Source organism: Anopheles marshallii, chromosome 3 (genome assembly GCF_943734725.1).
Source record: "Anopheles marshallii chromosome 3, idAnoMarsDA_429_01, whole genome shotgun sequence".
NCBI classification, from domain to species: Eukaryota; Metazoa; Arthropoda; class Insecta; order Diptera; family Culicidae; genus Anopheles; species Anopheles marshallii.
In genome coordinates, this window is record NC_071327.1 from 37889954 (window position 1) to 37962042 (window position 72089).

The following is a 72089-nucleotide window of genomic DNA, read 5'->3' on the forward strand; positions in this document are numbered from 1 at the left end:
GCAGTCGGAATTGTGCGTAGGATTATACCAGGAATATGCCTGCGTGCGATTAACTAGCAATACTACACTGTCGCACAAATAATTTGGTACACAAACCGTTGTGGTGAATGGTGGCTTTTGAAATCACTTCATAATTACAAAATTTGATGAAACAAAAATGATTTGATTAATTCTTTCCAAATCTCTTAAATTGCGTCGTCTTATTTTAATTTTTTTGCGCTTCTTTAGTTTTTAATTTTCCTCCACGTAAGCGAATGTTGTGGCAAACAGTGTGTGAATGTTATTTTATTTTACACCCCCACGCGATAAAATGCGCTAGGGTTGGAGACCATTTTTTACATTTAATTTAAATGGTTTACATTATTAAACCTTCCTACGCGCAACCGGCCGACGCTTCCGGACGACTCACGGTCAAATTTGAGGATTTGTTTTAGTGGAAAAAAAATGACGGAGGCTTTTTTCAAAGAATTCTTGAGGAAGGTGTGCAGTGGTCTCGGTTGAAAGCATCCGTACTACCAACGATTCATGTGTCTGCGGAGTGCGCGGTACCGGTCCTAAGGTTGATTTGATTCATTCTAATGAAAAGAAAATACACCCCACAACTACAATCCACAATTGGATTCAGTTTATGATGGGTATCAGCCATCTGAATACACGAACCGAATGCCGAATGGTTCCCGCGTATCGCGCTAAGCTGTGTCATTTTCAACGTCCAGAAGAAAGACAATGCTGTGCTCTTTGTCTGTGCTTCGCATCCAACATTATGACGTTGATCAATTTAACAACTTGCATTTAAACCATGCTAAGGCAGCTAATACTAATATTCACTCCTCTTTACTCAGCACAAGTGGTACGGATCGTATTACGCAGTTGGTTTGGACAGACAGTGACAAAACTGTTCAAATGCACTAAAACCTTTCTAACGCAAAGGCAAACAAAATATCCGTTAGTTCTAATGGTATTATTATCCTAGGTTGAGTCCTGGTAGTGATTTATGGAACAGACCCATCCTAGCATGAACTAGACGCGAGGGGGAAACACCTTCTTTCTGGATGGGTCGTTTGGTAAACAAAAATATTAAGTTACATCCGCACCATCAAACGAAAGTAAATCCCGTATGAACGGTTAAGCAAATGCGCGTGCCAAGGATAAAACTTTTACATTGAGGGAACGGATTTAGGCAAATAAAGGATGTGACCATTCACACGGCTTTAACTAGGCGAATGGAAATTTTTAAAAGTTATAAGCTGGAATACATACATTGAAATGATTTTGACTAATTTTCAAATACAGCAGCTTAAAAATTTAATGGGGTTTATTTAATTAGGTTGCAAAAATATATTTTAAAAATTGAAAATCTTTCCTTCTAATAACTTAAGCATAACATAATTTTCTCTCCCTCTTTCTTTCTCTCTCATAATTCTCTCTTCTCTTGTAACTCTTCAGTTACAATTCTATTATGAAAAATAAGTGCTAATGTTGAATAATGAAAACTAAACTAAAATGACTGAAACTAATTAAACAAACATAAAGTAAAACAATTGTTTTAGAATAAAGGGAAACTGAACATTAACAATTTATAAATCAATCAGGGTCACTGACAATCATTAGCGTACATACAAGGAAAAAACGTTATGAAAAGTTAGGAAATAACATTTTCCACCAACAAACACGTGCTCAACCGGATGTTAAGGGTCCTATAACATCTCACGGGCATTTGTACTTCGAACCGTATGCACAAGACTCATACACTCAAGTGCTTTTCTGAGCGTTTCGCTTCAATTAGGACCCAAGTTGAAGATCGTATTGAATCTTAGCCATGATGCATTAGTTAGTAAGTTTTTCGGCTACGCTCTTGTTAAACTCATTAGCTTGAAAGCTATGTACGCTCTGTTCTTTTTCATGGCCGGAAATCAGAAAGGGGTTCTTTCCTGCACCAACATTATGTGCAAGGAATGGATTTCTTCAAATTTGTGTTTTTAGAACCAACACACCATAAAGCGATGTAAAAATGAGGTATTCACAAGACAATTTCTTTATAAAATAACTATATCAAATAAAAAATATTGTATGTTCAAGTAAGTTCCATTTCATTAAGTGTGTCGCATACTTTTAGTGTTTATTGTCAAAAAGTTTATTTCATATTTCATGTTCTTTCAGTGCTAGCTTCAAACGAATTACCTGGAGAGGATACCGTACTTCCACTAGGGTTTGACCACCAACCGCAAACAACAGTGCAAAGATTTAACGTAACGTTTCCTGCAATTCACACGCATTTTGGATAAAAACATGGCGTAAAATCGCTTGAAAACATATACTTCGCAGATAAAAATTCTCAAATACAGTATTCAAAATGTTACTGACATATGCAATGCAACCTATAAATGGGATTCGTGAGATCTTACATACCCACCCTTAAGGTACCGGTGGCGTCAACTTTTGTAAAACGTTATACTAGAACTAAAGTTACTTGCAGACCCGGTATCTGCGAGTATGCAACCAAATTGGTACGGAAAAGAAACATGTAATAAAGTACATAGTTATCAGCATAGACCATATTATGATTTATCAGACAATACGGAACAGGAATGCATATACATTTGACGTGCTTGAGTGCAATTCGAACCCATCTACCAAGTGCACTATCGAAGCATAATGCTGTTTTCGTTCTACTTGAGCAACTTGATGTTGTTTTATGCTATACCGATTTTTTTTTACGTAAGTCTGATTTTAATTAGCGTTCTTAGCTCCTTCAATCATTCGCTTTTCAGTACTGCAACATGAAGAATGTTCTTATGCTTCCTTCATTTCTGCATCGTATAGTTTTCGTATCGACCGCGAGTGCAGTTGCTGTGTATAGAAAAGCATAATTATGTTTATGTGCATGCCAAGTTCATGAACCTTTTGTGGTTTTGTGATACTGTGCGCAATGTGTTTTTCTTCGATGCAATTTATTGCATCAACCACTTCGTCGAGAAACCCGCCTAATCGCTCATTTTATGCGGTCTGGTAGATACACCCGGTTGAAGTTGGTAATATTCTGCCTCGGTTATTTCAACGAGCCGAAGGGCTGTCGCCATTTGTTTGCAACAAAATCTGGAGGAACTACATGAATCAATTACATTGAATCCCCCTAGCCCAAATTATTCTCTTTATATAGCACTCAACCATAGGTTGTTGAGATGGCATCAACACATGGCACGATTGCTTAAATGGGAAAACAGTTTCACGCTGGAATCCATAGGTTACGATTGACCTGAAGCCACGCATTTAAGGTCTCGGATGGGCTCGATTAGCAGTGTCGGTATTGTTAGCCCTCAATGCAGCGTAAAATTAGTGAACGTAATGATAGATGCCTTTGCGTAAAATATTTTTGTCTCGCTAAATTGAAAGGGTCTGTGAAGATCGCTCCATCGCTCTAGGGGGCTGCGACGTCAAACACGAAATTCCATAAAGAACCATGGTAGGGTGGTATAGAATCACGCATTCTAGGAAACATAGACCGGAAACAACACCCTGTTGATTTCAACACACACGTGCGGAAAGTTTTAGTTCCCCCAGTGTTTTTATTTTCCTGAAAGGACATTCGCTTACTTGCATTCGACAACGAGCGACAAATAGTCGTAGGTTTACCATATGGTCGCACGTCCCTGCCCGCGACGAGAAACATTTCAGTTGTAGAGCCCCGTTTTCTGTCAAAGTCAATGTGCCAAGGGGTTGATTGGTAAAATCGAAATTACGGGGGTGACATACTTCCGGCACTCCCGGAAGCACTTGAGGCGTAACTTCGTGGTCTATGGTGATGGGGGTTGTACTCTACCTTAAAGGGGCATAACGTTTCGGCACGCTTTTTCCAGCTCACGTATGGTAGGCATGGTGCTGTGCTGGGTAAGAATCATGCAGGTGGGTTAGGGCGTTAATGCAGAAATGCAATCAACAGAACAGATATGGTTCAATGAGAAAGGACAGCTGCAAAGCAAGTAGGTCCTGCGTATCCTGTACAGCAAATGCTAGAGTGGTTCGATACAGCATAACGATATTCAAATTTTAACGTTTCATCATGAGCTGGGGGAGAGAAAGAAGCCGTTTGCTATATTCTTGGTGTGACGGTATGTGTAAAATTATTCTCTTTTCACAACTAGTTCGCATTCAATAATGTACCTTGATTTATTAGGGTGCAAATAATGTGTATTAGTTATTCAGTAAAACAATGATTAAACATTGATATGCATTATGGTGATGTATTCACCTTTTTCTAACTGCTACTGCTGGAGTAATAGTCCTTTAGGAATAGTAAAAGTTTCAAGCATTTAAAATATGATCAATGCATTAATTGATAGGAATATTTAACCTATAAGACTATTGATTAACTTCAACCACATCGCTCACTAATGAGTTTTACGATCGAGTCCCCCATCGACAACTGTTAATCATCCTTTGAATGTGTTCTAATTTTATGAAATGATGCAGCGAGAATTTTATCGCACACACAGCGCTGATCAAACGTTTCACACTCTACAGATGTGCCCATCTACCAACATTAATTTAACGACGCTGGATGCATCATGTGGCCCCAGGTGCAGTGTCCGTGTTTCAGGACTATGATTCGAGACCAAATTTGAAGTTCGTACCATAAGATGTGATCGATGCAGTAAAATTAATCGGTTCCTCAAACAGCGCTTAATATTTAAGATTTTATAGCTTTCTAAGCAAAACGGCATCGTAAAGCTTGGGATTCTGTAGTTTACGATCCTCATACGATCAGCACGTGGTGGCGCTAACGGACGTTTGGCTTTTCCGTTTGGTGAGAAGATTGTTATTGTTGTATTTTCCACAATTTAAATTCTGTACCTCAGACGTATGGTCCATTCATAGCAAGGGGAAAGAATAATTAGCGCTTTCAAATAGAATTGTTGAAGAAATAATGCTCAATGAAAAAGTCGTGCTTACGTACATACCAGCTTAAATGTTTCGGTTAGAAGCGTTGCAGTTTCGCTACTTTCGTGCCCTGCTGAGCTGTGTAAAGTAGGTGCACGGGGTAGCAAGCCTCAAAATTCCTTAATTGTTATCCAGTATACGGATCTCCAACCGGTATGAAGTGGGGGTGGTACCAACGTGTTGAACATGTGGTGTGAAAACCCGGGAATGTTAGCCGTACAACATCTGACGCAGTCATTCAAAACACGGACTTATGTCTGGCGGGAGGTTATACGTGTCAGGAGGGCATTGTGTGCTGTATCACACTTCCGATATGGAAAAGGGTCGGGATCTGGACAGCATATGTTGTTCGTCGCCGAGCGTTGATTGTTTCAAACAATGTTTCATTTTTGCACCATTGAGCAAAACGACCCTTTGCGGCAAGGCAGTACAGAATAATCTTGAATGGATTAGGCTTAGCTAGGAAGAAAACAAAATGTAAAATACAAGTGTGATTAGCTGATTTAGGCAAGGGTTTGTGAATGTTGATCCTTCCGCAATGAGAGGCTTCCGTTTTCCAATTTACTACACAAACAAACAAGAAATAAGCATAAATGAGGTTTTTGGATAACTTATAAGATTATTCAAAATTATCGTTAGATAATGAGTACAAATTGTGATAATAGTAAATTCTGAGAACAACAATTCTAAAGCGCAGAGATTGAGCTCTGTTGAAATGTTTAATCGAAGATAAAAACTATCTGTATTTGTGTGCGCTTTTTAAAATTTCTCCATTCATTTGGAAGTATTTTCACTTCCGCAAAAAGATGTGTGGTCACCGAAAGAGGAAGGAAGTAAACTTCAACGCTGCACGATCAGTTGAACTGATTCTCTTCCGATCGAATTACAATTTTGTCGGTTCATCATAATGGAACGTAGGATACGGAACGAACAAAAACTCCAAATCCAAAATTTCTGTGGCACGTTTTCCACATTGACAGGATGTGCCTCGAACGTTGAGATGCTGGAATGCTTGTCCTTTCAGAAAAGAGATTTCAGAAACGCATACCGCCTCGAATGGAGCACCCAAAGGAAGGGAAAAGAATTAAACGCAAACAGAAAAGAAACTCTATAAAATACGATCATATTCCAGACCCCGGGCAGATGTTATCCCATTCCCGTGCATGTGGAGTGTGGTTTCCTGTTGAAAATGCTTGCCTGCTTGTGTCGTTGTGCGTAGCTGAAAAGGACGTGTCTTGTATGAGGTACATCTTCCTTCGGTGATCTGGTTTGGCTGATCAGATTGCACAGAAGCAACGCCTTTAGAGTGCATCACAACGTTGCAGTGATAGAAGGAAAGGCTCAAAGGAATAGAAACACTGGAACAAACCTAAATCAAAGTGCCAGGATCGGGTCCTGGTTGGGATCGAAAATGGAATGTATGTATTGAACGTTTCAATAATAACATCTGCTTCAGCTTTTTTGACAAAAACGAATCTTCTGGAGGGTTATTTCGAATGTCCGCAAAACGACTACGTTGTTCATGTACATGACAAATTACTAAAGTCCTTCAGGGCTATAAAGACCTACAATCGAGAAAAGTAATTGTAAAAGGCTATAAAGACCTACAATCGAAAAAAGTAATTTCGTTTTTAAAAGTTGAATCAATCACCTCAGCATTTAAGCCAAGTGTTGCAAATTGGTTTTGTACATTACATTGTTTTTATTGAATTAAACTTATATTCAATATGCGCTTATTTATTTATTTATTTTTATTTAGATATACAAGGTGAAGTGTTCGTTACGTAAACTAAACCAAATAGTTGTAGGATGGTTTTTTTTTGCAGGATGAGGATGAAATGATGATTTTTTTTACTTCGGTTAGCATATTCAATGGAACTCACATGGTTATGTACCCTACAGATCGGTCAATGCTTTCCCAGAACTCACTTCAAAAATATCCGTTTGGTCGAGCATTGACCTCTAAATCTGAACTATATTAATCCTACAAATGTATGCAACGGTATGGTTCGGTGAACCCCTTTGACATGATTCAAATCCAACATGAGATAATTAATATTCAACATTGGTGAGGCTGGATGCCATGAAGCCTTTACAAAATGGTGAATAATGACATTCGGTGGTAAGTTGACGAGAGGTTGCATTCATTGGAAGCAACCCGAATGAACCTCTGATGGTAATGGACAGATTGGTCCATAGTTTGTTAGCTGGTAACAAACGAACCGAACTTAGTCACACTGGATTTTCGTTTCGAATAAATAGCATCTATCTGGAGTAGCGTTAGCAATGTACAATGTGTTATAAATGCTCTTACAGCAACACAGTTACATTTATCCTATTTGAGTTAGGTCATTGACATTGTAACACTGAAGAATATGCATCGTTTTTAATCGTGTTTATGAAATCGACTTATACTTTACTGATACATGTTTGTGATGGATGATGTGATTTAAAAAACGAATGTGGGAAGCTTTCCTTTATCTGCACAACAACCTCAAAAAGGCTATAAAGGCCTGCCATTCCTGGCTTTCGATGGTTTTATTTACTCCTAGCTGGATAGTCAGTCCTGGGTACGGATTATTGGTCCGGATGGGATTTAGGTCCGACCCTGTCGTGTGAAGACCAGTGACGCTACCAATTGACCACCGGGTCACCACGGGTAGCGAGTCCTTTTTCTTGAATTTGGGTGATTTAAAATCGCTATGAAGTATCGGAACGATAACCACGAGATATTCTAGAACTCTTATGATTTCTGTGCTATAGTGTCTCTATTTGGAAATATACTGAGCAGACTGATTCATCGCTGATCGCAACTTCGGGGCTGCATTGAAATTTATTCTCAATTTACGTTTTCGAAATCGTTAAAAATAAGCCGAAGACTAGGGCCGACTAATAAGCTCATATACAAATTAACGCGTCATCTTAAATATAATATCGCATTATTCTTATTTCAATACATACAAAGTAAACGAAGTGAAGGTATAGCTATCAAAAGAACTGTATTTAAGCACATACAAAGCGACAGTTTAATTTCCTCAGTTCAAATAAAAAAAAATGAAGCAACGGGTTTTTTGTTTGTCAAATGCCACAGCACATAGTGTATGTTGTGGCGAGTATGAAACACGTAACACGTACATAAAATGCACCTGCTTGTGTAAATTAGCCCATGCATGTCCGTATGCACAAAACGGGCTTTAACCATGAAAAGGTAACCAACCTGTGCGTTCTTCTAAACAAATGTTTAATAAGGCGTTCTTGCGCGATATGCAGCTTAATGGCACAAAGTATTAGAATGTACGAACGAAACAATGGTTTTGTTGGTTTTTAAATTTTGAAAGCACAAGATATCTGGATAGTTTGTTTTTGTATGTTTACGGCTTGGATTACAAATATTTGTATTCGCTTTTGCAGGTGGTTCATTGCTAATTTACTATCTATTTTTTCTAATAAGTTTGATTTTCTTATTTTCTTAAGCTTGAAGTTGATAATTCAAATTGTCAACAATTTGTACATATTGTAATGAATTATAGTTATTTATTTTCACGGCTTTCGGCATTATCACATTTTAATGAATATTATAAAAAATCAGCAGTGACTTATTTCATTTACCTGCTGACTAACCCTTGGATGTATTTCATAAACATGGACCATAGAAACGAACAAATGGTGCGCTAAACTAAGGCACCTTATTGCCGTTTCATGTCAGATAGATTACATAAGACCGTAAAAAGGCCGACTTTCTGTGTAAACATAAAGTATATCGATCAAGGCCCATCGTGAACCCAAAAGTCCACTGACCGACTGTAACTATTAGGCGTCATCCCATCATCGTACTGTTTTTGCATGGTTTCTTCCGTTAAATATTGCCGTCCCAGTGGCAGGAAAGAAAGCTAGATCGGGTATTCAACTTACCTTTCCTGTTTGTACGGATGGCAGTTGCGCATTGATACAGGTTTTTTGGTGCTGTTGTTGTTCCTGGTTTCCTTTTTTGCAATTATTCCAGTTGCACGACCGTTGGCAGTTACCCACCAGTTCAGTGCAATGCGTGGCACTGCTGCGAGGAGAATGCTTTAGGAGAAATGAGAAAAAAATGGCTCCAAACCCAACAACAACGCAGCCGACATTGCAAGGCCTTTCGTTAACGCAATGCCAGCAAGTAGTACCACTGTCAGCCGTGTGTGTCTGGTCAGAAGCTCAAACATTTATGTACACTTTCACTCGTCTCGTCCCTCGTATTCTCCGACCGACCAGCAAGCCACTCTAAATAGTTTGCTTCCGTTGGCCGTGTCGATGAGACGGGTTTTCGGGTGCAATTTTTCGGCACAACATCTTTGCGCAAAAACGGTGAAGTTAATGAGATAGAGTCGGGAACTGTGGTAAGTTCCAGGCAAAATCGTCAATTATCGGTCACGAAGAATGCGGACGTTCTTTCCAGCTGGCGCGTATTGAGTACTGCCGGTGGGAACCTAGACTTGTGGGACGAATTCCTTACGATTGAGCTGAAAAATTGCTATCTCACGACGGAGAGAGATCATCTTCATACAGTGTAGCTCTATGTGTAAAATCTTCTGCTCCAGTCGCAAACGTGTAACGTGCTCCGGCAGAACAATGTACGGAAATGATCTTGATCTCGGTGCGGGGATGGATGGTTCACTTTGACTCGCAGCATAGACACGGAAGAAATGAAGAGCAACACAAATGAAGAAAAGAAATACCAATAATCAAACAAATCGACCATCAGTCCAAGGCACCACCGGTTCGAAATCTGAGAAGCAAGAAGTCCGCAGTTCACCGAGCTCGAGTCGAGTGATTGCATCAAAAAGTTGCATACCAAATCGTTAATTATTGATTATTATCATCATTTAGCCTTTCCAGGCATTCGGTTTCGGGTATGTACGGCTATCCTAAACGATGACCCAGCTGGTAAGGTATGCGTGTGTCGTACCTTTTTCAAACTAAGGAAAATCAAATTAGTTTGCGCCGAAAGTGCCTTCCTTTTACCGCATGGTTCGAAGTCGAGATTTTGTTCATTTCTCACCTCGACGTCTTCTGTTCTTTCAAGGTGTAGACTCATGAGAAAATATTTCCATGGGCTCTCGGTTTCGTCGGTCCTTATATTGTTCTAATAAACCACGGAATCACGCTCCCAAATATTATTACGGCGGTAACCAAATGGGCTAACGAATTCGACTCACTTCGTCTGAACTGGTGCGCTGGGTCTCGTTTCGCATATGCATATCTTCGGCAGGTAATTAGGAAGTATTGTGTGCAAAAACAGCAAGGCACCATCTTACAAAATTGGTCACGGAACGTGAAAGACATGCTAAGGGCATCTTTGGAATCTAACTGCGACTTGGAGCACTGGAGCACTTATTCGCTAAAGAGTTGCTCAAACAAGCGACACTACGCGTAGAATGGAAAAATGTAATGCTTCCGTGCCATTCGGTGGCATTCCAACAGGAATATTATCAATATCCGGTTTTTGGACACATCGTTATGAGGCAAAACGGAACGGTGTACATTGCATAAGTGACATTTTCTGTGGCACAACTGGCAAAACGTTCATGGGTTAGGCATGTGAATCAGTAGCGAAACCGTTAAGTTGTCGGGGAACTTCAAGATTGTACGCTAAAAAATAGGAACCTACATTCTTCAGTCTGGGCTCAAGATCAAGCACCAGATGGCAGAATAAATCGTTCCGCAAGCGTATCGTACCGGTATGACTTGAATGTTGTGTTTTCTTCACCAAGCCCTGTTCAATTATATTTGAGCCTGAAAATGCATACACCTATTCGAGCTTCAGTTCGTGGGTCCTCGAATGGATCCACGGACGCTAATCAAGACAAGGTGATTAATAGGATCTTCGTTCCCATCCGAAACACGTACGCGGGCAGATGTATATTAGAGCGTCTTGATATCCGTGAAATTCAAATAAACCTATTTACGTCCATTTACACGATTCGAACCTGGGAGACGTATCATGCCGCCCGTACAAGGTTGAAGGGAACTTTGTTCAAAGGGATAAAATAAATACGCAAGACCAACTGCACTATTGGTTGTGTGATGAGAATGATACATGAGTCGGTAGAAAACACGATCAAGAAAACAAGTCAGTAGCTTTTTTATTCAGTGTATAATTTGGTACGGTTTCCATAAAAAAACGACTGATTACTACTACTGATGTGTCTGTGATGTCTCGTATGTTTAGCTATTGATCACATGCGTAACCTTTTCTCATTTTTTTTGTAGGTCCAAACCGTTCTGACGATATGGAGTCATAATATTCCTTGGAAAATACAATTACCAATATTAGCATACATTTTTGGTATTTATTTATTTATTTATTTATTTCTTACATGATGACGGCGTTTGCCGTATTATCAACAAAGTGTTGAGTTTATAAAAATCTTTCAAATTTTTCAATGCATTCCTCCTTGCGAATTTCCTTATCCCGGGAACACCCGGTTTACATTTTTGGTACTAGTAACAAAAATATTTAATCTTCGTGCTAAGTAATCATACATCCGTACATTCGGAGACCATGCAGGTAGCAGATGTCCAGCCTTGGAGGTGCTTCATTATACTTAAAATGAAGTAACCCTAAGCTAGACGAAGCAGCTGGCACCTCTTTGATGGCATCCGTAAACGACTGTATCCCCAATCTTTTGCAGATGGCAAACAGTTCGTGTTGTTGGGCATACGTGAAGGCAGGTGGCAGCCTGGACTGGCTGCCATTTAAAAATATTCGCATAACACATCATAACGGACACCAGGTGAAAAGTGATGTAGCTTTTGTGAACAGTTGAAGCAGAAGAAAATATCTTTGTTACGGTAGGTTTGAATATTTAACGTAACATGATTTGTATGAAATGGGTTAAAACCTTATCACACACTAAGTGTTAAATTATTCCCTAACGCCCGACATTTAGGGCCCAGATGTACACATTTTCTGAACACAATGACGAACGCCACCGTAGAACGAGGCGAATCGAGCGACTGTAATAATTTCTGTAGTTTAAGTTAATGATCATCCGGAAATCTAACATTATGCCCAGAATCGATTGAAAGTCATTCAAATTCCGCATTCCTTCCAAATTCTCAATCAAAGGCCCGTTCGTGTGAAAGCCACGCTTGTGATCTTCATTCGCGTCTGAGTATGTTTCTGCCGGATCAATTTTGTAATCTTGTCTCTCGCTTTAGATTTCATTTATTCATCAGTATTGCCTATATGCGGTTGGAAGAAAGGAAAAAAAAACATACACACCACCAGTACGACCTTTGAAGGTTAATTCTGAACGCGCTCGTGTCGGAACGGGAAGCAGCACGCCGTTTCTCATTCCCTCGCAAGCTCGCACATGAATGGAATGTCCGACGCAGCTGTCGATGGTAATTTGAACGAAAGCAGCCGGGCAAGTTGTTTTGGGGCCAGTTCTGGGTCCTTCCCAATCGGTCCATCCGGACGCGCTAGGCTTTTGTCTTTTGTTTGAACCAGTGGCGCTTCGTAGGAAATTTGTCCAGTGCAAAATTTTCAACGGTGTCATCATCTCGGTTCACATTACACCGTATGTCTCACACGACCACATGCAGTGGTTGTGGGGCTTGGGCGTAGGCTTGGCCAAAAAATTGGTTGCGCTGGAGCTCATCGAACGGGTATCAGCACAACAGCAGAAAACATAACAGCACTTACGTTAGTCCTTCAGCAGTTTTCATTCATGCGATACGACCGAATCGGGGATGACCCATGTTGCTGAGGGAAATGTACGAGCCCACCGAAAAGCGAACCTTTCGCAGAACGCTGCACGACGCACATTTCGCAACATCTGCATTTCTTCGTGAGCGGTTTGGTTTCGAGTTGCGGTTTGGTGTATGCCCTGCCGTACGATCGAAGGCGAAGTGCATTGCACCGGGGCTCCAAAGCAGACGACGAGACCTCGCTTTTCGGGACAGACAACGTTTCAGTTTTGTGTGGTGAAGGCAGCATGATTTCCTGTTATTAGTGTAAATTACCACTTCCTGCGTTGTGTGTATATGCACCGAGCCCTACCTGTAGTTGGTTTGAGGCTTGGGAAGAAATGGTCAGGATTCCAGGATTTGGTTATGAAGCTTTATTTTGAATCGCGGTGTGGGTACTGTGGTTGAAATAATTATTTACGCAATACAAGTAAACAACAATGCATTTTCAAAACATTAGGCAAGCAATCCTTATCCAAATGTAATATTGTGAAATTTCGCATAGACAAGATACACCGACTAAAGGAAGCGGTCGTATGTCGCTTTAACATACAACCTTCAACCATTCTTACATCATTCCAGGGGATCAGCTGCCAGAACAGGAAGAGGCGATTTTTTTCAACATTGTTACAATTTTCAGTTAAGTTAGAAAACCATATCTTAAGATAAGTTGTTGTCGGAGCCCAATTGATCAGTGTACTCCACGTCACCCCGGTAATGAAATATTCAACATTTTTGCACATAATATTATTGCCTAACCCTGCTAACCCTAACCCTGTTAGCTAAGCGAATGGATGTGAGCAAATGCTCGAAGACGGTAAAGCACCACAGCAGCTCGAATATGGGAAGATCACTCTTAATTTTCCGTAGTTGAAATGTGTCGGAGAATTCTGCCATTCCATATACGCATTACATCATCCACAATGAGCGAGAAGAAAAAAAATGCACATTAAACTGAAATTTAAGATCCTTTCTCTCTCGGTTCTCGTCTGGGTTGTCCAGTCGCTTTTTTCCAAACCAGACATTTCAATTAAAATCTATATAAATCACTGACGATCCTTGATTGTTTTCCGAGTTTGGCAATGCTTGGCAATAAATATTATAGGCAATAACAAATTTAAAGTCATTTGTACAACACTCCCAACGAACGAACTCATGTGTAGTTCACGTATACGTTCGTAATATTCACAGATACGGTTGGACTTTCTAATGGTTTTGCAACTAACAAAGCATGTTGGGGAAATTTCAACAGTCTTTGAAGACAGGGCATTATTACTAGATTTATTGATATATGCCATCTTTTTGCACCCGATGTTCGGACGAACGCAGGGGACTTCTAACCTAATTTGGCTTCTGAGTAAGTTCTGGCAAGTTGTTCGATAGTGTACACTTTTGATTATATTCATTATGACTAATAACGTACATTGTTCAAGGAAATCTTGAAGCAAATCTTCAGAATTAAATTCATGTTTGTCTGATACAAGAATACAATATTCGTGTGTCATTCATTCTTCGCCATTGCTGAATTTTTGGAACGAAAAAGGCAAGCGAGCTAAGTTTACACCGTAGGTAACCTTATAACTTGCAGATAAATCTTGTTTTTGTGCTGCTTCGTAACTGCGTCTTCCCTTCCGTGCTTGTGTTCCTCGACCGAGAATCATCCTCCAAAACGTCGACCAGTAAAACCGTTGGCAAAGTGCCACCATCCATGTCTAATTCCTTTACGCAGTTCGATTGTTTGCAAGGTCTTTTGTAGCCATAACTATAGGAAACCGAAAAGTTCTCAGAACATCCTCCGAATGGGCGCAAAGTGAACGGAGAGATAAAGAACGATGCGAAGATTCTGTGCTCCTCTACTCTGACGCACCCTTGCTTCTAATGCTTTTGTGGGACGGTTAGGGTTTTTTGTTTGTTGCTACACTCAGGTGGCCTGTGTCGTGATAAGCTTCGATGGACCTACCTCAACCGACTATTCATCAGGCGAGGTGATATTTTTAAAACTTGAATTTAAAACTCAACTTCTTCTGCGACCGTTGCGAACCTGAATGAGTCAGACTGTTGTCGAAGCGGGGAGTTATCATACGCACCCGAAGATGTCATAAAACAACCACCAAGCGATGAAGGTGCCGGTGGGTTCCGCACGGTTTCGGATGCATGTGGCCGTTCGACCTTTGTTTTGCCTTTGTTCGTTCCGTTCTCATTGCTGAGTAGTTGCGTAGGAGCGAAGAACGGAATTCGTTACTCGGAAGGTGCCACCAACAGTTGTCACTCTTTGTTGATCCCGGTACGGAACCGATAATTGGTCAACAGATAGCAACAACGGCTCTACCGCACGGTGTTGCACCGTTGCCTCGATGAAGGAAATTAGGCGTGAAGCGTACGCTCGAAATAATGGACACCTAATTCTCCGTGCCTCGCAGCGTACGGACATCCTAATGACACAAAGCACCAAGCTTCCATGGTGGCTGCACTGATAACGAATGGGAACACTGTTGGAGATGGCCAAGGAATGCAGACGACAGACGCCATCATTGTCGGTGTCAATCGATATCCAGAAGAATGTAGACAACCGACCATAGAAATCGGGTTATGTTGTTGGGTATCTTGTTTACTCCGCCGATACTAACTGAAGCAGCGTATTAGATGCTCATATTCTCATAGACCCTAGCCGAAGAGTAGGAGGATAAACTTCAGACAAAACAAATGATGAGATGGTTCTATCCACTAGGTGAGCAATGTTTGCAAAAGTAATTTTCCCCGTGTTTGTGAGTTGGAATGGGCTCATTGGAATCGAAACCATCATTCACTATTGTTATGCTTTCCGCAGTATGCTTCATGCGAACATCTTTGACAAATAGCAGCTACAAGAAATACCAAGCACCAGTGAAAAGAGCAAACCTCTCAAGCCAACAACTCCCACACCGCGTGGTCTGTGATTGCACGCGCAAAGTGGTAACTCGTTTTGCGTCCATTTCGCTATGCTAAACACGACCAACTGCTGGTATAATGCTGGTGCCGTGTACCACGACCACTCCGACGACGAGCAATGCGGCAAAACAGACGACGCGAAATATCACCAACCCTAGGCTGATCGCAATCGTGGCCATTTTTCTCACGCAGCGACCCGGTGGTTTCCGCGTTTGTGCGAATGAGTAAAAACAGCTCGCGTATGGCACTTTCCAACACCTTGTCTCAAAACCACAAACCCACACTCTGCTCAACGGCTCTGCTCAGTGACAACCGATGTTCGAGTGTATGCGGTGAAAAGAAACTTGCAGCGGATCGCAAGAAGAAAATCGTCGCTTGCAGGAATGCACCGGACCGGGGCAGGTTCGTCGTCGTGGAGTGGAGTGCGAACGAACGGTTAAAAGCTGGGAAACTGGCACACTGGCCACCGTTTCGCGTGCAGCTATCTACAGTCCCCGGTAAAAGAGGGGGCCCGAGAGAAAAAGAAGCAGTTTGCAACGGACCGTTTTGCCCGAGCCACACTGATCCAGTCGGTACCGGCTGGCAAACATCGCCTCAGTACTGTGTCAAGAGAAACGTCTCTTGAAGCCGTGCCCCGACCCAATCCTTATCCATTTCCATACAATTGTAGCTACGCGTACTGCAATGGCGGTCCGTACCTTTCCGGGCGGAGGATGCGATCATCGTACTCGCGCTCGCTGCCACTTTTACTGGTATTAGTACGCGCGCGGCCTTCTATGACCTTGCCCGGAGGCGATCGTAACGGAAAAAGCGATCCCGTCGCGATCATCAGCACAAGCACAAGACGCAAGTCGTGACAGAAAATAAAAAAAAAAACGATCATGCTCTCCACAAACTGCCCTGTCGCGCTGGGTTTGGAGCTGATTTACCTTGGATGCGGCATCCGTTCGTATGTGGGTGATTCAAAAAGAAGGAGGCATGTACAAACGTGTTTGGTCGGGTTGCAAACATGTTCCCCAAAGCAGGGCGGTGAGCTTAGACCATTAGGCAAAGTACGGCGTCAAGCACAGCAGCGATTGCTTGGATTGGGTCTGTTCGTTTGGGGATTGTTCGTTCGTAAAGCCCTTAAGTAGAGGAAGCTGAGCGTGTGCATGGATAAGGCTTTGGCCAACATGCTGAAAGTAGACTTGAGACTCTCCTTGTCTATTTTTTTGGTCAGTAAGTCATCGCCGTAGTATTAGGTAGAAAGCCATCGGCACAGAATGGCAGTCCCAATTAATGGAATATTATTCGTTGAACATTTTAAATTTTTAAGTAAATTTTTGAAAGGTGAGCATGGAATTCACGACTTTTTTTAGTAGAAGAGGTGATCAATTCCCCAAAAGTATGACAACGAGAAGAAATTAGTTTAACATACCATTGCGTACGATTACCGGTTTTCGCACAATTTACTATACGAACGATTCCATCCAAAAAATTCTTTCGTGACTTAAAGTGTGCAGTGCCTTTCACACAGCACGACAATCTGCTTTGCTCCCAGTGTACGTGCACCAAGTGCAAATGTATTAGCGCAAAACTCGTGGAACCAGTTTAGCGCTTCAAACGATCGCCAACCATCCCGCTACAACCCTTTCGGTCAAATCGATGCCTAGCGCAGCATAAACAACCACCGGCGAATGGACCAAATGGGTCCCCACGCTTCCCACGACAACGTGCGCGCCCATAGATAATTTGACAGTTGATCCGCAAGGCATTGGCGCCATTCATAGACCTCGGGTAGCGTTTCACGAAGAACTCACTTGCCTCGGCTAGGGCTTCCATGGGCTAACGTTGCGTAACGTGTTTCTGTATCGGAGCACCGGCTGCAGACTGGCCACACAGCTCGGGAGCGCACAGCCGTGCGCGTAGGCCGTGATGATGAGGTTTGAAATATGCTATTTTACTCCACGCACTAGCGAGCTCCCTTCGGAGATCTGGGATGGCAAGAAACACTTGACCTTTTCGGTAGTGAAACAGTGAATTCTATCGAAAAACGCCACCGCCAAGGCGTAGGTCTTATTTCAAACCACTTTATGGGGAAGGATGATGATGAAGCGAGCGAAATTGATTGAAGATTGAATTTCATTAAATGTGATATCGAAATGCGCCTTGCTAAACACCGAAAGTGGACCACAATGACGGTGCTATCTAGTGCACGATAGTGCTCGCGTTGCACAACCCTGTCCAGCTGGAAGGTTTGTGTGATTATCTCAAATTGATGTAACGATTCTTAAATAAATGTCAATGTTGGCATATCGATTTCGATATGTGCGGTAGGATTAATAAGCGAATGCTAACACAGTTTCAACCTCAACATTCTTTCGGGTTGTAGTGTAGCTTAATCCTGGCTTAATAAAGCTTGTGCATTCCATAGTATGAAAAAGCTTTTAAAATATTTGGTAAATTGAAACAAAAAAGGTTCTAACCGTTCAATATGCAACGTGTATATTTGAAACCATGCAACGAATGACAAATATTGCAAATGCATTTTTCCATCGATCGTTGCATCGTATTGGCGTACCAAACCACCGCTCGACTCAAAGCACCCCATGGTTTTGTGTGTTTCGTTTTCATTTTGCCTTTTGAATTCACTTTCCGAAACGCACCCTGCGCTACTGGGTAGCAGATGTTTTCACGGTCTGTGGACACATTTCTTTCATTCTTCTGGGATCGTATTTATTTCGATTTAGTTTCCGCAAAATTAAGAAGAGCGAGCGTGTGCAGATTTGAAGGAAGAGAAAATAGCGTAAATACTTTTTAAATTATTTGAAGCCGAAGACTAACGTGTATAAACATAATATAGAATGTAAAGAAATGTATTTTGTGCTCTTTAAATCATAAGCCTTTTAGCTTGTCGCGTGATGCATTTTACATCAGCGCTCAAAATTTGACGGTAAGAGCAATATTGGCAATTCATTGCTAAAAAAGAATGAAACCCATGTAAGGGTCCAAGGATTTTTACCGGGTAACGAAAATAAAAAATTGAACACATGGTTTATGTAAAAATAGCCTGAAAGTGGAATTGGAAAAAAATAAAGTAAACATTTTGAGGCAATCCAGGCTTGCATAGTAACTCAACCAGTGGCAATAAAGATGTGTTTTGTGTTAACAAAATTTAACCGTTTAGTTTAGATGTCAGAACTTGTGCAGAACATCCGATTTGCTTTATTATAAATATGGAAGAATGCATGCTAGAGATGTGATTAACAGACCTCAAGGTTTTCACATTAGATCTATGAAGGAAGTCCTTCGACAATTCTGCAAGAGATGACGAGTTAGTGTTTGCACTAAAAAAATGTCCTTTCCAAGACCAGAGTTAAATTTATGTCTAGTGAAAGTCCTAAGTGTCCTTAAGACCTAAAGAAGTCCTCTCCTGGTCCTATGTGCATTAATGCAATAATAACTATCTGGATGAAGGTCAACTTCACTAGAAATCCCAGAGTCCAGATGTGTTCTAGTCTTGAGAGTCTTTCGAAGGTTATACATAAATAAATGGACAAGGAGTAAACTTGTTTGAAATATCTTAATAAGCATAAATGAACTCGAAAACGTTGATGATATTGGAGTTGCATGGAGTTGTTGAAGATATTATTTCTCTGTACCCTGTAGAATTGATATAAATATTCAGTCAGTAGTTTTGAACTCAGAATCACATTAATGGCCACTATTTCGATAGACTTGTTGAAATCCGTTCTAGGAAGGATCTTTTCTACCCGTTTTGAAGCACACATTTCCTTGAAGTTTACAACGGTGCAATATGTAATCCCTTCCCTGGTAACTGCTTACATATGCTTGAATCAAGATTTTCAAACAAACAGCTAGAGTGTCTTCAATGGGATGTTTTATTGTGGCCGGAAATGAACACCAACGCTAAAAGGGAAGGGAATCGCACCGAAGCCACGAGATGTAGCCGGTGAGACAAATCGTAACAAAATTATTAAACGACGAACATTGTGACACACAGCACTGGATAGAGATTGTTCCATTGGTGGTTCGACCAAAACGGACAAAGATCATCATGAAGCGACATGATCGCCGGAGCAGAGCATTGCATAGATCATCAACAACAGCAAGGCAGAAGGTGAGAAGGTGTGGTAAAAAAAGGCACAGATAAAAGCATAAGGAACGGGACCTTTCGCTGTGCGATGGGACATGACGATCGTGAGCCTCCGGACCGACGACATGTTCTGTATTGGTGTGAGTGGGACGATGAATGAAGCATTGTGCAGTTACGGTGTGGATGGTGTATAGCGGAACGGAAACGGGGAAGCAGTCCGATACCCTCCATGCATCGGCACACGGGCACAGCAGACGAGCCCAGCAGTATAATAACTACGCCGTAGCCCTCCGATACAGGAACGGACAAGTTTGAACGGGCCCAACACCAACACGGGCATAACAGGGCCACATAAACGGCGTGCAACACAACACACAGGCAGCTCGTTTATGCTTTTTTCCACGGTTTGTCTTGTCTTGTTTGCCTTCCGAAGGTTGTTCCATGTTGGGCCCACCGTCCTGGAACAGCTGGCTTCTTCCAAATGGGTTCTATTTAATGTTAAGCAACGCAACACCGCTTTGGACAAAGTATGGGACTGGTTTAATGAAAAGTCTTCTTAAATTTCTGTGTAGTAATCATGAACACTTTAGCGATCTTAGACGATCACTAAACAATTCGAAAACGTTTCAGAAATCTTCATACACATGCAAGTCGTATCCAAACATGCAGTTTCTAAATTTGAATATTCCTGAACCTGCAGAACAGCACAGTTCCACAATTGCACCGGATTTACACGCCACCGCGTTTGTGTGAGTGCAGTGTGGAAACAACATAAACATCAGCTGGCAGCTGCGTATTGCTTGAATGCAGTAGGCCAAAAAGAGAGCGAGCACGTTCCATCGCAGCGCTCCGCTCGTGCGGTTATACCGGCGGGTTCAGGGCTGCGGCTTCAGCCGTCGAGCATCGATGAGAGAAGCAGCTCACCAGCGACATCAAATTCATTTTTAACCCGCGTGAGCACGGTCATGGGTCTCGGCGCCGCTTGCGTTTGAAGCATTTTTGTTCATCTCGTTTTGCACAACTCCTACACAACGGAGAAGACAAACCTTTTAACTCGTTTAAGCAAAAGAGTGTGATTGTTAATCGTCGTTTCTACACGTACAGTGCGTGCAGTGTGTTCATAATTAAGGCGAAAAACATATTTTTAATGTGTGTTATGTGTGGCCAACAAATTGAAAAAAAAAATCGGTAGTGTGTGAATGATGCAATAACAGTAAAAAGGAAACGATCGTCTTTTGCCATTCACAATCGATCACCTGTGCTATCGAAATCACCAAACTGTGTGGGTTGCGGGTGGGTTTCTACAACAGAGCACCGTGAAGGTCGTGCTGTAAAGTGGAAAACCGTCTTGACAGAGTTATCTTTTAGTGTGATTAGCCCGATCAAATGGGGTATTAGTCCGTCGTCCATGGTCAGTGCCCATATCCCGTGTGTGCGTATTGTTGTAAGCCGTGTTGCCATAGCTGCAGACGTTTGATCGTGATTAGACCAGCGAGAGAGTGGGTCGTTAACTGCTAGCCGGTACAAAAGCTACGTGCATCATGGTGCGCAGTTTGTCACAGTGGACGAAAACGTTGAGTTTTCCGGCACGCATATCGCCCAACCGGAACTCGAAGGATTGCAACGTGAACGTGCTGCCGATTACACCTCCACCGGCACCGCCGCGTAACAAGTCAACCTCTACGTCCTCGTCCAGCACAATGTCCTCCACATCTTCACCGTCCTCTTCGTCATCTTCGCCCACACCACCGCCTAATGTGCCGATTACGGAAATTAGTCAAATTGTAAGTATGCGGGTGGGTTTTTTTCGCATTTATTGCGCTCGTGACCAACGGTTTCACGGATGGCAACAAATTGATTAGGGTGAATTAGAGTGATGCACGTTAGAATTCCACCATCCAGAGTGCCCACTCCGCTCCAAGGGGGATGCGCCAGAAGCAGAAGCGCTGAAAAAGGAAATGAAATTCCCTAAAATCATTCGTCCGGCGATGCGGGCATGTCGGCGAAGTTTTGACTTCCGCCGACAGTGGCATTCCCTCGGGTTCATCTCCGCTCGCACACATGATAATGAGCATAAACTGGCAGTTGAAGAGGATCGTCGGATCGGTACAGTTAGAGAGAGTGAGAGAGAAAACGGGGGGAGACCAAAGATAGGGGTATGTGGAACATGTGTAAATGTTTACACAACTTCATTGAATCTTACCTCTCCAACTTGGCATCGCATCGGTACCGGCACCATCTTCGATTGCTTAGACTTGAGGCTCTTAAGCGGGAAGAATCCGGGATCATCGGCACAACGATGACGACGGTGCGCCGCGGTGCGGTTTGTGCGTTGGACTGTTTACTTTCAACATTCTTGTAATAATTTCTCCACAACAGAAGCAGTACCGTACCATCGGTCGTCGAGTTGTTTCCCATTTGTCCCAAAATGCCTCCAATAGCTGGTGCCTTTCGGTGTCCAATGAGGTTTTTTTTTATGTGTGGGGGGGTTCGCTTCTAATTTTATTGTACTCATTCAACCGAGTGGAGCGTATAGCGTGTGCTTCAGAATGGCCGGGGGAACTACTCTTCGGAACAGCCTGCGGTATCATTTGTGGCCTGGACGAGAACTTTTCTTTTTATAGTTCCACAGCCAACTTCTGATGGGATACTTTCTTGGTTGCTCGTTTGTCTCCTCATTCGCCGTGTGATTCTTCGATCGCTGCCGTTTCAGCTTCTCAATTTCTGTGCATCCACTTGTGTCTTGCCATCTTTCTCTGGAGCATAAAATAGAATTCTACGAGGGGGCGACCTATGGGGCGATCGGGCGACAATGGAGTGCACACAGGCTGATTGCATACGGTTACGGATGCGCGATCCAGCTTAGGGGAGATCGTAAAGTTGTTATTTTTAGCAACTACTATACATTGTCGGTACCATGCTGGAGCACTTTTTCCCGCATCCCAGCGATGACAAACGCTTGCTGGAGCGTTAGATCTGCGGTGTCTTTTGACGATGTCACAGATCAGTGTTGTGTGCAAATGATCACGACCGAGTGTTGATCAAGTTCTTACAGAAGTAACTAAAATAATTAGAGAAATCACGTTGAGGAGTGAGATTGATGGTATCCAAAAGGTACGCTCGTGTGTGGGTCTGTTCGGGCCGAAAAACTGTATCTGGGACGCACATTGAAGCCTACAGACTCAACCTCTGCCGATGACTTTCCCTTTCGAGTGATCGATTCGATTCGCAAATTGATAAAACATTAGCTTACCGGGTAAAGTGTGTGTACGTGTACAGGAAAGTGAGCATAAATAATGTGTGAGACGATTGCAACGAAAAGCTCTGCGCTTTGGCGAAGCTGACCGAGGCACTCGGCGTAAGAGTGCGGACGATGATGATAATCGTGAAAGTGGAGCTTGGTGGAGTGGAAATAAAAATCGAAAGCAACACTAACTAAACAAATTTCCGTTGCGTTGCGTTGATTTGGAGTTTGAGTGATAGGCATCGTAATTTCCAATCGTTGGTGGCTAGTGGCCCAACCTGGAACTTGGAAGCAGTGCCACCATTGTGCGCGAAGGGTGATGTTTACAATCTATTTCCTGTGGAACTTCCGTTCCTACCATTTTGCTCAGTGCGCTCGGCCGGGAGTGGCATGGAGTTCCGGCTGATTGGTTTCTCAGTCTTGGCCAACTCAAAAGAAGCTTTAATTTTCATCCACATCACGGTCGTTTTACACCCGTTTAGGTCGCTCGTACTGTTACTACTGCTAGCGTAGCAACGTCCAATGCATTGTATTAGAATGCTGAATGAACGAAGCTTTGGGCCGCCGTCCTGTGCTGAGTGGCTGACGCGATGAAGAAAAACGGTCGCAATTCTAGGCCGTTATTAACAAAACATTCGGCGTGGTACGGGATTGATTGCTTTGCATTGTTTTCACACCGGCCCAGTTTGCAAGCGTTGGCATTTTTCGGCTCGATCAGTATCTGTCGAAATTTGATTGGCTACTCGGAAAAACAGGCTGAAATGCCGGAAAAAGTGAAACAACTTCATAATTGAATGAAGATTTCACTTCAACTTCACGCGCGGGCCTCGAGAGGATCGTGTGCATTATGAAGTTTGCTTGTGAAATTATCTCATTAGTGTCCAGTCCGGATCGTTTAATCAATTCGCCAGCATTGCTTTCCATACGACCAATATGCCGGTTGGCAAAACATAATATGAGTGTCGGACGGTGTATGTGGATGTCGTGCTCACATAGTAGACAACCGTATTGGACAACTTTGGTCAATGCCTGGGACGAGTTTTGTTGAAGTAAGCGTATTCTGACATGACAATTTTTTACGCTTACTTGCCGCTTTTTTCGTGGCACTGGTTAAATTCAATTTGTTCGATTACACGCTGAAACAGTGCACACCGGCATACCCGAAACAGCCTTGAGTACTCAACAACCTCCAAATGAACAACCGAGCTACGACAGCATCAATGAGTGTGCATTAATTTTCCAATTATGTTGCTGATTATTTGTTTTACCTCGCCGGTGCTGGTGCCGATAGGTTCAAAACCTCTGGCCAGCAACACCACAATTTGCCACCAGGGCAGCAAACTTCCGTCAACTTAAAGGTGTCTAATTGAAGGGAACGCGTCTCATGATGATGGCCGAGCGATGCTCAGCTCACTGGACCATGGTTTGGTGTCCCGTGCGCCAGGGCAGAAGATAATGCTTCAACCCTCTCCCGGACACGCATGCTTTCGCGGTCAACCGTGGATGATTTATGGGTTTCTACCGGGTGCAGCAGCCGAAACCGTAGCCTTTGATCGTCATTCCCGGACAAACGCGAACCGGAAGATGATACGGTCGTATGATTGAAAGACGGTCTTTCCACAAACCGGCGCCGATGGCGAGAAAGCGTGAATGGTGAAGATAGCGCACCGAAAGGGATTTTTCATCCACGGACCACCACGGGTAGGTAGCGACCGATGTAGGTGAAATTTGTTGAATATGTTCGTAAGCGGCTAACCGCGCCTTTTTTCCTTAACACAAGGCGCTCTTTTGCCCTTGATGAGCACCCATGTGGAAGGAAAATCAGTCATTACGAACTTCTTGTTTTGCGGGGAATACACACAACAACCATTCCCAATCTCGCAAGCCGGTGGATGAGCGTTTAGAGACCAACCAAGAACGATACTTGCGGCCACGAATGTTTGCACGAGCTAAATTGTCTGTTGACAGCGATGATCATTTATCATTATAGACACACGCATTTTGCCCAACAAAACAAGCACGATATCACCAAGTAGGCTCCAGAGCCCAAATGGGCGGTGTGGTGCATTCAAAAGTTTTGCTTTCCTCTGTCGTGTTCGTTTATTGTGGAGAAAATAAATAAATAAAACCGTTTTGCCACTTCCGGTGCGCCGGACGGGTAATGCTGACGGGAGTGTTGCTTTGAGACATTTTGGATTTCCGTTTGCTTGAATGTGTGTTAAAAATAAGCAACCGCCATGGCTTTTTTAACCCCGGCCAGCAAACATTTCATGCGTGAAACACACGGTCTGCGCAAAAAAAAAAAACCGAAGCAAGCTTCGTTAAGAACCACGGCGGGGTTATTTATTTTTCCCGTGGCACATTTCCCGCAGACATCAACGGACAGCGAGCAAGAATGTTCAGCACACTGCAAAACATAGGCGAACGCGGTGCTAAAGTGAAAAATTGTAAACTTGCCACCACTTGCACGGGCTTTGCGCTGCACTGAGATGAGCTGCGACACTCCATGTGTGTAGCTGTGTGAAAATAGTCTGCTGACGATGTGCGAATTTATGACTCCTTAACTACACGCTTAAAGGTTCCACCAAGGAACGCACAAGGGCGCCGGGTGATTATGGTGTTGTACGGAGCAACGGGGTTTTTGTCGACTTCCATTCTCCGTCAAAATCATGGCCAAATCTGCGGATGCAGCTTGATCGATTCGCTTCTTGTTGGCTGTGTGTTTATGATGTGATCTCTAGGAGAAGGGTTTAAAATCATGATCAATACCCGAATCTGATCAAAAAAGGTAACTATCGGCCACGATCGAGACTTACTAGGGCTCTCCGCACAACAGCATGATTAAAGTGTAACAAGGTTAACGAGTTACGTGGAACACTCATATGTTTTTTTATCGCATAATTCTGTCTTCGCCCCTGTGTTAGAGTATTTTCTCGGCCCATCCCCGTGTGCCACCGTAATCGTCCGATTCCGTGGCGTCGAGACTCGTCGGTGGAATGTTGTTAGTTTGTTTGCACACACTCCAACTTCTGACCGATCTCGACAACAGAAGCGGCCACTATCTGTGATACGGCGTCCGCGAGTTACGTCCGTCCGCTTACTATGGAATGAAGTTTTTCCCTTATCGAGGAACCGTTTGACTGAATGCCGGGAGGGAGAGTGATTTCTTGAGTGTGGCTCATTGACGGCTTAGTTTGGCTCGCGTGTGGAGTGATAAGCGCCAGAGTGGAATTTGCTTACATCGTGACGATCGAAGGTGTAATAGGTGTAGGGTGTTGTTAACTGCTATTATTGTCCACCAATCTGATGATAAAGGAAGGCCTTAGTCGCAGTAGCTTGGTCGGAAAACGGCACAAACACCAAATAGCTCTGTTCAAATTCTTGAGCTTTTAGTGTCAAATACTCCAAGAAATTAAAAAAAATATCCAAAACTCCAAGAAGAATCGAAACAAACGAGCAACTCCTGGTGCGAATACTATTAAATCTTCACTCGTTCTCCCGTTTTGTGCGTAGATTGACAACGGAACAAATAGACAGATTTGAGCATTAGATATGACGAGGTCTCGTTAGAATTCGGTGGTCGGTCATCCATCCATGTCTGTGGACATGAAATCGACACTATTACTCCTTATCACAAAACCTCGCCCCAAGAACAGTGATTGAATTCGTCAATTTTCGATGGCTGCTAGATAAGCTTTCCCCATGTGGCGTGTGCTACCCAATATTGAATTGAGCTCATTGATATGCAACGGAAAGAGAATTATAATAAAACAAACAAACGTTTACTCGCAGGAACACCAGAAGGTCTTCTTCGGTAAAGGTCTCCGGTGTGTTGATTCGAGGCTTGAACGGTATTTTGTTGGAACTAACCAAGCCCGACGACCCGCGTATATGCTTAACGGGCGACCGGTACGCTGAGTAGGAAACGGACTCGCCCGGCCAGTAGCGGGAAGCTTTTAGCATCGAAAAGGTTTCTTTCCTTCCTATTTTTTTTGTTGTTGTGTACGTGTGTACGCGCGCGCGCATGTGGAGCCATGGTCGTCCCCATTCTCCCTCAGTGCTCTTTTTTTTCCCTGGTGCCGATCTCGATGACCAACGGATTTGACTGGAAACTATTTTTGATTATTCTGCTTTGATTTCCGTTCGGCGTGAAGAAATGAATTTCCTTTCGCTTCCCGTTCTGTAGCGTCTTGCCCCAAAGCCGCCATCACCATCCCTCTGTACTGTATGATGTCAGCGCCGGTCAAAGATCCTGGGAGCCGTGTCCCGGCGGTGGCTCTCCGGAAGAGTTGTGAACGTGCCTCGCCAACTCTCTATATATCTCTCTTTAAATGCGTCCAAAGAGCTTGCCTTATGGTTAGGCATTCAAAGCAAAGCAACAAGAAAATAAAATATTTCTGCTTTTTGAATCTGGAACATGCTGGAGCCAACTGCTTTTTATATTTCTTATATTATTTGCGCCACCGTTGCGTACTTCTGTGACACATCTTAACCCTTCTTCTACCTGCACCTCTATAATGTATTAATTTTATTTTCTCTCCAATTTTTTCCCCAGATCTATCCCGATCCCGAGTCAGAGAAGGCCATCATGGGCTCATTGGTATTCTGCATTCATCACAAGCAGGGCTGCAAATGGTCTGACGAGTTGAGGAAATTGAAGGTAATTATCGCGGCAGTCTTTAACGTTTTTTTTTTGTTTTGTATCTTCTCATATACGCCTATTGCTTCTCACCGACACCGGCACAAAATCGAAATGGGTGTGTTTTTTTTATATTTTTGCGAACACTGGTGTAACCGCGCACGTCGCCCATCCGGACCGTATGCAAACGTGCTGCGTTGTCGATTTGTTTTATACTTCAAGATGAAAGTGCACACACCGTTCGCAGTCCGCTATCGTGGTGTGCTGGAGTCGCAGAAGGAGACGCAAGGCATAGAAATAAAACATTTTCCCCACTATTGAATGCTCTGTTAGAGGAGAAAGAGCGAGTTCCAACCCAAAGACGGCGTCAGCGATTAGGGCAGCTTAGCGCGTACTTTACCTTGGTGCGCGAATAATCCGGCCAACGAGCAATGTGTGCAGGCGGTGTAGCGGCATGTGAAACAGGTTTGACGATCGTTAGATCCTCGTGTAACGATCGGTGTAGTTGGCGGCAGGTGACGAACGCCACGGAGTGGTGAAGCGGCCACCTCACGTCTAGCGGTGTAAGCCGGTGACCCTGTGATTCCTTCTTCTGCGACCCACGGGCGCTTGCGATGCCTTTCGAATGGCTGTGCTTAACTTAATTAATCGTGTTGCTCGTTTGCAGTGGTTTTATCCTACGCAAGCATTACTCCATTAGAAAACCACACCACTGACGCCCGTTAATTGTTTGTTACTCCATCGTGAGTTCTGCAAAATAATTTACTTAAGAAGCATCTTCTAAAGCAAATCTTATAGCAAAACGTTTTAGTACTTTAAAAAAATGGAAAACAATTCTAAATTGCCGTATTTTCTGTTCATTTTCCCTTTTCCAGGCACATCTAAATACCTGCAAACACGATGCCATCCAGTGTCCGAACAAGTGCGGCTCGCAAATACCCCGCGTTATGATGACGGACCATCTGGCGTTCACGTGCATCCTGCGACGTGCCATCTGCGAGTTCTGCAACGTTGAGTTTACCGGCATTGGGTTGGAGGAGCACGCGGGCACCTGCAGCTCGGAACCGATCTACTGCGAGTCCAAGTGTGGCACGCGGGTGCTGCGTGGCCGCATGTCTATCCACCGTGCCAAAGACTGTGCCAAACGTCTCCGCCGCTGTCCGCACTGTGGTCGTGAGTTCTGTGCCGACACGCTGGCCGCTCATGGAGCTACCTGTCCGCGCAGTCCAATTCCGTGCCCGCAGCGGTGCGATGCGGGACCCTTTGCCCGGGCAGATCTGGATGGACATCTGCGCGACGAGTGCAAAGCGCTGACGGTGCCATGTACGTTCAAGGAGGCGGGCTGCCGATTCAAGGGCCCGCGCCATCTGCTCGAAGCCCACCTGGAGGCGAACACATCCGCTCATCTGTCGCTGATGGTGGCACTATCGGGCCGCCAGGGACAGCAGATCAACATGTTGAAAAGCGCCATGGCGAAGCTGAGCACAAACTACACGGGCACGCTACTGTGGAAGATCACCGACTGGTCGGTAAAGATGCAGGAGGCAAAGACAAAGGACGGTCTGGAGCTAGTGTCACCGCCATTTTACACCAGCCAGTACGGCTACAAACTGCAGGCTTCGATGTTTTTGAATGGCAATGGACCCGGCGAAGGAACGCACGTGTCCGTCTACATCAAGGTGCTGCCGGGCGAGTACGATGCCCTGCTTAAGTGGCCGTTCTCCCATTCCGTCACCTTCACGTTGTTCGAGCAGGGCACACTGGGTAGCGGTGGCGGTGGACAGGGAGGAGTCGCCGAATCATTTGTGCCCGATCCGACGTGGGAGAACTTCCAGCGGCCATCTACCGAGCCGGATGCGTTGGGCTTTGGTTTCCCACGGTTCGTATCGCACGAGCTGCTCAACAGGCGTCCCTTCGTACGGGATGATACCGTGTTTCTGCGCGTGAAGGTCGATCCGAGCAAGATTGTGGCCGTGTAAACATTAGCCAGCGACTTTTTTTTTTGTAAATACATCATGCGCGCACACTCATCCTATACTGGGCCCTTTTGTTAGGGTCTCTCCAAAACCAATCCAACCACCTGTACATAACCTACCTTTCCCGAGATGAAATAACCCTTTCCACTAACACCACCACCACCAGCAGGACCCCGTCAGTCTTAGTCATTCGTGTGGACCAATCGAGTAGTTCTCTCCAGGCGAGAGAAGCTCCTACGATGGCACACACTGGTGGGGACTACTCCCAGGACGTTGGTTCTCGTTCCGTTTCGGCAGTCGGAATGGAGCGGGATACCGCGCAAACGATATCTGCGGCTTGCACCAAAAGTAGGAACCGAGCGGAACACGCTCGTCTCCCATATCGGGGAACAGAGGTTCCGCGAAGGATTGTTTGCTTGTAAGTGAATGCGAGTGTACGAAACACACTACAACGAAAATCAGCTTCGAAATCTCATAGTTGCTTGTAAGGACTGAGCATAGCGCCGAATGGCGTGAAACATATAGATTAAGACTGCTAGAGTATAGAAACATGGCAATCATGTGCAAACAGGAAAACTAAACCCATTGTTCGGATAATCGTGTACAGGAAATGGAATGCTTTCTAATCGAATTCTACGCATTTTGAGTCGTTCTTTCCGTGGCTTTGCGAGGAAAAAATAACACAAACGAATGGTACGTTTTTTGGCCAGCAAAAACTGAGTGTAGCTTGTACGACAATAATTTCGTTTAACATGATTATATAATAAGCATAATTTAAAAATCTTTAATAATGCAGTTTAAACAGCCAGCTCTCTGTCTTCTTCGGCAGGAATATTGCGAATATTAACGTTACGCTAGCGGCAGAAGATACAATTAGCATGCAACCATCAACATAACTCTAACCAATCGTAACATTTTTCTATTGATTCGAGTCATTAGTGTTTTAAGCCATATCATTAGACAGACTGGGAACGTTTAGGAGTTGGCCGCGATCGGAGATAAAGCGAAACGAGTGGATGTAAACGTTACACCCGTAGCAGTAAGCAGTATACTACAATTCTTTTGTTTCATTTCATTCTTGTGTTTGTTTATAACTTAACGTATTTCAACGGCGGGTTACGGTCTGGCCAGTCGGAGCCGGTTGCTCCGTTGGAAAGGTTGGTACACCCACTCCCATTAGCTAGAAAACCATTTCTATCGCACATTAAGACTCATCGAGGACGCGTAATACCGTGCGCCGTGGGTAGACGTAAGATGATGATAAGAGTAAATACCGCTATCGCGTAAGATATGTAACAAGTGCTAGTGCAACGATTAGTATATTCGTTATTTTGTCATTGTAAATTTCGAAACCATACAAAACACGAAATACAACGGAGTGTGTACGATTGACTGAATTAAGTGGAAAATTTAATTGAACCGTGTTTCTTTGTAATTATTTGAAGGAGTCATATATCACAATCTCGTCTAAGTTTTCCTTACATGTTTGAAAATAACTAATTTTTTTACACCGGAGCTTAATAGAAGTTCTGCTCTGTTACCCTTTTTGAGAAGTGCAATAAAGTAACGTGCTAACCGATTAGTAAGTAATGGCCTCCCAAGAATTATCATGTGTGTACAGAATGGTTTAGACAACAATTTTTATGATGTGAAGACTTGCCAAATGCCCTTTATTTTAACATAATGTTTAACATTAATGTTTACAATTAAGTTATGTATTTTAATTTAGTCTTGGTCTTGGTTTCCTACGGGGCTTTTAACAACTGCGTTGGTGTACTGAAAAGACAGCGAGGCTTTGCAAATTACTTAAATTACCAATACGATTGCATCGTAAAAAACAACTGGGATTCTCGAATAGAAACAACTGGATACGTGCCTCTTGGATTGTGGAACTGTAGATTCCTCATATCACCGTAATGCACCCGAATTCTTTCACAAGAATTTTCATGTAGAAGAAAATATTTAGCACACAATTTTCCTTCTCTAAGATGCACCTACGAAAACTACATTAGTAATATCTCTATATACAGACTTGTTATACATTCTCTTCTATCGATGTGTATTCCCCACAATTTCTCACTTCAATTCAGTTTTCCCTTCAGAATTTTAGCAATTTCGATTTATCGAAAAGATAAATTTAATAGTTTGAATTAAAAATTCCACCCTTTACTGAGCAGCATTTATAAACAATTTACTTTACAATTAAAGTAGCAAACAACCGGAAAGATGTTACATGGTTACGAACTGTGAAACGTCTGCGACTGCTGCGTATACTGTTTACGAACAACACGAACGGGAGGCCACGGGACGCAACTGGGAAAACTTTATCCAACATTGTCGTTACTTGGTCGGGCTTCATCGTGTTAGGGACCTAAATTTGATGCAGAAGGTCTGCCCAAGCTATGGTTTGTTGCATCGGTCTGTGGCGCCCGATCAATGGACATAGCTTTGGTCTCAAGCACCATGCGATCCTGTTTCTGGGACGGATCTGGAGGATCCAATGTCCCATGGCAGCAATTGGCGCTACCCAAACATCGAGGCGGACTCAACCTACACATTCCAGCTATCAACGCTACAGCGCTGCTGGTAATTCGGTATGTTGCCGAACAGGATTGCCTGAGGGTCGGAGCACAACACAAATCTTGTGCTGGTAACTCTCCCAACACAGGCTCCATCTCGACTACATATCCCACTTGGGTGTACTTCCCAGCACAGGCAGATATAAGTACAAAAACCAAACTAGAGAATTCCGGATCCAAAGGTAGTCCTGGAGTCACCTTCTACAAACTGGCGATGTATCTGGAGGAACATAAACCACCAACTGTCCTCGATCCTGAGGTCCACACTATACATGTTGGTCAACAACATGCAACCACACAGGCTGCTAATGTAGATGGAGCCATGCCCGTTGCGATTATGCAGGACATCGTTGCATACGATTGAACGAGTAATATAATCTCAGATCTATGTTAATGTCGTGTGGATAGAGAGTGGCCCGGTCGGGTTTTGATAATAAACGGTATGGATTGATGATAACATGGCTTTTCATTCGTGAGAACGTCCCATCCGTATAGATTTATTTTACCACGTAGCTGGCTAGTCAGTCCTAGCTACAGAGGTACTGATATCAGTTCTAAATGGATTTTGCATCGGTTCTGTCGTGAGGGACCGGCGCCACTACCAGTACACCAACGATTAAAGAGTAATTAGTTAGTTTGGATATAGTAGATAATCAGACTATATCCAATATCCAATACCAATACACCCAATGGCAAGTCCTGTAGCAAGGTCAAACTTCTATGTTAAATGATTTCCGACAATATAAAGAAAAATTATCAATGCCTTGTAGTAAACAACCCCTTTAGATACACCTAGGAGTTTAAGTACAATCCATAATTCTGTTACCTAGCCGTGTATCAGGGCTAATGCTAGCTAATTATTGATGAAATGAAATTGTATTCTCTTAAAGTAGAAATTGATTTTGAATCTCTAGTGCTACGCGTGAAAGAGTCGTGGATCAAGATAGAAAGACGAACATCGCTTAAAGATCTTTAATATCTATTATATAAAACAGCGATCTGCTTCATCAACATCTGCGAATGTAGTATACAAATACAAACTCAGAACATTTGCCATTTCTTTGTTACATAGCATTCGCAGTCTGTTAATCGGTTTTTCAGGTGCTAGGTAGCAAATAGTCAAATAAAAATATGAAGTATTAAATTAATATGAATTTATATCGTAGCTAGAACTCTACAAGTCGGACAGGCCGTAATATTCACGAGACCCGTACCGAGAGACCCGTGTTTTCACATTATCATTTCCATGTTGTTTCCATGTCCCTTACTTATGTCTGTCATCGTTTGAATGTAATTTATCTAATTTTTGTTTTCAAATTCTCTCTTAATTTTATTTTTCTGCCTCAAATGGAAATTCACTAAAACTGGAACCTTATCTAAACATAAACCTCGTAATTTCAATATTATAAACTTTCACTTTACGACATTTTGCTATTTTAAAGATATTAGTTCATATTTGTATTTTTCAGCCGCTATTATAAACATTTCTAGTTCTATTTAAAGTTAAATTAATGGAGTATTTTTCTTAACCATTTCCTGTCTATGAAAAATCGAGTTTATGCCAGTGAAAATTTATTATCACTACATATAATGAAATAAGGAATAAAATATTCCGAACTGTGAAATTTTTTTCCTCCGGGACCTCCTTGTTGTAAATAATAATAGTTTCATACATCCTTTCCCAACTTTTGTGTTGTTCATTCCGCGGGGATATCAAATTACTACATGTTGTTAAACCATCAACGTATCTTACCATGGTCTGGATGACCCGGACGTCCCCAATCCGCTGCTGAACGATTGAGTCGTTGTGTTCTGCGACCGTATCGGCTTCTTCGTTTGTTCTATCCGACACAAAAAATCCATCACGTGTGGGAGCAATGGTTGTATTGTGTGAAGCTCCAGCACGGTTACATTCTCTAAATTGACCTTGTGAGCTTTATCGCTTTTGATAAAACTTTCCACCGTGGTTCGCAACTTAGCACAGCGAACATCATAAATATCTTTGATGAGTGTTTTAATAACATCAGACGATGGAACGTCTTCCGGAGCGGTGCTAAGGATCAATTTGGCCTCTACCATATAGTTGTCACTTGGCATTTTGGTAAATGAGCTACGAATAAAAAAATGTTGTTAAGCGTCGTTAGGGTTAGTAAAAACTAATTTCACTTACAGGAACATCTAATCTACCATACCTGACACGTTTCTCGGTTTCCTTGATGTCTTCTAGCAGATCGATATCCATCCAGTGTGGTGCAACGATGCGACACTTTTGCTGTTGACGCAGGTGGATGCCTAGCCAAAGCGGAACGTAAAGCGGGGTACCACCGCGGAATGGTTCAATAGTGCCCGATATGAGATAAATCGAACCATGATTGAAGTTGGGTATAACACTAATTAATGAATTTTCACCGATAAATTCTAGCTCCGCCGGTTCCATCTGTTTTGATAGCACACCTCAAACAAGCGAATGAAATGCAAGAAAAATTGCGCGCTTTTTTGACATCTGGCTTGAAAGACAAAGTGGGGCTGACGTTCGGTCGCCGTCAGCTTTTGACAGTTGTTCTCTTCATCGAACGTAAATAAACAGTGGCCGCCTGTGTGCCACTTGTTGTTTTTCGTATCGGAGGCTTAATTTTATACATATTTTGCAATTTTCACAGACCAGCTCGAGAATGTCTGAAGCGAAAGAACTCCAAGATGACGAAAGAGAAGCACTTGTTTCGATCTACGAAGGTGACAGTGCCTTCAAGCAGGTGAACTCCGAGACGTACCAATACAAAGTGTGTAATCCGTGCAGCTCACTCGCAATGTGGAAGATTGTATTACTTAACCATGAAATGTTTTTAATTTTAGTATGGAGAGGAAGGCAATAAATCTTTCCTGCTGGAAATATGTTGGACGGCAAACTACCCCAATGAACTGCCCACCTTCAACTTGGAAACGTTTTACAATAGGAATCTGTGAGTATGGAAGGCCAAGATCCATTCATCAGAGTACTTAGTCTTGGGTCTTTTTTACTAGATCGCGTACGATGAAAGACAGCATTGCCTCAATTCTTCAAACAGAAGCAGAGCAATGGATTGGTTGTGGAATGACGTACACATTATTCGAGTGCCTAAAGGATAAATTGGATGATTTGCTTACGGACGAAAACTGCAATGCGGGCGACGGACAGCAAATGATCATCGGCACGGCCAACGCACGACTCGACAGCGAACAAACGAACAGCGATTCTGACGACGATGGTGAAACGAATGAAGGAAAGGACAGCAAGAAGGAAGTAAAACGAGATCATCTAACTAAGGCCCAGAAGCGGAAACAATGGGACCGTGTAGATAGCAAGGGAAATCGGCAGCGGGGTTGGAACTGGGTCGATATTATCAAACATCTGTCACAGACAGGAGGCAAACCGGAATAGTGTGCTGAAAATAGGTTGGCTGAAACTAAATGTAACCATAAATGAAGCGCTTGGCTCAATAAAATTACTAAAAACACAATACAAATAAATCTTGAGCATTCTATATACACGAACGAAGAAACAGAATTTTCGTTTAAAGTTGAAAAAGTACTTTATTATTATCATGCCCTGAACCTCTGCGGGCGTTTCGTGCGATTATTAATCTACGTTTTGCACCGATTGATAAAATTTCTATATTCAAATTGCAACGTAAGCTGACTAATTTACTTGTCCGACCCCAAACGTTAGCAGAACAATAGTGCAAATGAACGAACAAAAAAGTACATAAAGTCTCGTAAGTTGTTTACTAAGCGCTATGATATTATAATGTAAAGCTGTTATTAAAAATCGCTAACCGAGACAAAACTGGAACAAGTATCAATTGAGCTAACTTTTTATCACAGCAGTGAAGCATACATTTGTAGACGGTTTAGGTTTGGAATCGATTCTCTGCTGCCCTTGCATATTTCGTCTTCATTAAAAACGTTTAAAAATTGTGCCACAAAAAGCCTAATGCATAAAAACTGTGCCATTCTTTATCATACTGTCGAGTGTGCAGTGGTTCAACAATTCTTTGGAACATATCATTATTTAGGAATGTAAAGTGTCTGTGTGCATTGTGTTGCCATTTTGCAATTGCTTAAAACCAGATAAAATGCAAAACAGTTTCCGGTGGTTACTTTTTAGCTTACTTATGTTCCTATTTTACACACGACCGGTGCGGCAACGTAAGCTTTTTTAATTGATTTAAATAGTGCTTTTGAATGCGCTAATCGTACCTACTACGGCGGATAATAAAAGAGCAGAATTATGTTAGAAAAATTACGCAAAAAACACTTCCTCCTTATCGCTTGATATGATGAAAACTCCCTACAGAAAATACTCGTTGTTGTATTAAATGGAGTTTTAAAACGATTCTCCTGTATGCTACCTTTGCTTAAAAGGGCTGGTGTTGAGCTGTTGAGCTATGGTTGTTTGTCCCTATAAAACACTGATCTTTTCTATACCGACGAACAATTCTATCATTTGCGTGTTTTTCCCCTCCAGGGATCTCTAACTTGCTTAAAACCGCTTCCTAGCAGCCTCTGAAACGCTGGAAAATATGGATTTGTCTAGTACTATGGTGTAGCATGCGAGTTACGATTGCCGTTGTGCTTACATAGTTTGGTCCTAAAAAGTGCGTGCGTGTCATTGAGACATGTACTCTCACTACCTAACTCCGTACTGACTAGAACAAAATGTTTCGTTGTTTGTTGTCGTTGTGGTGCACCGTTTATATTCCCGTTTCCTCACTTTTTGGCACTCGGCTACTGGTCCTGTGTTTTATTTTCTTTTTGGGGTGAATTTGTTGGTGATGGAGAACATACGTTTCATGAGTGCCATATTTTAAGAAAGCAGTCCAAGAGCACGGAACCTGGACTGGCCTATGAAAAACGGTAATCTAATCGGTATGATGCAGGGAGCAGATATCCGGACGGGTAACTACGATACGGATCAGTGGTCTATATCCTCCAGTCTAGCCGATACTCATCGGTTTTGAGCAAATGGGCCTGTAAGTTCCAACCTTCGCACTGGGCTAGATTGAGGAACTCGTTCCACTTGTTTTGTATTTCCCAGTAGCGATCGCGCAGTTGGCTTTTGTCTTGCAGGTAGGAAGCAACGTAAAAGTAGGACTTAATGATATCCAAGGGTTTTACCGTAAAGTGCAGATACACGCCGACATAGTGGCGCGTTTCAGCTATTAGAAATTTTTCCCGTGAATCAAAACATGCCATCCAGTTTTCCAAATCGTAACAATTCCGATAAAACTCGGTCAGCTCTCGCACGGAGCATCCGATCTTGATCCGCGCCGTCAGGGATACCGTTTGACCCACGGTAACTCTTTCCAGCTTATTAACTTGCTGGGGTGACAGCATCATTCCTGACTTGAAATACTCCTCCAGCGCAATTAGATAGCGTGCTTCATTGAACGTACGCAAGCACACCGCTTTTACTGCCTTAATGTTGGCATAAATATGCACCAGCGTCACGAAGGCGAATAAACCATATAAAATCCTAGAAAAAAAAAAACCATAAGGTAAGGTCTGTCCCATTGATAAAGATGCCGCACTTACTTCTGATTTTGCAGGTACGATAGAAGAAATAGTCCTACGAAGGAGGCGATTAAATTGACACAAGTTTCCTGGGCGCTATCTTTCGATGCTACATCCGCCAAATTACCACGTATGGCATGGTGCTGTGTGAGTGCGGACCGTGTTGCTCCACCTGCCACACCGACTATTGCTTTCATGGTAGTTGTTGCGCAAAGAATGTATGTTGCCGCCTTTGGATAGTAAGGTAGCACGAACAGATCAATAGCCATCGCTACGTCGTTCAGTATGTCCGCGCGGATGCGCCACTTTTTGGAATCGATATCTAATTCCGAGCTGGTTGGGAGTGCAAATGAAGTTTATAAATAGCGCCCCGCTGGGGAAAACGTTTCGTGTGAAATATCGAATTTGAGTGACATTGACACTCCTACCGAAAGCAAAAATAAACGGAAGAAAGGTGCAAAAAAATCTTACCCTTTCCACCACGCGAACAGTATTCTTCCCAAATGTCCCGTACCGTCCTTGAGCACCCATGTAACGGTTGCCGAAAGTGGGTTGACCGCATCGCTTCCGACACCGACTCCTTTCAGAATGGCATGTGTAGTTAAGGTTCCTAGTTTTCCACAAAATTGAATGATCCAATATCAACATAACTAGGAGGAAAATTTCAATTTCTACGGCTTGATTACCGCTTATTGTGCTGCAGAACGCCTGCAAAGTGTCCCACTTTTGGTAGGACAGGTAATCGCTGCTCACGCTGTCTGGATATCCGACTGGCAGGAACAGATGTTGAAAAAATCGTTTTATGCTAAAACGCTTCCGTATCGTTGGTCGTTCACCTTTCAGCGTAACCCGTACAACTGTATCTTGGTCTGGGCAGAGGAAAATCATGTGCGTTAATAAATAATAAAACAGCAATGGAGGCTGCGGACTGGAGAACAAGAAGCACAGGCTCACTTACGATCTGGGGTAACGTAGAGAATTTCCTCCCCATTTGAGCAGTACTGTTCGCGAAAGTGGATTTTCATGATGGTACGAAAGTTGCCACGGGCGGAAAATGCAACTCACGAATGTAATAAAACATAAACTAATCGATGCACACGAATAAAATCAAGAACCAATTGAAGATTATATTTTCTCGCATGAAGACAGCACCGACTGTTCCATTTGTTGTTGTTTTTTCTGCTTGTTCGCTTGACAACGAATTGCGATGGTGTACTGCACAGCAAACTTGTGGTCATCTTATTTGGCAATATGGTAACTGTTGTTTTTAATTTATTTTTTATAATAAAATATTAGAAATTATTCCTTAATTCGGGCATGATTGTGAAAGCATGCTTAATAAAAGAGGGATGAGCTATTTTGGGATGATTATCAGAAAATCAACAAAAAGTAATTAAATTTGTATGAGACTTCATACTGACAAATCTTTTGACATAGAGAGGGCGCCACATATTACAGGGGCCAGCAACTGTTCTATTTGGCAGATCAGAACAAAATTCAAGGATTGACTATACTAGCATGTGGTTCAATTTTGACTAGCTAGACACCTCTGCTGTTATGAGCTTGTTACTACTTGCTGCTTGCTACTTGCTTGCTGCATAGTTGTCGTTATGTGCTAGTTGTTTAAATGCGTTATGTGCAGTCAATTGAAAAATGTATATAACAGCTATAAAATACAGTTGCAACGTAGCAACTATATTATTACTAATATAAAAAAAATATGGCTTGATCATATTCATATCTATCCAGTGGTGTATTCTTCTTATCTCAGGCTGACAGGGTTGTACAAGTTGCCGGTGGTCGGGGCCTCAAAATCCACTGATCGACATACAAAAGCAAACTGTGATATTTTTTTAAAAATTTAAAGTTTGCATAAATTATCTTTCACAAAGCATTTTCATCGTTTATTTTTCTGCAGCTTATGTAAGTGCAAAAGTACCACAATCATGTCACCAACGCTAGCGAGTACACGCGAAGAAAAAAAAGGATGCTCTTTCAAAGGAAATACCGACTCAGCATGCGGCACATGTCCCACTGCGGTTCAAAGCAATAATTCAATGGCAAGAATTCGCTATTGACACCACTATTTGTTTTTTTTTTCTTTCCGATTCGTTTTCCATCGCGCTTTATCGTTCTGCCGTTAAGCATATAAGCCGGGGAAGCATCAATATGCACACTATTTTATTTGCAGTCGATTAAAATCAACAGCAGTGGTACGATTAGAATTTGTGCTCAAGTACTCAAGCCCAATTGCACAGTGTGAAGTGTGTTCGGGAAAACGTTAGCCAGCGCACATGATTTATGGCGAAGCTGAGTGAAAGCAATGAACCCGCCAGAATGGACGCTAACAATATTACACGACGTAATAGGAGATTTATTTAGTGATCAATTGTATCTCCTCGGTCGAAGAAAAGGAATGGCATCGTGCCCATTGCGCTTATCTGCTGTTTGTCTGGTTTTGAAGCAGTCTCATGGGGTGTTGTAGTTGCTACCTTCAGCGACAGGAAGTTTTAAAATTGTTGATGTGGCTTCAGATTTCCACCCCGAAGGTTATTGACTTTTTTTTATCGACAATATCAACGGTGCAGGAGCTTTTGTAGGGATAGTGAATATTACCGAGTACTGTAATTTTATATGTTAATTAAAGTGTTTTCTTTAATAATGTTACTATACCTCATACCATCTTTTGATAGTAAAGAGCAGAATAATATTTCTATTTCCACGAGGTTTTCCCAGAGAGTTTACCATTCCTCGATGGAGGGGATTAAAGGCAGAGATTCGGTTTCCGGTTTCTACATGGGGCGAATAAAGAAAAACTAAAAGCTACCCACCCACCAACATTGGGCGACATTGGAACAAAGACCGTGGCGCCTCTGTTTGAAGTAATTGAAGTAAAAAGAGCAATAACAACAAAAGTGAAACACAAAGATCACGTAATTTAGTGTTCTTCGGGCGCTATTCGCACCAGGACCGTAGCCAACATTCATCCTACGCAGGAGCGACCTGTCCAATTTATGGCATATGTGTTCAACAGCACTCTCCACGCATTACCTTTACATCCACGCGGGGTTTGGGATTAGATCGCAATGGGGAAAAAACCGGATAAAGCTTTGCCGATCACCCAGTGTTCCGTACAAAGTAGTGCCGGTGGGCAAAGTAATTGCAGAAAGATCACCAAACTCCACCGGCACAGTTGGTAGAGGGATATGATTAATCATTGGTTTGATTCGGCCCTACTTTGGACGATGTCAAGGTCCCGGACTCTTCGCCGTTCTTGTCATCATCTCCGTCATGTGGCACCCGGTGGTAAAAGCTGTAGAGCGAACAACCCACGCCAAAACACTGCAACGTGGAAACGATATTAGGTCCCAAGCGTATTAAATGCACTAGCAGCGCCATGTTGATATTTCTATTGCGCGTGACTAAACAATAGAAAACGACTTCTGAATTTTATAACTCACGGAGCTATTAAATGTCTATATATATATAATACGAACTTTGTTACCATAGAAAGGTTGTAAAAATATTACTTTTATGATGATATTTGTTTTTCTTTGCGGTTTTCGAAAGGCATTGTTATCTGTTGAGAGTTGAAAACCCAACAATTTTAAGTTCAATTTAAGATTTCATACTCCGTACTTAAAAGTGTGAATAAGGTAAATCTAAATATTATTTGATTTATTATTATCTGTATTTCTCCCGAGTCAGCCCGGTTGTGTCGTGTGAAGATCGACGCCGCTACCAATACAGCACCGGTCCCCCCCGAATGATTGCTATAGTTTTGGTAAATAAACAAAAAATAGATTGAATTGCAAATAAAATAACAGAAATTAATTGGAAAAGTGTGTATGTAAGATTAATTTGGAAAAGATGTATAAACTTTGAAACATGTCTTAATTTAGCACAATCAATAACCTGTAATTCTAAACAAATTTGTGTTCTGAGGGTTCAATTGGATCATTTCAAATTTGAATTGGTTTTCCACAATGATTCTCTACATTGTAAATCGTTTCAAGATTGGCCATTCTCCTATACGCCAGACTCGATATTCAGTCATCAAGTTTGTAAACATTGAGAAAAAGCTTTACCTTGTTGAAGTTTAAAGTTTAAGTACTATATGAGAAGAAATCAAATCAATATACAGATAATGTTGGTGTGTTTGTGTGTTTCGTAGTATCCAAAAATTCTGGAAAAATTGAGTAAAAAAAACCTAAAATAAAAAAAAAATGTTACTTATTATAAATTGACTAAATTTGCGATAAAATGATTTAAGACAAACGATACAACAAATGTTTGAACAAAATTCGAAGAAAACCATGGAAAATTTTATATATTGTTCTTCAAATATCTCGAATCCTGAAAATGGCTAAATGGAAATAATGTCCTAGCCCCCCATTTTGGGTTATTTTTAGAAGGACTATAAAGTTTTTTGCCATGTGTATTAAGGTCTGGGGTCTGGGGTCTAAAGGGTTAAAATATTTTAGTGGTATAGAACGTACACTATTATTTTTTAAAAAGATTCTGCTTTGATTTATGACAACAATAGCGACACATTTACAATCCAAAATGATAATCAATTTTCCCATCAGAGATTCCATCCTCTCTAAACAAACAAAGCATTCCACTTTTATTTTGTATTATGCTTTAACGAAACTAAAATAAAATAAAAGGACGATGTTCCTAATGAAAGGCCAAATATCTTTCGTTATCAATCTCAGTTAAAAAATGAGATTCGATTAAAATTTCTTAATGAAATCACTCAAAACAATGCGTAACTACTCAAAAAGTGCATGTAAAGGAAATTAAATACTGGGGAGCTTAAGCTTAAGTATTTCAAAGAAAAAAAAATCGTTTCGTTTTCCACTTCAAATATATTATGAATACTCCTATGCCTTTTTCGCGAAATCATTAACCAAACTTTTGATTGCTTTATAACTTCGTTTACTGAGTTAATAAAACAATTATTATACAATAAATTGAAGCTTCAAACAAACAAATAATAGAATCCATTGTCCAATGCAGAAGTGTTACTCAACTCGATGCAATACGAGCTCCACCAACGCATGGCCGAAAGCACTGGAAAAACCCCTCGACAAAATGTGCTCGTACACGGTATGCCGCTGTAAGGCCACAAGAAATGCCATTACGATCCTTCGGAAAAGGAATCACTTCGCCTCTTAACGGGGTGTCGAACGTTTTTGGAGCTTTCAAAATGGAGTATTGTGTGGTTTCCGTGTCGCAGCGTTGTAATGTCTTCGTAGGGGAAACGACGAACTGACGGAAAGGTCAACGGACAGTTCGGTTGAGTGTGTGGCTCCGCAGACTGTCCGCACGGCCAGATGTTCGGCAATGAATCAAGCGGTAGCGGTGCGGGTGAGTCGACACCATCAAGTCGAATGGGGAGTGGAAGTCACCATCTGCGAAGTAGTTGCTCGATAGCGTGGAGCCAGATTTCCGAAAATGGAGAACATTCGTAGGTGGACCCCGAGCGGATCGGACGCTTAAAAACGGAAGATCCGGAATGGTTCGCTACGGTGTGTGTGCGTGTGTGTTTCGAATTTCGAAAGCCAGTCCATTAGCAACGGTAGCATTGGTTTCTAGCGTCCGGCTAGTGGAAGTAAAATTTTTTACACTAATTTGCGAAATGGTAGCTACCCACTTGCAGTCGTTCAACGAACAGTAACTAAATTAAAACAAATAACGAATTATCTTGTGGGCAGCCTTCGGATTTTTGTGCATGCGGAAGAAATTGCTGCTTGAGACCCGTTCTTCACAGACGTTAGTGATGCATAATTGCATTTTGGGGCAGAATAGCAAACGAAATCGATCCTACAAAAACCAGGAGGCGGCAAGAGAATAATCAATATTGGGGTAGATCACGGGATAAGCCAGTTTTTTGTATGCGTTTTGACGTTTCCAGGCTTATAAGCTTACAGCTTCCCATACAAACTGCCAAGCCAGATAAGCCTGGGAATCGATGGTTAGATTGTTTTGCTTATAAAAGTGCTCGACAGCTGCTCGACAAATATCAAAACAAAGCATTTTTCTAGCAGGTTTAAACTAGGTTAGGCCATATTTCCCATAGGTTTAGGATGTTAAAAAAGGAAAAAAAATACATAAATACGCATAATTAATAAGTTTTTTTTTTAATTTCTGGTGTTCTGGTGTTTAACAATTATTATTTTTATAAAAAATCAGTTAAAAAAAAATTTATCAAAAAAGGTAAATTATTATTTCAATTTACTTGCAGTTTTCCAGTTCACAGTTTACAAAGTCTAAACATCACTTAAATATTGCCTTGAAAATAACACGAAACATAAATTATGCTTTAAAACTGAACCGAAGTTTGCATCCTCCGATTATTTCTCTCGATTATAATAGCATACAGATGAACATACCGTTTGTTGTTGCGTTGTGATGCGCAAGCTCATTTAATATAGCTCACCCTCGTAGCTTCTATCCTTTTAAAAAATATGGTGATGTATTACTTTCTACTTCATGGAACTGTTTCGTGCATTGATACATTTTTACTGTTTGATGTCAAACTTCAACAACACGGAACCCAAACTAAGCGATCTAGAGTAACTAACATTTTGTAGTCCTTTACTTTAATTAAACCCGTTGCGGTTTACCGTTGTACATGGAATTTTATATAAAAGACCCTGGCATTCTGTTAGATTCGAGATTCACCGACTGCTTTAAAATTAAGCATGTGCTGTTAAGAATAAACAGAGATCTTAATTACCTGCACCATTTGGAATGTCAGTTTTGGAAAATGGGATGCTTGAGAGTGCTATGTATCAATGCAATGTTATGCTATGCTATGTAATGTATCAATTATCGAAAATTTCAAATCTATGCTTAACACGTTAGTTGCCGGGTATTTTCTTGAAAGTCAGTCATTTGATTTACATATAACTTATATACTTTTGGCTATCAAACATAATAGCCATGGCTACCAACGTGTTTAACAATACATTAACAACCTAATTGCTTTTACTTACATGTTGTCGCTAGGATCACAAAAAGGATGTTTCTTTAATCACAGTATTTAAACGAATGAGAACGAAAGAGCGAATGAGATATAATCCTTTGATTTTTTTTAACATGTGGCGTGACGGGTGACGGGTTAGTTGTCAGCATCGGATTGAATTCTTGAGTTCTTCGCTCGACTCAACAATTGATAATTTTTTAAGTTGAATGTTTTTTTTAATGTTGAAATAAAGGAATTTCATCCTTTATAAATCACATAAAATTGTTTTTGACTCACGATACTTGAGGAAATTTCTTAGCTTGTATTTACGTATTCACATAAGTATGAGTATAAAAAACGGTTTGAACATGCTTGAACCAATCTTTTGAAAGACATGTAAACACCGAGTAGGATTAATATGCTCATAAAGGTTTTTGAACCGGCTTTTCTTGTTGAGACGGCTCAATTGACTGAGATATAAATAAGGTTAATTATTATAAGTATCTATGTATATAAAAAATGTAGATACAATTTTAAACTAAAATAAAAAAAATAATATCCTGAAATTCTCGGCACAGAATACCTAATGTCATTCTTTATGTCAAAAATCTATGTCCATATGTGATTGATGCAACCCGTTACCGATTAGCCGCTCGAAATCTGCTCGATTATTTGACACATACCGGCTTAAGCTTAAGCTTTCTAACTTTTGGGATGATCTACCTCATTGACAGAGTTTGTAGATGCCTGTGGTGGCGTGTTTGTGGACATTCTCAAATGCCATTCCTCCATTCTTCCATTCAATGATGACGCGATTCCGATCACTCCCAGTGGAATCCAACGGTCATAGGTCCGGAAAGACTGTTTGCCTAAAGAACTCGCTACGGGGAGCAGTCACCACGCTCGTCTAAGTGCTAGCAAGAAGCAGTAAATGCATCAAAACCTCCGCCTATGAGTAAGAATATCCCCCCCTGGGGCAATGCGTGGCCACCGCCACACGGGACTTCGGCTTGACGCCTGACAGTGGATGAAATTGTAGTAGAACAACATTTTACAATTATCGAATGTTTTAATTGAAAGCAATACTGAGTCGATTGGCGCCAGAAGGCGTATGTCGCTGTTGGATGTAATGGGCGTTTAATGGGCTATTCTGCCGCACCGCCGAGAACTCCATATGTCCACAAACCCCAATAATGGTCCAGCAGTTCACAAACTTTAGCACCTTATAATGGGAGGTATCTATTGAATGCACACATCCAGAAACTGCAGCACAACGCACCCAAGGACGGATGGGGAGTTAAAAGTAGCAGCATTTTATTCCTAAAGATGTGAGTGGTACCATTCCAGTGCCCATTACGCATCCGCTTCGTCCATGCAACCGATGGGCTAATTATGCTATCATCTGTACAAGTGTAATTGCACTGCTTTCATTCCAACTACAAACGGAAAGATTATGTTGCGCCGGGGAAACCGGACTTACCTTCCAGAAATGTAATTACTTCATTCGAACCGGCAAAGAATCGACCCATCACGATAATCTGCGTGACGCAGAAGATGCATAATTGAATAAACAGCCGGAGGATAATCTAAATGGCTGTCGGTCTCCCACGATGCGCAACCTTCCGATAGGGAATGGGTTGGTTTGGGGTATTTTCATTTCTTTTAGTTTTAACCAAGAATTGCCGATTACAATGTTTCGGTAATTGATAATTCCAGGGAAATTGGGAAATGCAAAGAAAATATAATGACACCATGTTTTGCACAGTGTTGGGAAGCTAAACTCACTTAAACTAAAACAACTAATTTCTCACTATTTTTTAACATTGAAGATATTGTAGCTTAATATATTCAAAATAATGAAGAACTGGATAAAGTTATCGTACTCGGTAATAGTGGTTTAATAATTCAACAAAAAAGTTGTAAAATATGGAATATGGTTCCTGGCTTTACTTACATACTAGACAGGAAAGTAGCTCAATTATGCAATGTTGCGTAACATGATTTACTCCGATAGCATAGGTTGTACATACTTGAGCTACCCATGAATGGACAAAGACCTTGGTAAACGAATCTTTCGGTGCTTTTGAATGAAGTCATCATCCCATTGTATGGTCATATGTATATTTCAGTATAAATAGTTACTTGCGTATGTGCAGCCAACAAGGATTGTGAATGTGGTTACGGAATAATAAATCTATTTGCGGCGTTGAAGAAAATAGTATGAACATATTTAAACTGCATTAAAATGATACATTGCCTAAATAAAATTAAAGAAAAAAATTAACAAACAGAAACCTACTAAATTAGGTGGCCTTATTAACCATATGCAGCAGCAGCATTTCTCGCAACAGGATGGGATCGTGCGAGCGTTTGCGAATGTGTCTGTGATTTTAATCCACACACAAACAGTGCATGATGTCACCTTCGTATGCAAGTTTTATGAAGTGATCCCCACACACACACACTATACATAAGCCCGTTTCAGATTATAAATTAAGCTTTTGTTGGTGCGTATGCTACCTTATGTAAATTTCATACACAGTCCTTCTGCCATAGCCCTCCACTACAATTGGTGTGGCATCGTAAGGTTAAGAATGGAAGCAATAAGACAGCCTGCAATTTGACTTGCAGAGGGCGAAGAATCAGAAGAAGAGATGAAAAATAAAATTAATTCAAAAAAGGGTTAAAAAAAAGTTGTTATTTTATTCGTCTGCGCTGACTCACCGCATCACGCAATCTGACAAATCCACGCAAGGCTACCCCCGATCAACCGCGGGGGCTCCAACGCGTTCGCTTGTTAATTCATGATGCATAGACGGAAGACGGCCAATGCAATGTAAGGAAATGGACAATGCATTGTGAAGTTTTGCAGTGAGTACAGGAAAAGATTTAACTTTTCATTACTACTACCCGTGCGGAACATTATTCGGCGTGGTGGACAGTGCAGGCAGGTTTGTGGCAATCGCATAGATCCTGAAAAGTCCAGCCTGGAAACAATGTTGCCGACTGGTGTGTTTCGGATTGTTGATCGTGTAGGTGGACAACTTTGCGCTAGCGACGGTTGAAAGACTCGTTTTGTCGGTTATCAGCTTGGTCAGAATAAAAAGCCTTGACTGATCGTAACTAAGTTATAATAGGGAGTTGAAAAGCGTCCAGCAGCAAACCGACGTATAAGATTTTCTTCATTCGACATTGAATGGCATTGTTAGAATCGAGAAGAGTTGTCTACTGTAAAAATTGTACACAAGGCATTCGATGAGATCATAATTGGTTATGAGCCGTGATCCGTACCCTTTTGTGCCTATTTGCTCCAGACACCGGATCTATCAATCATGAAACAGACACACAATGATCCAAACGAAGCGAATAAATTTCTGAACAATAATAGAAAAACAAAACAGCCAACGTGTTTAAAGATCATCTTCACGTAAATGATCTCACTTTCGGGAGTCGCAAACACCTTTCCATTCAGAAAATCACATTTTCACAACATGAAATCACAACTCCTACGCGTTACACTTCAATTGGGCTATTGATGAGGGTTCGGTTCTAAGACAGTATGTGGTAATTCACACGGCGGTGAAACATTACGAAATCATGCGCTCCGCAATGTCAACGTCCTCTGACTGGTTGATGTAGATTAATTCGAATTGTCCAAATTTGTGCTCATTCTTCAGCGCAGAACTCCATTTAAAGAAGGTGACGTTTATGAGTGTCTTTAATTTGCTTTCGATTCTGAAATGATGTATACTTCTACTGCCATTTTCAGAAGTGGCGTAGGTTCCTCAGGTGATTAAGTATCAAGGGTATTGGCGTATAGTTGGGTGTTCTGTTTGTGTGATATTGCAATCTTTAAAAAATCGTATATACATGCCAAAAAATATTAACCTTAAACATTACTGCATCAAGCATAAGAATAATTAATTACAATGACATAAACACAAAGATACAGATACAGATTTTTATGGATATTCAAATGGCGCAAGTGCTTTTTTACAAAATATATCAGACATTAGGTGTGCGCCAAAGAGAAGGACTGGCATGTCCACTTTTCGATCTAGTGGTAGACAGAGCCTTCCGCTACTCGGAGGTGGACACATCGGTTAGTATCGTCTTTAACTCAATTCAGATGCTGATTGATGCAGATGACAAAGACATCGTTAGTTTGAGAATATCTTTTGTAGCGGATTCTTATCAAAGATTCTTATCTCGGCTTATCTCAAAAGGTTTGGGCCTGAAATTTGTTATTTTCTTTGACTTTATTTACCCCTAGCGGGATAGTTAGTCCTGCGTACTTTGGAGCTGTACTATCGTGTGAAGATCTGTACCGAACGCCCCACGTGCATCAAAGTTGCAACTAACTGCTAACCACCGAACTGCTAACAAATCGTAATATACGCAGGGGTGACGTACAGATAAGTGACGGTATTTTTGTAAAATCATGGCGAGTCATCCTAAATTTCCCTACCTTTGGTCAAAGAGCTTCACTGACAACCGCATTGATGTTTAGATACGTGCTAAGGTGCTGACTACCAAAAGGTCTTTCCACAGCCTGAGGAATCTTCTCTATTCGAAACGCCTGACGTGACGAACGAAGCTTAGGTTATATCAAAGTCAGAGGAGGAAGATGCGGAAGGAAGAGGAAGATGCTCAGAAGGATTTTTGGCCCCGTTTGTGTGGAAGGACAATGGAGGAGCCGCTACAATGACGAGCTCTATGAGCTGTACGGTGTACTAACTATCGCCCAGCGGATAAGATTCGCCAGGCTCCGGTGGGTTGGTCACGTGATGAGAAAAACACCGAACGACACTGCCCGTAAAGTTCTTTTAGGTCGTCTACATGAACAGAGGAGGCGTGATAGGCTCAAAATGAGATCGAGTGATGGCGTTGATGCGTCCGCCAGCAAGGCCGTGAGTGGTTTAGAGGACTCCTGCAGCAGGTCAAGATCGCGTTGCGGTTGTAACGCCGGATAATCAAATAAGTAAGTGCCAGATTGTAATTGTTAAATCCAAAATTAAACATCATTGATGATTAACAGATTTCTTCTTCAGGGACGGGAAAATCGATTTGTTTAAAAAATAAAAAAGTATAATTTAACTGTAGAAGTAACTGTATGCCACATCAGATTTTTTTGTCTAATTAATACATTTATCATCCTCGTCAGCCGTAGCTGAATTGGTAATGTGATTCATTGCAAAGGAAATAACTCTTCTCTATCGCACCCGTTGGCGTAGCAAGGTCCCTGTTTGTAGCGGCTACAGGCAATTTTAATATTAAACACCAGCGTGCAAATACATTCGAGATGTTTTATCTGCACCATGCGCGATTACACACCGAACCGCTGCTAATGAAGAAAGGCAAATTTATTTTGCCCATTAATGCACACAAATTAAATGTTTGCTAGCGCTGTGCAGAACTGTGTGCAAAAAGGAAAACAAAACCGTGCCAAGAGTACAAAACGTCGCTGGTGGAACAAACTATTAGGCCTATCTATCATATTCTTTGCCAAAGTTTGCCAAGGGCTAAGGCTGCGGCTTCCATCGGGATGCTGCCAGCAGCGCATGCATGAAGTTGAAAAACAAATGAGCCGACATTTGACTAGTGACATCGGCTGACGGATGGCGCGTGATGTAACAAGTGCCGATACTGATCGGTGTTTTGGCAAGGCACACCAAGATGCGCCAGTTACAGATGCGCCCGTCATACCCGGGTAGCTTCCGTTCGGTGGTTGCGTACGTTGGAATGGAATGCATCGTGGGTCGAAGGCGTCGAGGACATATGTTTATTAAATTTGCTTGATTTGTGGCTCAGCGGTATTCATAGAAGGTTGCCCGACGACGAAGCGGTGTCCGGTTTAGCGGACACAGCTGCGATAACTTTGCTGATAGATGCACCACAAATTTGACATTGATGATAAGTACGCGAATGATAGGCGATGTGCTTGAGTGTTGTTGTTTGCTACAAAGTAAGGATGTTTGTTCGTGGAGCGTTTGTGGTGTTTTCTTTTGTTTGAGTAGCAAAATAGGTTTGAATAAAAGCTAAACTTTGAAAATAGGTAAATAAATTTTTGGATGAAAAATGTGCAAATAATACATTTTTTGGAACGATATTTTTACTCCTCAGATGGAATAGTTGATCTCCACTATGCATACCACGTGCACAAAACATCAACGTTGTTTTCCTAGCAAATCCGAACCATCAATGCAATTATTCAGTACACTCGGCATGCCCGATCAATGTCCCGTTAGAAAATTCCTCGGTTACGATATGTTTTTTTTAGTGAGTGTGTTGTGTTTCCCACTTTCTCGAGTCACAGCTCTGGCAGTTCTGTTTCTGCAGCTAGGTGTAATGATTTGATACGTTTTTTTGTCTGTTCGCCGCCTTCCCTGCACGGTTCAACACTGTTCGACACTTTGCTACCCGGTTGCTGTTGCCCGTGTTTGCTGGAACGTGCGCAAACAATCATGCTGAGGAGCAGGATGATTACGAAGATTAAACAATCATCATAATCGCAGTCGAATCGGCAACATTCCGGAAACAGCATTGTCAGGTTGGTTTGTTTTTCTTTGTTTCGCACGGTGTGGTAGATGCTGTCTGCTTTCGCACTAGGGAAAGAACACCACTTGCTAGCAGGCAGCAACAATCACAGTTCTTTCTCCTGCTTCTCACTCGTGTGCGCGTCTAAGTGACGCAAGGGTAATCAGAATAATTGATTTGGTGGTAAAACTTTTCGCCAGAATGTTTCACGTTCGGTTTGTTTCTTCCGTGGAGCGGAATACACAATTTCACAACCGACTGCAACGTGACCTCCTTCACTGCCTACGGATGTGAGATTTGGGAATGGAGAAGTTGTTTTCCAGTCGGGTGGCCAAATTTGGTAGAAGTATCAGGGGAAAAACAGTTTGCTGAAAGTTAAACTGTGTTCCACGATTATCGTAACGGTGTATGCATGTTATGTAAATAAGTTTGTTTTTTTTTTATATAAAAACCATCAGCTCCTCTGTGACATTTACCCTGTGTTTTTTGGGCGAAATAACCAAATTTGAAACATTCTAGGCAAATGACAGAAAAAGTTGATCTAGCGTCATCTAAATATATCTACCAATAACTTTCTGTATTAGTAGTCTTGATAGTAGCAGTAATAGTACAAGCCTCAGTACTTAAGTTTAGCATTTGCTTCTTTTAATTGCACTCAAGATTTTGTTGTTGCTATGAATAACTTTACAGGATGGGATATTTAATAGACATGATATTTGCTCACAAGAACGATTTCTTCTAGTTGATGTTTCTCAAAACATTTTTCAATGCTTCATTTCTATAAGGAACGTTCCATGTTATCAGTACCATTGCTGTAGTCAGACATTTGTGTAAACGAGAGAAATTTATCAAATATTGGAAGATAATATACATACACTAATATGTGATCGCTTAGTTCAGGTAAAAAATAAGCACATATCCGTAATACATGCTTTCCTTGTGTGTCACTTACCCATTACCAAGGAGAACAGGTGCTTTAATAACTGTAAAACAAAGGTTCAGACCATTACACCCTGCGAAGAATTAGTTAGTCTTATAACTCTTGGGAAGTTTGTGGTTGTGTCACGAGAAAGTACCAACACACTTCTAATAACAACTTATTGGAAGATTTTTAAATCTCTCTTTCTTTCTTTCAAGGATGTAAATCTTTGTTAATTTGTTAATTTATTTCATTCAATCACTGAGCCTCATAAGGCCCCTTTGAAGCTTAAATGTACATATACATTTAACATGTAATTGGCCGCACAGATCTACAGCTCTTATGGTGCAGGTTTAGGTTTAAAATTCCACGGTACCCTATTCGTTGGAGGAATATTTGACGACCAATGTTACACTTACTGTTCATAGCCCTGCATATTTCACATCAGAAACTAAATTCCTAGCATGTAGAGTCGTTATTCGTCTTGAAACCATTTCCTGGTACATACTTAATATAATTTAATTGATTTAAGATATTTTGTTTACCGCAAGGATCATACAAAATGTGTCTTAATTACTACGAGAGGTGTGGTGACCAATAGGAAGTTAACAAATACACAGAACAATATTGTAAGAGACGAGGACACTCGTGTAGATAACAATAGTGAGAGAAAGGGACATTTTGTAGTCGAACAGGTGATATGAGTTATTGAAGTTCGATAGTGCTCTAAGAAAAGCCTCGTTTAACCATGTTTCTGGTATCTGGATGCCTGATTTTATAAGCTTTATGGCCAGCAGAACTATCTTGTCGAGGTTAAACCAAGCACTCAAACAAATACCGAATGACTTCATTATAGTGAGATATCCATGTGCAAGTAATTCCTGTTCACTTCAGAGCAGATACCAAATAATTCAAGAAGTGCCAAAATGAAGCCCAAACTGAACATTGCTGTTCAAAGAAAACCTCTACCAACGTTAATAACGTTAATAACATTAATGTGTAACATGCGTTTTTATACAAATTTAATCAAATTATTTTCCACAACAATGGCAACAATGACTACTGCCTCGCATAACAATAACTTACCCTCAACAATAAATTAACACAGCCAGTGGGGATCTATCAATATTCTTTAGGATGTATAAATTCTGCCATTAATCATTATTTTCATCAGCGCTCGAGCATCATTTAGCGATGCATGTGTCAGCACCGACCGTTGATGAGCAGTCAAATACATTTCCTCACGTTTGCGGCATCCGAATGTTTTGTTCCTAGAATGTGCTGTATATTTTCGTGAAGATCGCAATCGAATCGTCAAGTGGCCGCATCTTGCGCTGAGCAGGCAAACAAAAAATCCGGAATGCCCATCCGCATCATGCTGTGACGATATGATCGTCTCATCCCTACGGCACACATCGTAAACATTAACCAACACCGTCGGGCTGGATATGATCTCATCCCGATGATGCCGAGTCCCGACCCGTTCGCGGAGCTTGACCCACCGATTGTCGGTTGTAATGAGCAGGTATTATAGAATCCGTGCTAATTCTCATCTCCTGATTCGTTGTCGGGCCGTTGATGAGCTGTTTTAGGATAAATTTAGCACTGGACTCATCGACCCATGCATGCAGCTGGTTGACCCGGTTGAAGTGTACGAGGATTACGGGTTGGTAAAAGTGCAACAGCAACAAAAACATCCCCCACAGAATGATGCCCAGCAAGAATTGCACACCGATGCGCTCATTCGCGGAAGAACGCAAATGAGCGCTGAAACTTACAGTTAGATGGTGCGTTTGGAACTGAAGGTTTTTGTGCGAAGCTTTGCTCGATTCCCGTTCCGCGATTAATGATTATCACAGCAACTCACCACCAACCCGCGGACGGTGTCAATTAGCCGTTAAGCGCTAGAAATTTACCTTCGTACGGCATGATTGCAGCAAATGTTGTTATCAACAAAAAGCCGCTTTTATATGTATTGCATCATCGCGATGTGCAATCGGGAAGGACCGTTTCGATGCTGCTCAATAAAGAAACCTACGAGCCGAGAAGTGATAGACCGGAGAAATTTCTTCTCACGCCGGCCCGTGATCAACCTGATGGTTGTAAGCGATCGGAAGGTAGTAATAATTTACTTCTTGACGCACTACCTATGCCAGAGAGGTCGAGAACAGCACACAGTTGATTGCTGAAGGTGGCCAGCCTTGAATACCGCTGCAGCCGATGATGCTTGCTGGCCATATCTAATGGTTGACCTTGAGATCCCTTGGTAGGGGGAGAAGAATTTCACACAAGCGGCCGGCTGTAGCTATGCGTTCTTTCCGAAGCAGCCGGGCTTGATTGGCCGCACCACCAATAAAAAATAAAATACGTTACTGTGTAGTACTCGTATGTTTTCTTCATTTTCCTCATTCGTAGTACAGCGTAACCGGCGCAGAGATCTTACGGCATGTTAGAAATGCGTCATGGAATGCACGAAGAACGGGTCGCAGTTTCGTGGCTGTTCGTGATTGCCAATAATCAGCAATTAATCGCATCAAATGTTGATAATGCCGGACACGCCAAGAATGACCGCGCGTAGTAAAATTACCTACGATGCGAACGTCACCATTGCCTCGTGTGACTTTTGCTGGCCACCCTCTTGCGAACTGGGCACGGTTTACGGCTGCAAAGCCCGCCAAGTGTGTGAGCCAAACGCTTCTATCGGAAACAGCGCCAAAGGCGCATGGTTCTGCCGCTTCGAGCGCATCATCGATTGGTACCACTTTTTAGTCGCATCGCTCGGTGACCGCTAGCACCTGGAACTGGAACTGGACGAGAAATTGGTGGACATGTAATTCACCGTAAAATTGCAGCGATGCCGTGACGCCTCATTTCTTTTTTTACCTCCCGATTCGTTTTATTGCTTTATAATCTCGCTGTAATATGTTCGCGCGGTTAACCGAATTGAGGCGACGGTGTGTCATTGTTTAGTGATGGGTTACTTTTTTCTAGTGTATTGAGTCTTAGTAAGCGCGCAGGAATTTGTAGCGAGTTGGTCTGCTGATCTGCATAAAAGGCAGAAGTAGGTTGACATCACACTTGAAAGAATGGAAACTGATGGGAAGAGACGAAGAATAACATTATTTTTGCAGGATAGAAACGGAATGAAACAAATAGATACTGTAACATTTGGGAGATTAGTTAGTTTTTGTACGTGTCGTGTACGTGTTGATCGCTTGGCCCGCCAGACGATTGGAAAAGTTGTTAAAGTACTTTTATTTCAAAAAGGGAATAATTTCGTACTTTTTTAATGACTTCAACGTGTAGCCTTCTTAATGATAAGATATAACTATTAATTTATTGGTTTAATCATGGTAAAATTTGGAAAAATGATTATTTTTATGTAAAAAAATCCGACAACGGAAGCGCCAACTAGGTTGAAGATAAGTGATTCCGATCTTTCCGATAAATGACTCTAGATCTTTCCCAGATTTTTAGGCCACATAGGTTATAGATGTTTGGAATGACTACGTTCACTATTGGTGTCATTTGAGACGTAAGGGTATATGTGACGATCTGCCACGCATAAATAGTGATATGTTCAACTAAATCTTAAAAAAAACCCTTTTCAGTATTGTCTTAATCTTTACAAACATCTGCGATAAATTTCCCATCACGATAACGCCTCCGTTTTAGCAAGCATAGCTGTCCTACACATTGTTTGAAGAATAGTAATTCATGATGTTTAGAAAATGGGTAAGATTATGAGATTGTTCAGAAACAGCAAGTTGACGTATGACAGGATATGCTGTTCGTATAGGGATGAATGTAAAGTGCATAATAAGGAAAACACATCAAAGGTGTCACCAAACTTTTCTGTGGTGATCTACAAATTTATAGATTCATGCTTCATTTAGCCGGTAGTATATTAAAAATCTAAGCGAGAACATTATTTTGGAACATTATCATTTCTACGTTTTCTGTTCCTACGGTTATGTTAACTGCATTAACAATTCTGTTTTAAGGGTGCAATGGGTCGTATGACGGATGAATATGATAAACTGACAGAAACCATAGTTCAGAGTCAAATTTGAGGATATAAGTTATTGATCGACTGAAGTTCTTCATACGAATGCGTAACTGTGTAGGTCAAGGACCCACATAGTTAACCCACCATAATGGTCAAGGACCGATAACAGTCGTAAAGCAAAACAAAAAATAACCATCATGTCGAGTGCTGTGAGTATAAATAAAGACATATAAATATAAACATAAGCTTATGAGTAAACATATCAGACAATGATTGCATACTAGCGAATAGCAACCATGATTGTAAAATCGTGCTCATAAACTCACCTGGAGACTTGACAAACAAAATACCATTACGTGTGCACACAATAAAAATATCCATGTCATACTGAAACCAATCAATTCGGTACGTGCAAGATTTATGGTTTGCAGTCGATGGATACAATTGAATTATTTCTCACTTAACACATACCAGCAGCACAAGTGCAATACATTTCACGAGGCAGAGTTTCGTTCGTTACGGTCTCTTGTATGCTTACCGTTTGCCAGTGGTAGTTCTCACTTTACAGCTCACACTTTACCGCATTGTGGAATATCAGTCGAACGGAATACAACCCGTCCGTATCTATACTCCGCTGATTGCTAGAGTTCCTTCAGCTGAACAACATAATAGCGATCATAATAATGATGCACAAAAACCGGTGGAATTCCCTAGCAAGATAAGATGGGAAATTAAAACAAAACAAAACCCGACTCTACAGTAAAAAAAATGAAGACAAGAATGAACAAACGATCGAAGCATCCCGGGGACGATGCGCCCGTGCAAGGTGATAAGAATACAGAATCGCAAAGCAAGAGCGAAAGAAAGGTGCAAAAAAAGCAAAAGTGTTCGATCGCTATCGCAAGCACCCCAGACATTGAATTGTTCGCTGATTGCATTCGCATACACAATGTAGCGCAGGAGGAAGTCACGAAACACGCTCAAATGTTTGTGTTGCAACAAACAGCCCTACAATGCGGGACAGTGCGGCAGAGTTTGTTCTGCGCCTTTTGAATCGTCCATTTCCTGTGGTTGTCTTCGTTTAGACATCCTCCCGTTTATCGCCTATCGTCGTCTTTATGCACCATGCAACCTCACCAATGTCAAGGATGGCTACGCTGCTGGGTGTGAGTAGTTATGAACGAAAGATTTGAGTTTTCGAAGAAAAGCCTCAAGCAAAACCACTCTTAGCCGGTCATCAAAACTTCAAGGCGATGGCAAGAAGTTTTCAATGCTGATACGCACAGCAACGAATGGAAGATGATGAAGTTTGAGAAGCCATTATCAGACCACCAAAACCGGCAATCGTTCACGGCAAAAGCCACGTCGGAAATTGAGGATTCTGTTGAAGTTTTGCCTTCAAACTGCGCACCAATGTTTGCCAACAAACAAACATTGCACCGAAACGGCGTATTTTTTGTGTGCGTTTCGTTTCGGTGTGTTCAAGCCTATAACCGGAGATATGATCGCATCGATTGCACGTTCGATCGAGACCTATGTTTTAAGCCTTCAAAAGACTCGCTTTTGCTGATGTCCCTTTTGCCTTTGTTTGATGCGTCGGTGCCATGGCAGGTAGTACGGGTTCTGCTTCACACCCTTTTGACAGATGAAGTTGTGGGACGAGGTGGCCCAAGAAAGGGGCCGTTAAATCCCAATTCTTTTCCGGTCAATCCCAAGACCCCTAACGCCTGTCGGCTTGTACGGCTGACAAATAATGCAATTGACCCTTTCCGGTGTAACGTGTTGCATGTGATGCGTTCGTCGCGTTATGCAGCGTTGATGTCTTTCCTTTAGCGCGTCATTCGCCGGAACAGAGCGGGTGGGTTTGCAAGAGTTAAGCATCGTGCTCGGAGTAGCGTTTCCCGCAGTAAGCAGTCAAAAACGTTAAATGCCGGCAAAGGTGAGCAAAGGCATGAACTGACTACATCGTAACTCACTCTCTCGGCGCAGAAATGAACACTGTATTAAATGTTGTAGGTTGAGAGAGTGGAGTTTGGTGAAATTCAGAGATTCAGGGTAGAATCGTCTTGCATTAAACAATCCAGCATGATGTCATCGATTGTACAGAAGTGGAGCAGATTTTAATCGTTATAAAATAAATCTATGCTACTTTCATCGGTAAGTGATGGTACAATGCATTCTCTACAGACTAAATTGTGTATATTGTGTATCGGATTTTTTTTTCTAATCCGGCTCAATGTAGCAAATCAATGCAGTTGATATTTGCTACAAATCTTTCACCTTTGCCATATCACAAAAAGGTAAGAGTGCATATAGCTTAATTTTGCACAGCTAATTTCACAACGGATGAAATCACGCACAGCCTCCAGCTGGAGGCAGCATTCCAAAAAAGTAGCAAACGAAAGATGATTGACCTTAAGATCGACCCACAACGAGGCACTGCTAAACCGTTCACAACTCCCACTTGGAATTTGAACGAGCTCGGCTGCGAGTCCGGCAAACCGTTGGCCACGTTAGTTCAAATCTCTCGCCGTCTCTCGCATTTGGCAGGGCGGGACAATTTTGCGTGAATATCTCTACCGGCAAAGAGCGTGAGTGACGCTGCTGCCACACATATTCACGGTCAAACGGTAGAAGTCCCTCGATCGTTCGAAAAATCGACGATCGGTGTACCTTTTACTCACCTTCGCTCTTTTTCTCGAGTGAGTTTAAAGACACGCAACGGCAACGCATACTGACTCTCCCGCTGAAGTCATGCTTCTTGCAAGGAACAAACTCCCACATTACGATCGTCGATCGCCACTTTGGGCAACACTCTCTTGATCGACGATACGCAGCACTGCCGAAGTCGCGGAGCACGAGAAATCCTCGAGATCAGTCTTGCTTGAGACTTGGAGTGAACTGGAAGTGTTTTCCCTCTAGTTTGTAGTGGAGCGACCGTTAAAGAAAAAAAGAAAGGAAAAAAGGCAAAAGGCAGCAGAGTCTTGGGAAGAGCAAGAGCACCAAGTTGGCTAGTGTTGGAAGCTCCCTTGCGAACGGGTTGTGGAAAACGGGGAGCAACATTTGGCTGCAAAGCAAACTACACAAAGTCCAAAGGTGTGCGCGCGATTTGATGCTGAATAGTTTTTTTGTGCAGAAGGTGCCAACGCAATCGTGTTGAAAGTGCGCTCGTGCAAGTGATTAGCAAGCCACAGCAGCAGTGCTGGTGAATTTTGTGCGAGTTTCTAAGAATCTTTGAAACAGTGCATCAACGGTTCGAGCGAAAGGAAACGATCTTCTTCCAAGTTTGTGTGAAAAGTGATTACACGAATCTGATCAAAACAGCAGGTGAAGCGAAAGGTGCCCAGTGTCAAAGTGCCCCTGTGTGAGCTATAAAAGCCATAAGGCAAGCAGATCGTGAAGCGTTAGCGTTTGCTTTTCCAGTTTGCTCGGCGCTATTCGGTATTGCGGCATTGGAAAGTTGGAACACACATATCGCCGTCGAGCAGGCAGGTTCGATCCGATCGAATTTTCTTTTGCGGATACTGTGCCGTTTTGTGGATACAATATCGCCGTTGACTGGGCAGCTGCGGTAAAGCGTTTCGTGACCAGGAAGGGGGCAACGAATCAAACGAATCATCCCGTTTCCTTCCCGTGTTGCCTTCGTTGATGGCAACGAGCAGCCATGGTGAAAAATGGTAAGTAATCGCAAATCGCGAGAGAAAAATCCGTCCGACCAGCGTTTCAAAGCAAAAAGACGAAAAACGGAGCACAAAACATAAAAAAATCGGTGGTCGACCCATCATCAGCATCTTTGCGTGGCTAGAGGTTTAAAATGGCAGACGAAGCAACGCTGGAAACGTGAAAGATGAAGTATTGCCAAATGGTGCCAGTTGTTAGTTTGGATTTACCTAACTGCGTTAGGAAACAGAAATGTATGACATGTGATGATCTGTGTGGTGGTGATAAAAGAAATCATTTTGTGTGGAAAAATTTGGACTACAGACTATGATATTAAAAGTCTCTAAGAACCAAAAAAAAATAGGATTTTATATCATAGTGCATTAGATAGAGATATAAAATTGAGATGTTCTCAAAATATGCTTAATATTTATGTCCATAAAATTATGCCTATATAATTTTATGTTGATTTAATTTCAAACGTGAATAAGTGTTTAATAGCAAAACATTTTTTTCGTTGCTCTGATGATTTTTTCTTTCAATGTTCTGATATTCGTTTTGTAGTAGCAAAAAAAGGTATTGAGATTAATTCTGCTGATGCCATGAACTTGCGCAATTGGTATATGCATTTTAGTGCAATTGTGTTTGAGTACCCCCTATCCATTTTCTTTCTGGTGCGGATTTTCGCTGTCTCACAAAAGACTGTGTGCTGCATTTCAGTGCAATTGTTTCACTCGTTCAGTGTGCCAACGCCTTCGAGCGCCGAGCAGGAGGCCACTGGTAGTGCATTAATATTCAGCATTAGAAAGCATAAGAAACCATCCGCTTCATCATCCGTAGTGGCGTGTAATTCCGAAAATTACGTTCAAACGCTAACCTACATAGACGTCGACGTTGGAGATTGGCTCTCTTTCACGAAAAAAAACACCTCCCCGAAGACAACAACAGCACCAGAAGCAAACAGCAAAAAAAGACGATCACGAAAATATAAATTCCAACTCTCACTCATCGCATCCGACCACGAACAATCTACGAAGCAGACAGGGACTTCCAGGGCAGTTGTGTACTTTCTCCGTTACATACGAGTGATTTTTACGCTCAGATGTGTAGTGATGCTTTCTTATGCTGTGCACGAGGTTGAAGCAGCAACAAAGTGACCACCGATTGTGGCTAGTGCCATCCGATGTGCAACATGAAACACTTGCAAGTTGATGCGAACGAAAAATAGTCTTCTTAGAGCGAGCGATCGATACAGTGACGCTCTCTATCTTAATTTGATCTTCTACTTCATTTCAATTCGGTCAAACAGCCACAAGCACAGCGTAATCGACAACTATTAAATCTCGTCCCCCTCGGACAGTCCATTTCGGTAGGGCAGAAGCACATGGCTAGAGAATTAAGAAAAATCATTTTGAAATGGTTTCGTGCCCAGACGCCCTTTGCCTTTGCCAATGGTGGTAAATACGGTGGTGGCAAATGTAGTGAACGTCAGTTGTCAATACACATCGGTAGCAAACGGAGCGCGGAGTTTCGCTAAGCGCGGCCAACTATAGACGGCCGACGAATGGACAGATGGACAGCTATCAGTGATGTACTGACGTGACCGGTTGTGTCTGATCCGTGCCATTTTGCGCATTCCACCGTGCAGCACCTTCGCGGGGTGGCAGGATGCGAGAGCATCACCATTCCACCAGGCTGGGATATATCGGTGTTAAAAGGGGCAGTCCCGGTTGTCCCTGCATGTTATGTGTGCATTTTGCCACCCGTTCCAAAGCGATGGCTGCGATGGGTTGCAGCACCGATGCAATGCTACCGGCGAGATGGCGCAGAAATGGAATGGCTGAGCAATTTGAGCTAGCCTCATGGAACATGCTGCAGACAGGGTGCACTTCATTTTTTACCGCTTCCATTTGTGTGCGGTGCATTGTTCTAGCAAATTGGAAACATTGTAGTAATGTCTCGCCCCAGGGTCAGATAGATAGGAAACCAAGTTAAAAGCCCACCATCAGCAGTACATGGACAATTATAATGGTGTTGGTGAACATCTTTCTGGGTTCCGTTTTCTGGCAGAGCTAAATTTTTCTTATCCTGTCACGGACGGTAGCCTCTCACAGGGAGCAGTGGGGGCTCGATAATAATGTAAGCACATTTTTAATTCAACCGTGTCTCCACCATGCTCAGATGATGTGTTGTCAATATCTGTTACAATTATGACAGGTTTGTGATCTGCAAAAGGTTCCAAGGTGCTCCTTTTAGAGATGCAAAATAAAGATATCAACCTACGAAGGGTTTACACTAGCTCGATTTAATGGCCTGTAAGAGACAAAGCCTTTCTGGTCGCACAACCTGGCACAGCATTCTTTGATACAAATTATCACCACACAATCGCAGCGACGATGCGTTGGACGTTTTTCTTTTTCAACCGAATAGCTTGAAGGAGGCTCGGAACTTGGCATGAAGTTAATTGTAATCGTATCGCAATTAGTTCTGAAGTGCACTCGGAAGCTTTTGGTGAGGCGGGATATGTTGCACCGCGCACGGTAGAATCAAGCGACGCAACTGCCTACTGTAACCGGCCGCGTTTGGCTAATTCGTTATTCACTAATTAAACTATCAACGTTTCAACTCCTGCCAACGACCTGATGGCGCGCTGCCTTTGGTGGTCGGTGTTGAATTTCAACCGTGCCATGCGCTAGAACGAACCGAGCAGCGGTGGTAGTAGCGCAGGGCTGCAGAAGTTTTGTCGTGCAGCGTGCTGCAGCAAATGACACGCGGCGACTGCACCAGGCCGAGTGTGAGACGAACCACACTCTTGGTAGCGTCAATTATCTACAATTATCGAGTAGTGCCTTTTTGTCTTCTTTCTATTAATTGTTCGCGCTACGAGATTGGCGCACAGAAACTAGCGGTCATTAACATTCCACCTGTATGTTACATTTTTGTTGCTTGAATTCGTTATTTGAGACTTTTGGAAGCATGGCGATCGTAAATTGGTGCGGAAACTGTAAGCAGCATTCTATGTAAGGGAAATATTCAAAAAAAAAAATAACACATAAATCTGTAGATACACTCAGCGGGAACAAGCCGGGAACATAGCAATCTAGGCTGAAAATGATTTAAAGGTTATGTTGCACCATAACTTTCATCGAATGGAGCAAAAGCATCCAAGGCCATAATTGATTTTTTACCACCGAAAATCCATCTCGACCGCTGTATGTATTTCCCTCTCCAACGATACCTTTTCCTGTGTTTTTGAAAAATCAAGCGCCCCAAAAACCGGTTGCGAATTCGGCTGCGGAACAGTTGGCCACAGTTTCGAAAATAGCCCAAACCAACCCAACGCAGCTGGAAATGTCAAAAGCAAAATTTGTGGAACAGGTCTCCTTTTTGGAGAAGTCCGATCATGCATGCGGATTGGTGGTTTTGTTGGTGTTCGCTCATCAGCTCCTTCCGTTCGCTGAGCAACAATACAGCAAGATACATCGGCCCCAAAAGGTCGGACCGCTCGTGGTCCAAACTTTGCCACAAATTCAAAAGTCGTCTCCACAAACGCAACCGCTCCTGCGTCGGAAGAAAACTAAAGTCAAGAAATAATAATTTTTAAATGCATACATGAAAACAAAACAAGCAGAACGGCGCTTCACGAAACCTTCGAAAGTCAGCCAACCGGAGCGGTGGAAACGAAAGCAACGAAAAAGCACACAAACAACGCTGCCTCCGAAACGGATTTAGTCAAAATGTCGCACACGGCTTACGGCAGCAGTTGGCTTTAAATGTCATTGAAGTAGGCGTTGCGGGCAATGAAGTGGTTCTTGCAAAAAAGGTGCGCTACGTGTGTACCGATCTTGGTGGTGCTGCGAAAAAAAAAGTCGATCGATCGCGCACCGTAAACCGAACGGCCTTGGATTGTGCGGGTTTGCTTTTGTTTGTCGCAAAACGCTAACCGGACCCGAATTGAAAACGGCTTATGACGTGGCCTACCAACATCGAAAAGCACTCTATATACGCGTAGGTTTGTGGATTGCTTACGTGCGTTTGTGTGTGTCGAGTAGGAGTAGGCCTTAAGATTGTCATACGTACCGTACGGCCTTCACCGCCATGACGGGTGTGATTCGTTGCTTCCTCCGGAAGCTCCAACGCTAATTGTTTCTTGCTGTTGTAAAATTACGCCTGAACTCGGGCCGCTGACCCGGGTGCAAAACTGTTTGGAAAGCACGGAAGAACACCATCAGGGCGCGAAACAGACGAGAAACAACGTGAGCAGAAACCAGATTATCGTACAGCTGGTGACATCACCGTCCGATCGCTCGACGTGGCTGTTTAGCGATCGTTTAGCGATCGATCGGGAAGGGGGCTGAAGGGGTTGTGAGCGCGGTTCCCGCCCAGGTTCAACAGAATCATTCCGTAAACCGGTTGACATCCTGAGTAGCGGGGCTTCTTCATTACGGCGGTTAGCACCCCGGACGATGCGAAAGATGTCGTCAGATTTGAATGCCGCCTAGGTGACGAACCTCCAGTTTTCATCCAGCCGTAAAATCATACTGCCTCTGCCTGATACGGATACGATGCTGCTGTTTCGTTCGGCAGCACGAGCAGCCAAACCCTAAGCCAGCAGGAGTTCTTCCGAGTGGGCAGAAGGGATAGAAACATTCGCTGCAGGGCTGACGGAATGATAACAGGTCGCATGACCACACACCAGGGTTTCACAGTGTGTGCCAGAATGTGCAGCCACCACGCATGTGTGGTTTAGCGGTTACATTCGATATGCCTGTTCATTGAGCGTTGGTGTAGCTTTTTTTCATATTTTCGTTTCACAACGCATTGAAATAAGAGAAAAAAACATGTGCAACAAGAACTGCACGCTAGAGTGATAATCACCGAGCCTAGACTAATTTATTGCCGATTTAAAGATGCAGATTCTGACTTGAGTCACCACCAGTACCACCAGGTTTGCCCGTTTTCGCCTTTTAAAGGGAACATAGCGAATGGTGTGCTCCCCCTCTGGGCGTATGTAAATGGTTCTGATTGCAGTAACTCTCCCCTTCCTTACTTCTTCATTTCCTCTGCACCCCTCCGCTACATGCACGTTGCATGTTCTTAACCGATAATCGACTCCATCCAATCGATTGGCCGATCGATCGGAGAGGGCATCGTCATTATCGTCAATTCAATACAACTTTTGATGCCTCCAGGGCGAACAAAACAACAAAAAAAACGCATTCTCCGGCGCCTTGGCCATGATATCTCGTTCGTCGGGATCACAGACAAAAGCGACGAACCGGTGTGTATCCTGCCCGGTAAACTTGTTTCATCACCACCAGAGGTCAAATCCTTTATCCTTAGCACATTGAACGTGACTAAAAGCAAGGAGAAGAACACACATCTTCACTCCATCCTAACCGTACCGTTCCATCGAATGTGTGCGAAGGAATGGCATGTGGCTTGCGGATGGGTTTTCAAAGAATTTGAATACCGTGGGCAGAAGCCAGCCAGTCACACCTTTCCCAGATCGGCTGTGCGTTGGTTGGGTTTCATTAGCATTGACTTAGATTTTCATTACCACCATCATGGGTTGGAAGCCAACACTGGCCGACTGTTTTACGCAACCATCCCAAAACAAACAACCACCCTGACCGACCACCGCGTGCGTGTTGCGTGCGTGCGTTTGTGGCAGACGAATACAATATGCTCATTACGCGAAATGAGGTCATCCCCATGCAGTTTGTCGATCTGGCACTTCTGATGTCGTACTGGCAAGTCGATCACATGGCGGCATTGGAGTTTCGAGTGCAAATATACCGCAACTCTCTTGTTTTTCTCCCTCTTTCTCGCTCGCACAGCTTCATTTTTCAACCGTTTCAGCCATAATGCATCGCGGCTAGTCAATGTCAGTTTTGCATCAGGTACTACACGGTTGCGTTTGCGGTTTAGCGTTTGGTTTAGAACTTCGGTGGTGTTTGATTAGCTGCAGCCCGCTCCAAGAGTAAAAGTGTTCCCGGTTGATACGGTGCGCAATCGATCTGCAAGGTGTCGCACTGTTTCCGACGCGGTGTGTACCGGTGATCGGTTAGTTCGGTTCGAATCCGGTCGGCTTTATTCAAGGCAATTTAGCCGTCCCCTTCACTATCAGGTTTAAAGCGACGTAATTTTCTGCTTTTCGATTTTGAAAGTACAACAGTGGAGTCGCTGCCAAGGGATTTTGACCACGTCCGTGAGCTGTAGGATTTATTATTTTGTCGTATATCCTTGGGTGAACAATAAGTAAAAATGTATTTCGTGTTTTGGTACGCTTAGTCCGAATGCTAAAAGTCACCGGCGAACTGAAGTTAATCGCATACGCATTCAATTCCACGTTTAGTCGAGCTCCACTACTGAAATGATCTATTTTATATGGCAGCAATTACCCCTCCCAGTAAGGCGGCTCAATGATGAAAGATGAGGCATTTGAAGGAAATTCTTGCCGGTAAGAAGTATTAAAAAAACATCCCCCGTGGTTAAGCTTCAGTTGAATGTAACTCAAACACTAGCAGCGCTTGGCCACGGACACGTCAGCGCAAACAAGGGCAATGAATAAGTGATACCTGCCGATACGGAGCGGTCGGAGGCTGTGTATGGTGGCTAGACTATGACAGAGCATTTGTCGGCGGGCGCCTCTAAGATGCACTTTACACCATTTTACTTTACCGCGACATAAGCAAATGTGCGGTGAGGTAAACAGTAGATTCATCTAGCACTTTGCCGGACATCGAACGTGGCGCGAAAGCGGCAGTGTGCGTCCAACAATACGGCGGGCACGAAGCATCAATTTTGCTTGCGAGCTATTATTTACCGATCCGTCAAATGGCAATCGCAAGGCACCTTCCTCAGGGCCCAAGCACACACACACACACGCACGCATCTTCTCACAACGTTAAGATGTAAAACGGCGCGGTAAAGGCTCCGCGATGTAAATGGCGCGAATCCACAGCTTATAACTCATAATCGCTGCACATTTGTCGGTAAATGAGTGTTCATTTGCACTTTACCATCGTGCATGCACACGCTCTAAAGCCGATCGCTGTCCGGGCGATGCTATGCCACTTTGGATTATGCCAGTAAGAACCGATAAGCTGGGCAGATGGTGGCAAGAATACGGCAAAGATCGTACGAGCGATTCATGTCGATAGGATCGCATACCGCAAAAGTCTTGCCAGAAGCAGGTTGCCATTTATTTTACTTAGGATATCGATGAATTATGATCCAATCTTCACAACACAGGAGTGGCATATATGTCAGTCGAAGGGGAGCTCCCTTTACGGACGGTCCGCAAAATGCGTATAATGAAATTACTCTGCACTCCAACAAAGTAGAGACGCATGTACATACAGCGCCCAATACAGGGCTTGAGTGAAACGAGGTGACTTTGATTGATTGGGCACACATCGTCTTTTGGGAGCCGTCTCCACAAGAAATAGGACACCACCGGCGATACATCTCCTACTATGAACATGTAAATGGAACATCCAAACCACAGCCTCGGATCAAAATCCGACGCAAATATCCATGACGCCGAAAGTAAGTCAACGACCGGTGCAGTAAACGCAACGCGTGTGATGCGTTTAAAAAGAAAATCCTCCATCGCACCGACCCAACCCCAACATAAATCCTCAAAAATGTGGAGTAGGAATGTACTTTTTTCGGGCTTTGCTTTTCTTACTTAACCTCCTTGGATAGCGTGTAGAACGAGCGTTTGGTACGTTTGGTTAATTACATGCTTGGTACACACACACCGTACAAGATCGTTGAACGCCCAGGCATAACGAACGCTGGGATCTTCTCACCCGTGCTCCCAACAAGCTCATCGTACCGATGAATTTTTGTTTCCATTTTTCAACTGCTCGCCACCAACTTGGTTTCCTTGGCAGACTTTCCGAGCTGGATGCGGACATTTTGAAGCATAGTGCAGAAGGGACTCTCCCTACATTTCGTCTTCCTCTAATTAACTTTTAGTTTCTTCTCTTTTCTCGACGATCCAACACTGTACAGCAGTTTTGTGGTGCAGGATGCAAGGTGTGTGCGGGTGTGACGAAAGTTTTCCTCGTTTCCTCTGTTGTTGTTTTGCTGCACCAGAAAACGATCACGAAACGATGGATGTTGAACATTTCTGCTCGACATGGTTGACAAGCAGCTTTTACACACACACACAAGCTATTCGCTTGAAGGTCGTTCGATTGATGGACATCTTTAATGAAATTGTCATTTGATAACTTTGTTGTGCTTGGACATTTTTCTTCCATCCTTTTGCGCCTGTCGGCCGACTTCTCGATCAACGTCATTGACTGGACTCATTATACCAGCGAACGGGCATTGATTGCTAGAATACGGAACACACAATCTTTCCCGCTGCTGTTACTAATGACGCCACCTAAACGCCCGCTAACGATCTTTAATCGCCATGATCGATGATCGTATTATCCGGTCCTATCGAGGAATGCAGTTCGGTTTTGTTGATGACGAGACAGCGCCTCGAAGAGCTTATCTAATCCATTTGGAATAAAATTCAGCTCACTCACAGCAAACGAAACGCAGCACACGAGAAGCCACGCAAGGCGGTATGGTGTTTAACGGACGAAAAAGTGTTACGCCGTGCCAACGACTGATGGATTGTGATTTCTTCGGTTTTCCAATTAATTGCCATTCGATTGATGTGTAGTGAATTTCAAGCAGACCTAGATCTTAAACCAAGTTCACCGAAAGTTTAGCGAGTATGTGGTGGTGAGCTGGTGCAGCCGTAGCACCGTTTTGTCGTATAAGCTCAACAATAACGTAGATGAAGGGAACAATCGTTAACATCATTATTAAAACAGCTACACTGTCAAACCGGTGACTGTTCACGTTTATATAGGTTTCCCTAATGAGCGATTCTCTTCCCAACTGTTTTGAAGTAGACGAACCCCAATTGACTGAGTCGTTTTCCTCTTTGACTGTGATGACAAGTACGTTTGCTGCTACATCGGTTGCAATTGCTTGAAGACGGTTTTACCACAGGTTTGCATTGTCACCGTTCACCGGTCGGTACTTCAAGTAATGATTGTTCAAGACGAACAGTCCAAAAATCGGATCCATGGTCAGGCATATAAATCAAGCCCCAGCAATCGGAGTAATTACGAATTGTTTTACTGATTGGTTGACAGTAAAGAGAACTTTAAGACGTCCCGATGTCCATTATTGACTCTCACCCCCGTGTTGACTGCACCGGTTGACAGACGCGTAATCTTCCTCCCATTAGGGTCACGATGAAATTATAACTATCGCTCACGGTCGTTCTATCCACCTGCGTACACCCGCTCACACCCGAATGGGTCGAGGAAGTACCTTCACAAAACAAGGGAGAACCCATTCAGAACGTTCTGAGCGTATAGCTTCTCCACTTATGTTTCTTTGCATCACATTCTCTCCCTCGCGTTCTTCATGTGGTAAAGTGCCACTGACGTTTCAGGCTAGACCGCAGCTTAAGCTACTAGCGAAGATGTTGGTGCTCGGTGTGATCGTTATGTCCATTATAGCCGTCATCGTCGTCATCGTTGTCGACTGCAGCGCTTCAGCGGCAACGCACTCGAAACTACCTCTTTCGGGGACTCCCCCAAACCCCCCAAACGATGTACATTCTGCGACGACTACGATCACGCACTTCACGACCAGCGTTCGTCTACAGCCGTTACACATACTGACCCTCAGCGGATAAAACGTCGAGAGATAGGGCTTCATTACGATTGTATACGAGCGATTCACTCATTCTGGAGCGTTCATAATCATCATCAGCTCAGCTGGCTAATTGGTTGTCAGAGCTGGTAGCTTCTGTATGCATGCAACCGGACACGGATTTCCGTGACTTGTCGTATGTGTCCTGAGCCGTTTCTGGGAGTACGTCAGAGTTAGAAAACGGAACGCCAAGAGCCATTGGGCATTGATTGATGCTCTCGTTTTTGGAAGTGCCATTACGAAGCGGATCGGTTGATTGTTTATGCTCACTAAACTATCCTCTGTCTGGTCCGGGTATTTTTAGGAATTTGCCTTCCCTACGCTACCCCGTCCTATCAACCACTGCCGAAGGTTCCCACATTTTCCTGGTGAAGTCGTTAGAAGATCAACGACTTAAGTGACGTTTCAGAACGATGGAACTCGGGTGCTTAGGACCTAAGAGTTGCTTTTACCCTTATTTGACAGCCTGTTGATCACTGATGGAGAGCCTTCGGATGGTTGGTATGTGACTGAGTGCGAGATTATGTTCAAAAGTGTCTACTTTTAACGGTGAAGTTATTGATCAGGTGTCGGTAAGGTAACAGTGGAAAATCACTTTTGTGGCGATGAGAAAAAAAATCCACACGAGCATTTATGAATCTCACAAGCGGAGAGATGCTGCGAAAATGAAGTCATACCTCATTACATGATTCCACGAGTCACTCCAGGCAGTCCAACGGTATTTTTCAACGCGGGCTCAAATAGACCATAGCCTCCCGAACCATTCCAGCACCGAAGTCATGTCAGAATGGCCTGGATGGTTTATTGTTTACCCATCGGCAAAGTAAAAACACGCCTCACTTGATACCAGAAGTCCCGTGTTTCCCACATACTTCCCGAGTCACCGTTCCCTATCTCACGGTACATACCGGGTGCCAATACGGAGGAAGCAAAATGGCGCCTGGCTCATTTCCCGCAATGGTATACGTTGCGAGCAAATGCAGGAGCGCGGGGAAAAACTAAATCCCAAACCGATCGAACGTGTGTGTGAGCGCGTGAGGAAAAAAGGTCACGACCCACTTCAGCACACACTAGCGGTTAGTTACACTTGCTTACTTAAAGGTAAACACTAACACACTGGCACGCATGACGCGTAATCGTCTCATTTTTCGAGCAAAAAGCTTAATCGACTTAAGTGCGCACCGGTTCAAATCAATTAAATTCATTATGCAACAGGTTTATCGTCCGGGTGTGTGCATGTGTTCAGCAGCGCCACCAGCAACAAGATGGCAGATGGCGTGTGGTGGGGCTGTTGGTGGAATCACCAGCTTCCTATGCAAGCGGGCCTGGATGACAGGCTGGGTGATTGGATGACTTAAACGCATCTAACGGTATCCACAACCCCGTAGCACCCGATGGCAATGTAACCTGGAAACGCCAAGCCTACATGTATTCCACGAAGGAATCTTCGAAGGGCAGGGGAGAACCATTGGAGCTAGTTGCCTTGCACTTGGCGTGCACTTTTAGCACGATAGGGTGACTAGCATTAACAGTTATTTGTAGGACATAATCAACGCCAACTATTATAAACGAGTCTGTTGCGTCGATTTCGGCCCGATTTGGCCGGTGACGGTGGTCTGCTGGTAGCGTGGTCAAACGGGCAGACCGAACTGCATGCTGGTGTTTGGTTTTGGTTTGTCACAACAGCGAAACAAGCTCCAGCCGTACACGCCACAAGGAGGTGCGTGACGAAGCAAACGGACATGATAAGGTAACATAAATCACTTCCAGCGATGTAGTGGTCCCATACTGTGGAATAGATGTGGTGGTGAGTTTCTTCAATGGGTGGTACCTTCGAACACATTATGCGATTAATGTAAGACGATCATATTTGCATGTGAAATTATATGTTCGCGATGTGACGATAACTGCGTTCGATATTCAACCAGTGTTGGTTGTAAAGTGATTGTTATGTAACTATTTTTTTAAAGCAGATATTTCCGATGAACTTTGTGGAACTATACACCTTAAATGGAGTAATATTATTTAATTTATTTCATATTATAACAGTTTCAGCATAGTTATAACAGCTTCTGTACTAAAGCATAATCCATTTTGTAGAAAACGGTTTAGTGAATCAAATTTATATACTTTAAAATTAAATTTAAAGTAAATTTCGTTTATGCATGTGGGGAAAGATGAAAATACCTTTTGCATAACATGTCTATCAACATCTTCCAATGATATCGATTAACCATAGCCAATCCGTTACTTGGGTATACGCATTAGTTGCAATGGTTGCACTTGCACAACAGTACAACACGTGCACATCTCTTGCGTGTGTGCGTGCATTTACAAGTCAACCGGTTAGGATGGAGGGGTAGACTGAGAAAAAAAGGTATGGCGGATATTCACATGATAACATTTTCACGAACAATTAAGTACGGAACAAGTCTTGAGCTGGAGGCTTGCTGTTGGGCTGTTTTACATGCCGGCGGCTCAGGTTTCACGAAGTTCGCCGAACGATTCGTCTCGCCGAACGGCTGCTACATGCGTGCTTGAGCGAACAAAGTCAAGCAAGCATCGAGCT

The 72089-nt window shown here is 42.7% G+C and overlaps 4 protein-coding genes across 4 annotated transcripts; 2 read left to right on the forward strand and 2 right to left on the reverse strand.

Moving 5' to 3' along the window:
- Positions 1-21234: 21234 nt before the first annotated feature.
- Positions 21235-29555, forward strand: LOC128713631 (TNF receptor-associated factor 4). The gene is made up of 3 exons (XM_053808493.1): positions 21235-21477; positions 27493-27597; positions 28452-29555. The coding sequence occupies exons 1-3, from the start codon at positions 21235-21237 to the stop codon at positions 29553-29555; spliced, it is 1452 nt and encodes a 483-aa protein (XP_053664468.1).
- A 4325-nt stretch (positions 29556-33880) lies between these two features.
- On the reverse strand, positions 33881-34568 carry LOC128714224 (probable DNA replication complex GINS protein PSF2). The gene is made up of 2 exons (XM_053809099.1): positions 34324-34568; positions 33881-34241 (listed from the first exon to the last, which is right to left on the reverse strand). The coding sequence occupies exons 1-2, from the start codon at positions 34566-34568 to the stop codon at positions 33881-33883; spliced, it is 606 nt and encodes a 201-aa protein (XP_053665074.1).
- A 235-nt stretch (positions 34569-34803) lies between these two features.
- Positions 34804-35549, forward strand: LOC128713472 (RWD domain-containing protein 4). The gene is made up of 3 exons (XM_053808331.1): positions 34804-34911; positions 34985-35091; positions 35153-35549. Exons 1-3 carry the CDS (start codon positions 34804-34806, stop codon positions 35547-35549), a joined length of 612 nt encoding a protein of 203 aa, XP_053664306.1.
- A 1541-nt stretch (positions 35550-37090) lies between these two features.
- Positions 37091-38706, reverse strand: LOC128713955 (RUS family member 1). Its single transcript, XM_053808830.1, has 5 exons — positions 38640-38706; positions 38368-38550; positions 38153-38291; positions 37703-38014; positions 37091-37643 (listed from the first exon to the last, which is right to left on the reverse strand). Exons 1-5 carry the CDS (start codon positions 38704-38706, stop codon positions 37091-37093), a joined length of 1254 nt encoding a protein of 417 aa, XP_053664805.1.
- Positions 38707-72089: the final 33383 nt, after the last annotated feature.

What these genes read in the sequence shown, in the direction of transcription:
- LOC128713631 (XM_053808493.1), top strand. Translation starts at nt 21,235, where the DNA reads ATGGTGCGCAGTTTGTCACAGTGGACGAAAACGTTGAGTTTTCCGGCA. An exon ending in TTACGGAAATTAGTCAAATT is followed by an intron (nt 21,478 to 27,492) that starts GTAAGTATGCGG and finishes TTTTTTCCCCAG; the next exon opens with ATCTATCCCGATCCCGAGTC. An exon ending in ACGAGTTGAGGAAATTGAAG is followed by an intron (nt 27,598 to 28,451) that starts GTAATTATCGCG and finishes TCCCTTTTCCAG; the next exon opens with GCACATCTAAATACCTGCAA.
- LOC128714224 (XM_053809099.1), bottom strand. Translation starts at nt 34,568, where the DNA reads ATGGAACCGGCGGAGCTAGAATTTATCGGTGAAAATTCATTAATTAGT. An exon ending in GAAACCGAGAAACGTGTCAG is followed by an intron (nt 34,242 to 34,323) that starts GTATGGTAGATT and finishes TTTTATTCGTAG; the next exon opens with CTCATTTACCAAAATGCCAA.
- LOC128713472 (XM_053808331.1), top strand. Translation starts at nt 34,804, where the DNA reads ATGTCTGAAGCGAAAGAACTCCAAGATGACGAAAGAGAAGCACTTGTT. An exon ending in CCGAGACGTACCAATACAAA is followed by an intron (nt 34,912 to 34,984) that starts GTGTGTAATCCG and finishes TTTTAATTTTAG; the next exon opens with TATGGAGAGGAAGGCAATAA. An exon ending in ACGTTTTACAATAGGAATCT is followed by an intron (nt 35,092 to 35,152) that starts GTGAGTATGGAA and finishes CTTTTTTACTAG; the next exon opens with ATCGCGTACGATGAAAGACA.
- LOC128713955 (XM_053808830.1), bottom strand. Translation starts at nt 38,706, where the DNA reads ATGAAAATCCACTTTCGCGAACAGTACTGCTCAAATGGGGAGGAAATT. An exon ending in TCTCTACGTTACCCCAGATC is followed by an intron (nt 38,551 to 38,639) that starts GTAAGTGAGCCT and finishes TCCTCTGCCCAG; the next exon opens with ACCAAGATACAGTTGTACGG. An exon ending in TCGTACCTGCAAAATCAGAA is followed by an intron (nt 37,644 to 37,702) that starts GTAAGTGCGGCA and finishes TTTTTTTTCTAG; the next exon opens with GATTTTATATGGTTTATTCG.